Below are 72,089 nucleotides of genomic sequence, written 5' to 3'. Positions count from 1 at the left end.
CAAAGCGATTGTGGCCACATGCCCAAATTGCCAACAACATGCACTCCCTACAGTGAGTACGGGAGCCAACCCAAGGGGACTGAACAGTTGTGAACTGTGGCAAATAGACGTAACACACATACAGTCTTTTGGACGGCAGAAATATGTCCACGTTAGTGTAGATACCTTTTCTGGAGCGGTCTATGCTTCTGCCCACACAGGAGAATCATCTATTGATGCTATTAAGCACCTCTTACAGGCTTTTTCTTTCATGGGCATCCCCAAGGAGCTGAAAACTGATAATGGGCCTGCTTACAAATCCAAGGAATTCGGGAGCTTCCTGCAGCAATGGGGAGTAGAGCGCAAAACTGGCATCCCCTACTCCCCTACAGGTCAAGCCATTGTAGAAAGAACTCACCGTGATATTAAAAGAGTGCTGGACCAGCAACAACAGGTTCTGAAGGTGGAACCTCCCCACATCCGGTTATCCAGGGCGCTACTCACAATCAATTTTCTGAATTGTTCTTTTGACAGCTTGAACCCACCCATCCTACACCACTTTGGGGGGAGCAGTCATAGGTTGATCAAAGAAAAACCTCCAGTTTTAGTAAAGAACCCTGAGACTTGGAAAATGGTGGGACCCTACAAATTGGTTACTTGGGGACGTGGATACGCCTGTGTGTCCACCCCCTCTGGTTTAAGGTGGGTTCCTTCCAAATGGGTAAAGCCCTATGTTCCCAAGGTCTCAGAGAAATCTATAGAAGCGCCCCAGGTTGCTCATGCTGCCTGGAGAAGAAAACGCCGCACGCGTTCTCTGGAGGAAATTCCATTTAAGCCTCCTATCTGGAATAGTTTGTAATATATGTTTGTTTCAAGTTTTTGTACCAGTTTAGATCCCACTGTTCGTGTGTAGCCTCGAGACGCCGTGAGACCGAACCTGCTTCTCGTCCTACTCGTGATCATCCCACCTGTGACCTCCTGCATAGTTCCTCAGCCCAAACCACATATGGACTACCTTGACAAAGGCTCTCGGACATCAACAGAGAAAATGACAACTGGCTGAATGGACTGTTCAAAGGCTGGGGACTCTCGGGCTGGTTGGGATCTATTCTGAAAACTGTGTTTTTAGTGCTGTTTATTTGAGTTATAGTTATTGTAGTTGTTAGCATTGTTTTTGGACTAATCAAACGCATGGTGCTCAAGTTAATTTCAAGCTCATCTCCCCCTCCTGAAGTCTACCATTTAGAAGCCCTCAGTGCTCCAATGGATGACCTGGAAGCCTCAGTGGAAAACACTGACCCTCCTGTAGAGGAAGAACTGATTTACCAACCATGGTTTGGCAATCATTCTGCACCACAAACACAGTCCTCTTCTTTTTAAACAAAACTAGGGGGAGATGTTGTGGTGTGCTGTAATGTCCCATTTTAGACTTCCAGGTCACTTCCCCAGGTGTGCCTATACCTCTCTCCCTTCCCCCTTGCCCCCATGCTGAGTGAGTCCTGTCAATCAGGCTTAACATTCCAGCAAGGCGTCGTGTGGTTGGTCAAGTTCAAAGGATGCCCCTCAGGCCCAGGGGTCATTGGCCTGTCTGGGTGTCATCTTCCCCTGAGACCCTGCCCCTCTCACCTGGTTGGTGGCTCACCTGTACCTCCCCTCCCCCTGTCCCTGAGCTTAAAAGGTGATCAGACCATGCGGCCAGCATTCTGTTGGAGCAGTTGCCTACATTCAGACCTCTGTAACCATGGAATAAACCTCTGGATTTAAACCCTCCAGCAGAATCATCTCCCTTTTCTCTTCACCATCGCCTGAAGCTACTCCTCCTGAGGTAAACGGGGTTCCTAACAAGCCTGGACTTGTTCAGTGCCCAGCTGCAATCTCCAGCAAGCCAAGGTATCTTTGGGGTGATACACCGCAGTTGCTGCCTTTGGCCCAGCAGCGAGGGTCAGACTGGCCCAGGCACAATCTAACTGGTAATATTGGGAGCCGTATTCCAATACTTACTGATCTTTTGGCCACTGTCCAAGCCAAGAGTCCAGATTCATCTGGTTTCAGAGGCCCAAGTAGCCTCGTTATCTCAGTATCCTTGCATACTGTATTCTGTTCCTTATAAACATCCTTCCCCTTATCAGGCATCCTTGCATTCTTTCTTGCTGTTTTGCACGTAGTCCTTTCCTTTCTCACACAACCAAGGATGCAACAAATATTAAGCAATGTCCATAATTTATGTGACTATTCTTAATCAATACCTCCTAATTTCTGTGAATAATATATATCCTCTAGTGTCTCACCCGAATTTCACCTGGACCCTGGCCAAGTCCTAGTCTTAACTAGAAGAGAAATTTTTCTGCACCAAAATTATATCCAAGTACCTTTCACTTGCCAGATTTAAACCTATATTTGCTAAACCTCCTTTTAAGGTGAACTTGGAAATGTTACCCAGGAATGATTTTCTAACCTCTCACTTTAAAATTAAGCTTCCCAAGTACTACAGACTCTAAGTAATAGGACAATATTTAGAGAATTGATAATGCCTTTTTAAAATCGGCATTCTATTTTTCATGTGCTACTAATTGTATCTATTATCTGTATTATTTTTACTTAGTGTAAGTTTATTGTTTTGCTACATATTGTTATGCTTTTATATTGCCTTCATGTTCATACCAAGAAACACACATGTTATTAAAACAAAATTTAAGGGGGAAATATAGCTCCTCCAGAACTTTACACTAAAAAAGATTTTTGAAAATAAATCAAATCACATCAAATTTGATCCCTTGCCCTCCTTAAACACCCTTGGAACCCCAATAATTAGAGTTCCTGGGTTCTGTGAAATTGGATTTTTGTGTTCATTTTAAATGCACGGGAAAGAATCAGTCTAAAATTCTTCTCTCTATCTCCCTGTGTAAAAGAATCAAACTTTTTGGTACAAATGCACTTCTGGCAGTCTTTCTAAATCCAGTAATGCGGCTGCCATCAGGAATGTTTTTAGTTTATAAAGATCATGCATGAGCCTTTTAGTGACTGGAGTTTTTTAACTAAAAGACTCTTGTTTTGCGGAGAAAAGAAGAAAACCCCACAACTTTGTAAAAGTTGTAAAGCTGGTATGTTTATTACAGTGCTGGACACATGCGGAGATTGCTCTCCTCAAAAAAGGCATGCGTACCTCTGAGAACTTCAGGTCTCTTTTTATCTCTCTCTCAAATACATATGCATACAGTTTCACAATAGGTTCATACATATTCATTTTTATGGGTTTCCTGTGACTTTTACCACTAGTTCCTTTTTATCAGATAAAATTCCGAGGTCAGGTTGACTTGCCCTTACAGCAGTCCCTGTCACTCTCTATCATCTTCTGTCTCCCCCCTTTATCTCTGTCCTTTGCTGAAGTAACTTCACTGAGCTTAGGCCTTGCAGTCTAGCTAAATAACTATGGTTTCTAACCACAGACTCAACTCAAAAATGTACATTTTACCTAAATAAAAATGGATTTCTATCCTGCAAAATTTTCACTTTGCTTCACTCTTTAGGATAGGTATGTATGTGATTATTTTGATAATAATTGTATTAATCATGATACCTTTCAATATGTCCAGACATTAATTAATAAGGCCATTAAAGGAGTGGTTTTGGTTGAAAGGAAAGGGGGAGATGTTGGATATGGTGGGGGACACAAGACAGATGATGGACTTTGGACCTGGTTAACATAGGAGATTTGATAACAGGATGTCTTGGCAAAAACAAACAGAACTTTGAAAATTAGATCTAGATTGCAAGAAGATTTAATCAGACAGGTTTACCAGAAAAAGAAAATCCAATTAAACTCTGCAAGCAAGACATGTTGCTATTTACATAAGTTTGAGAATGTGATTTTAATCTAATAATTGTAGTACACATTAATAGTCTCCCTAAAAGAGCATATAAGTGTTTGTATCCCACAATAAAATCAGATTCTGATCACAGAGTCAGTCTCCCCATCTCCCTCCATCACTAACAATGAATGATTTAACCATTACCCAATTCCCAGGATTGACATTATGAATTTTAAAATCTAGGGTAGCAGTCTGAGTGGTTCTTCTTTTTTCCCATAGTTCCTCTAGAGTTTGTGCTATAGATAGGACATATTTCTTGACATTGCCCTCCCCTTCTTCATAAGTGGCCATACTATTTGGTGAAATCAGAAAAGGTAAACCAAACATCATTTCATAAGGTGAAACCCCTAAGTCTGATCTGGGCTGTGTTCTGATTCTCAGCAAGGCTAGGTATAGGCACTTGACCCATGACACTTGGGTTTCAATCATCAGTTTAGTTAGGGTTCTCTTGAGAGTTTGATTCACCCTTTCAACCCACCCTGAACTCTGTGGATGCCATGGAGTGTGTAATTCCCACTTTATACCTAAAGCTTGGACTACTTGCTATAGTATTTCTGGGGTGAAATGGGATCCTCAGTCTGAGTCGATGTTATTTACTATCCCATACCAGGGAAAGATTAGTTCTAAGAGAGCTTTGCATACCACATGGGCAGTAGCTTTAACTACTGGTACTGCCTCTACCCAATGGGTTAAATGATCCACTATTACTAACAAAAATTTCCACCATTGCACTTGTGGGAGTTCAGTGAAATCTACTTGGATACTCTGAAAGAGTCATAAGGCTAATTCTTGCCCTCCTGAGTGGGCTCCCTGCATGACTTTTCTGTTCACTTTTTGGCATATGGCACACTTTTCAGTTATTTGCTTAGCAATTCCAAACATTCTTACACAACCCCAGTTTCTCAGGAACTGATCACTCAGCACTTGGATACCTCAGTGAGTATACTATGCATGCTTTCTAATATTTTCCTGGCCAATGTTTTATTTAATAACTGTCCCCCATCAGATAACACCCACTTCCCTTCATTGTCTTTTTTTGCTCCTATTTCAAGGAGTATTGGAATGAATCATGTGAGACTCCATTCTCTTCATGCAGGAAAAGCCCATTCTTTATTCAAATAACTCATTTTTATACAGTTTTACAGACCTCATGTGTGACTCCAATTGGTTAGTAGCTTTCCTGCCAATTACTTTATTGGTTAGTAAAAGATATTTTACTTGTCCATCAAATCTCTCTATTGTTAAATTGTTTACATATTTTCTTTACTGATTCTCATGGGATAGAGCTAATGTTTATGTAGGTGTTAGTTGGTTTTCACCCAGGAATAGATTGCCATGTTAATGAACTATTCATACCAGGATTGTTTTCACATGGAAACTTGCAAAGTTCTAGCTTTGCTTAGAAGAAATGACAGGCCAGCTATAGATCTAACAGAGCTGGCCTAATTTTATGAGGCCTTTTTTAAATAATTTTTCTACCTGACTGCAACACAAGGAGTTTATTTTCCTCTGTTTTACTGAATAGTGGTAGGTCCTGAATTTCTCCTGTAGGGGTCAGGATCATCATCGCTTTCTCTTCACCAGACTCAGTTGCATTTTTATCTTTTAAGTCTGCTAACTTGTTCCCTCTTATTTCTAAGGTGGTCCCTTTCTGATGCTCCCAAATATGCACAACAGCAATTTCCTCTGGCAACTGTAAGGCTTCTAAAACTTCTGAGATAAGCCTTTCAGGAATTAAGCCTTTCCCTTTTGAATTTAGCATTCTTCTTTCCTCCCAGATTTTCCCAAATGTATGCACCACCCCAAAGGCATACTTAGAGTGGGTATACACAGTCCCCCTCTCTTGTTAATATTTCGAGGACTCGTTTCAAAGCGTACAATACACATGCTTGAGCTGACCAACTGGGGAGTAACCTTCTCTTTTCTATGGTTACTAACTTTTCATCTACTATAGCATATCCTGACATTCACTGCCCCTGAATCACCCTTGAGGAATTAACGATGTATAATTGTTTTACCCCCTGCAGGGGTTGGTCCGTCAGATCCTCTCTCACTTTGGTCTGGTAGTTTATGATTTCTAAGCAATCATGCGCTAGTTATTCTACTGGTTCTCCATACAAATACTGGGCAGGATTGAGGTGCTTATCTGTAATTGGTTCTAGATTATATTTGTCTATTAAAATTGCTTCATATTTTAGCACTCAAGAATCAGTGAGCCACTTCTCAGCTTTCTGGTTCTGAATATTTCTAACTGCATGTGGGTTGTGCACTTTTATTTTCCCCCCAAAAGTTAATTTTCTGCTTTCTTCTATTAATAGAGCGGTGGAGGCTACCACCTGGATACAGTTTGGCCACCCCCTACTAATAGGGTCTAACAATTTTGACAGAAAAGACACTGGTTTCTTGGATTCCCTCTATTCCTGGACTAGGACTCCATGGGCTACCTTATGTTCCACATCTACAAATATGTAAAAAGGTTTATCTAAATCAGGAAGACTTAAAGCCCTAATCAATTTTTATTTTAAACATTCAAACCTCTGCTCATCTTCTTTTTCCCCATGTAGTTTCTTCTTTAACAAATTTTTCATACAGGCATTTAACAGCTTGGGTGTACCCTTCTATCTATGTTCTACAATATCCCAACAAACCCAAAATTTTCTAATTTCCATTTTAGTTTTTGTCTGGGAGGGGGTGAAGTTATTCCTGTGATCCTTTCAGGATTTAACTGCCAGCTCCCGTGGCTTATTATATTCCCTAAGTATTGTACATCATTCTGTTATAAATACATATTATACTGTTGGCTTTTAACAAATATCAATATGAATCCTATATGTATATTGTTAAAATAACTTTGCTTTTATTTCTGCTATTAAGAAAAACCTTAGACATAGTAGTAGGGGTAGCTGATATAGTTATAAGTGAACCGTCTATTTGGTCAGGATAACATCCAGTGAACATGTAATGAGGACCCTGCTATTGATATGCCAAAGATCAGTATCTGCTGTCTGAAGAAAATATGGACCAAGGCCAAAACTGGAAGTGATAACGAGAAGGAGCCAAAACCACAGCCAAGAAACACACATGCTCTAAAAAAGCAGACCCAAGGAGGGGCCATGTAAAATAGTTCCTGGAATATGTAAAAAACTAGTTTATGGAAAAATATGGATATGCATAAGAGTATATGGATATGCAACAGGCTGATGTAATGGAAAAAGTATTTAAGGGGTATCACAGAAGGTAACAGTGTGGTCTTGGCTGAGTGCCAAGATGCACCCGGCCGTAGTCTTTGCTTTACTGTCTTTGTCTTCTATTGTCCTTTATTAAAGTGTTTAAATTTTCACAGGAGAGTGAACGTGTTTTTCACAATTCTCTACAAATTGGAGCTTTTTTTTTGGTACCTGAAGACCCTGGTTTCCCAAAAATTTAGTAATGATATGGTGGATTCTCTGACTTTTCCTCATCCTCCCCTGAGAGAAGTAAGTCATCAACGTATTGAATAAGTTGTACCTCTGGTATTATGGGGAAATGTTGCAGCACCTCTTCTAAGGCTTGTCCAAATAAGTTAGGGGATTCAGTAAATCTTTGGGGTAATTTGGTCCATTTGAATTGTTGCTTTCTTCCTGTATCAAGATCTTCCCATTCGAAAGCAAACATATCTCTGCTTTCCACTGCTAGGGGACAGGCCCATGTTTTGCAGAGATAAACAAAACTCCATAATTTTGTGAAAATTGTACAGCCAGTATGTTTATTACAGCACTGGACGCATGTGGAGATTACTCTCCTTACAAGACATGCATACCTCTGAGAACTCCAGATCCCTTTTTATCCCCCTCTCAAATACATATGCATGCAATGTCACAATAGGTTCATGCATATTCATTTTTACAAATTTCGTGTGACATTTGCCACTACTTCTTCATTATCAGAAAGAATTCCTAGGTCAGGCTGAGCTGCTCCATAGCAGTTTCTCTGTCTCTCTGTCTCCCCCCCTTATCTCTGTCCTTCACTGAAGCAGTTTCTCTGAGCCTAGGCTTTTTACGAGAACAGGCAGTCAGACTAAATAGCTATGTTTTCAAACTACAGACTTAACTCAAAGATGTACATTTCACCTAAATCAAAATGGATTTCTACCCTGGAAAATTTATACTCTGTCTCATTTCCCCCCTTTTCTAGAAAATAAGTAAATTCTTTTACTTAATGCAAACCCCTACAACAATAAGTGTCTCTTAATGTTTTGCCATGTACGTTTGATAAGGAGGTTAACACAGCTACTCGCTGTAGTCTTCTCCAATTCCAAATTAGCAATATAATGGATAATCCTTAACTTATTCCAACTAATATTAACAAAACTACAATGGGATGACACAACTTATTAAAGATTCCATTTGCAGTTGGTGACCACCAAAATTCACATCCCACCAGTGATGATCCACATTTTGTTTTATTCTTTGCAGAATTATGATTATTTCTTTTGTATCATGTTGGATAGTAATTAAGGTTTTCTTTCCACTTTCTTGGATTTCCTTCAAGATCCCCAGTAGGTCTTCGTGCTTAATTAATTGTTTTACCAATGTAAGGTCGATCCTAATAGGAGTAGGTGATAGACTGTGATACATTATGTAATTGATTTTAATAAACTGGTGGGATGTCACTGGGGCCAAGTGCGAAAAATCACACCCAATAATCTTAACAAAATTACAAATACAGAAATTAGAATGATTTCTACTAGACAAAATAACAATTTTTACAGCAGCACAAGCAGTTCTCAAGCACACACAACCTTTATCAGTATATACGAGCACAGCTTTCTGATCAGTGACTGGATGAATTTTGAAGTGGCAAATACTCTGTTCAGTGTCTAGACACATTCTGGGCATTAATGGTATTGCTTTCACAAATAAATCCTAGTTGTTCTCTAGTAATGCAGGATTTTAAGTTTACTGTTTGCCACTTTTCATTCACCTTTCGTGCTTACACTCTATGTTCTGAAGGGTAGAGTACTGTTTTTTCATTATTTAATCTTAGTGCAATGGTGGGGTGGATAACATAAACAGTGGCATTACGTATGGCAAGCACAAAGGCAGAGGCCACATTAGAAGCAGGATCATAGGTGAAATTTACCATAGTCTACTATTATTGAAACTTCCTTGCAAAATCCATCTCATTATCCCAGACAACTTTCTGATTTTCAGCTGGAAAATTACCTTCACCCCCTTCCCATATGATCAGAGCTGCTGTTGCCTCCATCCATAACTGTGCTTGTATACAACTGAAAGCTAAAGACATGTTATCTTGAACTGTACTAAGTGCTTCTACTATTAACTTGTGGTCTTGGTCCCTGGCCACTTCCCACTTTGGCAGTACTTTTGAAATCTGCCACTGGCTAGTTCCTAATGCCAATAGAGATGACTGTAAAGGCTGCTTAAATTTTGCTGGGCCATCTGCTGCAGTGGCCAGCTTATTCATCAGTATTTCTGAATCAATTCCATTTAAAACTCCCAATCCTGTCCCTAATATCCCAGTTAAATCCTTTCTTATTCTGCTCCTGAGGCATACCTATCTTTGTAACCACAGTGTCCAGCCCTCAAAGGATGTTTTTAGGAAGGAGGAGCAGGGTGGTTGGATTTTTGAGTTGTTAATTTGCATTATCAACTCAACACGTTTGAGAGACCATTCTGGATTGAACAATAGTTGTTTTTCACTCACATTCCTCACTACGTAGGGGCCTATTTCATACACTTCAGGTTCAAATTTGGGTTGGATCTGAACTATTTGAGTACTAGTGTGAGTTGTATAAGGTCCTGCTGTTGTAAAAAGTGCAGTATCTATTTTGAACTTTAATGAGAGCCCGATAGCATCATGAGCCCAAAGGCAAGTCACTTCTACAGGCTGTATCAAGGTGAAATTACACCAACAGTCTGATTCACTTAGGCTATCACAAACTTCCTGGTGCCTGTATACGGGAGAGGTTGAGACACTAATTGCATCTGGTCTATCATGTGAGGCAGAGTGGAAATTTTCCAGGGTAGAAATCCATTTTGATTTAGGTTAAATGTACATTTTTTAGCTAAGTCTGTAGCTTGCTGTTTAGTCTGACTGCCTGTTCTCTCTAAGAGCCAAAGGATAAGAGATCAGGGGGGCAGACAGAGCAGGGCAACCTGACCCAGGAGTTATTTCTGAAGAATTAGTGGCAAGTGTCACTCAAAATCAGTGGAATGAATATGTATGAACCTAGTGTGAAATTGCATGCACATGTATATGAGAGTGAGATAAAAGGGTATCTGGAGTTCCCAGAGCTATGCATGTCATTTTAGGGGATCGATTCCCACATGCGTCCAGCGCTGTAATAAACATACTGGCTTTACAACTTCCCAAAAGTTGTGGAGTTTTGTTTATCTCTGCAAAACACATGAGCCGACCCATTGACCACTCGGCACCCTACCTTGATTTCTTCTCCTCTGATCCCTTGAAGTGTCCACAGTTCCCATTCCTGCCACTCTTCCTCCTCATATACCTGTTTCCCGTGGATTACTGCAGTGGATAGTAGTAATCTGAGAAAGTTCTCCCATGGATCCAGTATACTGATTAAAAGCCTGGGACCAAGGCCATTCAACATTGCTTTAGATAGAGGTACTCTCTAATTCTAAGACTCCAGTTATAATTATATACAAAGTAATTCTGTAAGTGAAAGTACGAACTACCCCCGGGCGCAATATACTCATTTGCCTGAGTAAGTTTTATTCTCAGTTCATTGTCTCCCGCTGTCGCTCTCCAAGGGGCTTCTGGAGGCTTCTTCACTCGAGAGTGATGGATCCAGGCATTCTGCTCCTTGATCTTGATTGCGGTGGAGGTGGTGAGAAGCACCTGGAACGGTCTCTCCCACTGTGGTTCTAAAGTATTTTCTGTAAGAGACTTAACATATACATAATGCCCAGGCTGTATGTTATGTACTGGCCCATCTAACTCCCTGCTCCGAGTTCCAGCCACGTGTTTCTCAATTTCTCTGAGCTGTTTGCTTAAAGCCATCATGTAGGCAGCCAGTGTTACTTCCCCAATGTGGGTGGACATTCCTTTTTGTATTCCATATGGTCTTCCATAAAGCATTTCAAAGGGACTCAGCTTTTCTTTAGCCCGAGGTTTCGTTCAAATTGCCAATAGTGCTACTGGAAGAGCTTGAGGCCAGGGTAGATTAACTTCCTGCCCCAGTCTTACAATCTGCTAATTAATCACATGATTCATTTTCTCCACCTGGCTGCTTAATTGGAGGCGATATGGAGTGTGAAGTTCCCAATCTATGCCCAGGTGGCTACTAATCTGTTGCACTATTCTAGAAATGAAATGTGATCCTCTATCCGAGGATATTGTGGCTGGAACTCTGAAGCGTGGTATTATTTCTCTTGATAATACCCTGGTCACCTCTCGAGCCTTGACAGTTCTGGTGGGGAACATTTCTGGCTACCCTGAAAATGTATCTGTCAATACCAATAAATACTGGTACCCCCTTTCCGTGGGAATTCTGAAATGTCAATTTGCCACTCCTGTCCAGGCCCATGGCCTCTCCCAATCTGACCAAGCTTTGGCCTGGGGGTATTTTTGGGGTTAGTCTGGAGGCAAAGATCACACTGTCAGGTCACTTGAGTAATAGTAGCATACAAATTCCTAGCAACAATTCTCTCAATCAAGTAGGCCTATAGGGCATATATTCCCCAGAGTGCTTTCTGGTGTTCTTCCCTTACTAGTGACCACAATAAATGGGAAGGGATTACCAGCTTCTTTTCAATGGTAACCCACCCTTCTTGGTTATATGTCCCTTCTTGATTTTCAATTAATTATCTATCTGTCTTATTATATTCTGGCTTAACTTCAAGAGAAATTTGTCCATCTGGAATTAGGGCTCCTTCAATAGTTACCTCACCTTTTGCTGCTTCTTTTGCCTCTCTATCTGCCAGCTCATTTCTATCTTCCAATTCTGAGCTCACTCTTTGGTGTGCCTTAATATGCATAATTGCTACCTTTTCAGGCAGCTGAACTGCTTCCAGCAGCTGGATTATCTCTTGTGCATGTTTTATGTTCTTTCCCTGAGAGGTCAGCAGTCCCCTCTCTGTCCAGATGGCCCCATGTGCATGTACGACTCTGAATGCATACCTCGAGTCTGTGTAGATGTTTATTCCCTTTCCTTTTGCCATTTACAAGGCATGGGTCAAGGCAATTAACTCAGCCTTCTGCGCAGAGGTGCCTGTTGGTAAGGGTCTGGATTCTGTTACCTCTCTGAAGGTAGTCACTGCGTATCCAGCATATCGCTTTCACTGGCAACAGAGCAACTCCTGTCAGTGAACCAGGTCTCTGCATCATCCAAAGGAGTGTCCTTTAAGTCTGGGCGGCTGGAGTAGGTAGCTTCAATGGTCTCCAGGCAATCATGGTGTACTGCTTCTCCTTAATTTCCACTGAGAAAATAAGCTGGGTTGACAATATTAGTCACTACTATCTCTACATTATCTTGCTCTACCATGATGTCCTGGTATTTCAGGAACCTCTGTGGTGAAAGCCAGTGGCCACCCTTTACTTCCAGTACTGCAAATACTGTGTGGGACACTACCACAGTCATATTTTGTCCTAAGGTAAACTTGCATGCCTCTTGAATATTCAGCACGACTGCTGCTACAGCTCTGAGGCAACCTGGCCATCCTTTGGCTGTTGCATCTAGTTTCTTGGAGAAGTAAGCAACTGCCCTCTGGTACGGACCCAAGTCCTGAGCCAATATTCCCAGGGAAATTCCCTGTCTTTCATGGGAAAATAGAAAGAATGGTATACTTACATCTGGAAGCCCCAAAGCTGGAGCTGACATGAGGACACTCTTTAGCTGGTGAAAGGCCCTGGTGGCTTCCTTCTTCCACTGGAGATCTCAGTTTCCATTGGCAATAAGAGCATAGAGGGGTCTGACGAGCAGTCCATAATTATAAACCCACAGCCAGCACCGCCCTGCCATGCCTAAGAAGGTTCGGAGTTCTTTTATTGTCTGGGGTTTTGGGGTTTGGCATATGTCTTCCTTGCAAGCCTGCCCTAAAGTCCGTTGCCCAGCACTCACCTTGTACCCCAGGTAGATTACTTTCTGTTTCATTACTTGTGCCTTTTTCTTTGATACTCTGTATCCTTGGAGTCCTAGGAAATTCAAAAGGCTTACTGTCCAGGCCACACATGCTTCCCTCATCCAAGTGGCTACTGGAAGATCATCCACGTACTGCAACAGCCTTCCTTCTTCCTGTGGAGCTTCCCAGGACTCCAGATCCTTTGCAAGTAGCTCCCCAAACAGAGTGGGGGAGTTTTTGAAGCCTTTGGGCAATCTCGACCATGTGAGCTGGGTTTTGTGCCCACTTTTAGGGCTTTCCCATTCGAATGCAAAAATTTTCTGGCTGGCTTCATGGATAGGGAGGCAAAAGAAGGCATCTTTCAGGTCTAAAACAGTAAACCAGGTTATCTCAGTTTTTAAACAAGTTAGCAAAGTATATGGATTGGCTACCACAGGATATAAATCTTCTGTTACTTTATTGACAGCCCTTAAATCCTGTACTATCCAGTATGACCCATCAGATTTCTGAATGGGTAAAATGGGAGAATTGAAATCAGATTGGCATTCCTTCAATAACCCTAACTGCAGAAAATTTTTAATTACTGGGCTGATTCCTTCCCTGTCTTCTTTCTTTAGGGGGTACGGCTTAATTCTCACTGATTGTGTCCCTTCCTTTAGCTTAATTACTAGGGGAGAGACATTTTTTGCCCTCCCTGGTACATCAGAGGCCGATACCCCAGGAAATACATGATTTAGTATCTCTTCATCAATTTCCTCCTCAATTTCAATAGCTGTTAAGGTTAAACTTAATACCTCTATGTACTTTTGATCATTCACCTCCAGTGTAACCTCTCAATTTCGGAATGTAATGGTTGCTTGTAACTGCTCCAATAAATCTCTCCCTAAAAGTGCCTTTGGTGAATTGGGCATATACAAGAATTTATGAATATCCCATTGTTTTCCCAATTTATACCTCAATGATTTGCAAAAATATGCCCTTTCAGGCTGGCTAGTTTCCCCCTGCACTACAACATAATCATTTTCCACAGGTACTAAAGCTTTATTTAAAACTGAATATGTGGCCTCCATATCAACCAAAAATTCCACCCTTCTCCCTTCTTCCCTTAGCCTCATTGTTATAAGCAGTGGATCCGCAGGGGCAGAATCCCCCGGTTCTTCTCAGTTGTTTTGTGCGTGTGCAGCCACTTTTTGGTCACCCCGTCTCCGTTCTGGTCATTGATCTTTCCAGTGACCAGTTCTTTTGCAGATTGCACACTGATTTCTGCCCAGCCGAGGTGGTCCTTGTCTGGGCAGTCTCTGGTTTTCTTTTTTCTTTGCCTTTCCTCCTGTACCACTGCTACCAACTTTTTCATCCCTTGTTTATATCCTTCTTCCTGGTTACTAAGTATCCTTCATGCCTCTTCTAGCAAGACTTCGACATTTCTCTTTTCCAGCCCTCAAATTTTCTGAAGTTTACGTCTAATATCTCCAGCAGACTGTCCCAAAAATGAATTAACTAGCTGATTCATCCCTATCTCAGACCCCAGATCCAATGATGTATGATGACACATAGCATCCCTTAAATGCTCTAGAAATTCAGATGGAGTCTCGCAAGGCCCCTGCTTAAGGGAATATAAGGCAGACCAATTTATGGTTTTTGGAATAGCTCTTTCCACCCCTGTTGCTATCCACTCTTGATAATCTGCTAATTTCTTTACTTCTCCTGATACACTGGGATCCCATCCTGGGTCTTGGAGGGGGAAATATTGTTTTACATCTAACTGCTTGCTCTTGCAGTAATCCTCTGCCAAAGTCCCTGCTGTCTTTAAGATCAGCTGTTTTTCTGTTTCAGTGAAAGCATCCAGTAGTAAGTGGATGTCAGCCCAATCTGCGTTGTATTGCTTGATAACATTTCGTAGACGTTTGGCAGTAAGTATCGGATCAGTGTGATAATTCTTATCAATCCTTTCCCATGCCTCTAAATCAAGAGTGGTAAATGGCACTTTAATAATGATTCTCCCTCCTACTGGTCCCACTGCCTCTCACAGAGGGGCCTGTAACACTGCTTGCCTCCTCATTCTAGATGCAACTGGACTGCCAGGAGGGGGATGGGTTCTAGTGGATGTGCCTTACCAGCCTAAGTCCTCCTGCCTTTTGGGGAAGTCCTCTTCCTCTTCCTCTTCATCCTCATCTTCAACCTCCCTTCTCTTGGGAGGAGTTTTTATCAAATCAAATGTATCTCATTCTTTCTCCTGAGAATAATAAACTTTGTCTGATCTTATACACCATTTTCCTATACTGCATGCTGAACAACAACGTTTGATTTGCCCCCTCTTTGTTTTCCTTTTCAAGAGCTAACAACAGTGGGTCAGGGGGAGCTCTGAGCCCACAGTCTCTTTGCCATTCTTGGTTATTTCTTAAAACAAAAAACATATCAGCATATGAAACCTCATCCCATTTACCTTCTCATCTTAAAAACAACATTAACTGCAATAAGGTATTATAATCTAAAGTTCCAGTGGGTGGCCACTTCGCTCCGTCCTCTAACCTGTATAATGGCCACCAGCGCATGCAGTATTGGATTAGATCCTTTGTATTCTCAGAGCCCCCCCTACTGGTGACTTCCTTCCAGTGGGCCAAGATGCACCCCAAGGGGCTGGCCCAAGGAACTTCTTTGCTCTGGTTAGTTCCCATTATCTCCTTGCCTTATCTCGCTTCCACCCAAACCTCTCTTAACAGAGCTTCACAGTTGTTTCCCAGTCTTCCTCCCACACACAACTCCAGGTGGCAGGTATCAGTTGTGATTTCCCACACACAAGCTTTAAGATCTTAGGTTCTGAATCAGCTTGGTCAGGAAACTTCAATTTACACTTGGGGCATATGCCCTGATGCTTATTAGAACAGCAATACCAGCGTCTCTCACAAACACTGCACTGCAATAGTACCCACGCAGCATGCCAGCCTCTTGATGCACCAAAGGCTCTCAGTAATTTCCCGCAAAGGCAGGCTATTCCGTTTTTCACAGGGAACTCTAAATCCTCTATGGCAGGTTGTTCCCAGTCCAGACTTACTATAGTACCAGTTTAAGTCCGATAAAGCCCCTCTAAATGAACTCGTTTGTCTCCTCTTTCTATCCAATAATTCACAGGATTCACAAACTCCCAGGGGTCAGGTCCAAACCACTGGGGCAGAGGAACCCCTTGAGTTCGTCTAGCCATGGTAAAAGCATGCACAATCTACACCACAAATCACCACCTTTAGTTACTGAACATCCTCACTCACGCTTGTCCATTACTTGTTCTACTTCTCTGCCGGGCACTCCCTGCCCCCACAGCCCGCCCTGGCCGGCGCTTCAGGCCTCACTCGGCCCTTTCAGTCGCGGGTAGAAACCCCCCCGCACTGTAGATATATGCACTCGCTCATTCGCTCTCTTTTGTTCACCATGCACTCGCACAATTGCAAACACATTAACATTAGCCACACAATGCATTAACTATACAATGATACAGTGTCCGGACACCACACAGACACGAGTCCACTCAACCCACCTCCAGATTCGCTAGCCGCCGCTCTATTGAACAGTGAGCCCCCATCTCCCAGTCGGTCTATTGACCAGTCTGCCTGCAGGCACAGGAATGAGGCTGAGCACTCAGAAATCTCTGAGTGACTTATTCAGCCGTCCTATCTTTTTTCTGCCAGGGACCCCTCAATACATACCGTATCCTCTGCACACCAGCAGGTCCTTGTCTGTCTCCGCAGGAGGCAAGCTGAGATGAACGGAGCTCCTCTGGGAAAATCCCAGGGTGCGCCTTGGAGGTCCGTCTATCCCTCTCTGCCCCTGCGGGGACAGGGACGGTTCCTCCTGCCTGGCTTCACCAGAATGTTTTGCAGAGCTAAACAAAACTCCAAAACTTTGTGAAAATTGTACAGCTGGTATGTTTATTACAGCGCTGGACGCATGTGGAGATTACTCTCCTTACAAGACATGCATACCTCTGAGAACTCCAGATCCCTTTTTATCCCCCTCTCAAATACATATGCATGCAATGTCACAATAGGTTCATATGTATTCATTTTTACAAATTTTGTGTGACATTTGCCACTACTTCTTCATTATCAGAAAGAATTCCTAGGTCAGGCTGAGCTGCTCCATAGCAGTTTCTCTGTCTCTCTGTCTCCCCCCCTTATCTCTGTCCTTCACTGAAGCAGTTTCTCTGAGCCTAGGCTTTTTACGAGAACAGGCAGTCAGACTAAATAGCTATGTTTTCAAACTATAGACTTAACTCAAAGATGTACATTTCACCTAAATCAAAATGGATTTCTACTCTAGAAAATTTCTACTCTGTCTCTCCCAAAAAGCATTTTTAAGATCTATCTCACTGAACCACCAGTGTGATGGAGGAATTTTACTTAATAGTGTATAGGAATTTGGTACCACTGGATATCAAACTATAGTTCTTTTGTTTACTTCTCTCAGGTCTTGGACGAGGCTCTATGTCCCATTTGATTTTTTAACTGGTATTATAGGGGTATTGTGTGGAGAGTTGTAGGGCTCTAAGGTTTACATCTTTAATTAATTCTTGAAATACAGTTTTCAACCCTTTTATCCCTTCAAGAGAGAGTGGATATTGCTGTACCCGAATTGGGCAGTCTTTGTTGGTTATTTCAGTAACTATAGGGGTTATGTTTTGTGGTAGCAGCTCTCTGGCCACAGAGAGCAACACATAACTTTCCCAGGCATTGTCCTGGGGAAGGCTTTGAGGAGATCAGAGAAAAGAATGATAAACAGTTCTTCTCTTCACTTGCTGCACCTGTTGTTGTGAACATGTGGAATGTGTTATGGAGATTTGTTTACCAAAGGGTTGTTTCTTAATTGGCCAATTGTGATGGTGTTTAGATTGAAGGACCAATTGGGTCCACCTGTAGCATGACTGTCTATAAGGGCGATGGGTTTTTTATTTAGTATAATAAAGTGATTGATCAGCCTTCTGAGAATCATGGAGTCAATGCTAATTATTACCCAGCTGGGAGCCTGTGACAACAATGTTTAACTTGCCCCTATTTCCAGGTTTGGCCCAGACTACTTCTTCAATTTGCTTTTCATGCTTTTCATCCTCCTCTTTTAACCAGAGGAGTTTAACTACCATTTTATCCCCTTCTGGAAGGACCCCAATGCCTAACTGCACTTGTAAATCCCTCCCCAGCAAATTACATCCTGCCCCTGATACAAATAAAACATCCCCATTCCTATCTAAAAAGATAGGAACCAACAGGTTCCTTCAAATACCGCGTTTTATGACTGGCCCTCTAAATCCTTCCCCTTTTGCCCCTACTACTTGAATTGTATTTTGGCTTTTCTTGCATCCTGTTGGAATTTAACAAACACATGTCGACTCCGCCCCTGTGTCTACTAAAAATATGAATTCCTCCCTCCGGGGACCTACTTTTAAAGTTATCAAGGGCTCCTGCTGATATTTTGCCCCCAGGAGATAGAACCCCTGGCCCCCGTTTTCATCTATTTCTTGAACCTCCTTGAAAACTTTCAGGTCTTTTTCTCTCTGGGCAGCTTTGCCTTAAGTGTCCAATTTTCTTGCAATAATGGCAGATTGGGACCCAGTTATTAAATTCCCCTTTTTCCTTCTTAGAGCTTCCCAGGGAGCTCCGCTCCCCTTAACATCCTCCCGGTCCCCCTCATTGTGGCCTGGCTGGAGCCTCACCTCCTTAAAGGAGCGAGTCTTTGCCTGATGGTTTCCTTCGACAATAGCAGCTGCCATTACTTTAGCTTTTGCCTTTTCTTTCTCCTCCTCTCTCCATACATATACTTTTTGGGCTTCTTTTAGCAGATGTTGGGAGTTGGGTTCCTTTTTTTTCTCTTTTGCTTACAGAATTTTTTCCCCATAAGTTGCTAGGAAACTATTGGGTACTTATGGATACTTATGTGTACTTAAGAAAGACAAAAGACTGTGTGTGAAGTGGGGAGAGTAATGGAGCATCTGGCTACATTTTTTTTTTTCCCTCGGGGAGTTTGTCTGCAAGGGACAAAGATACCTGGAGAATGGGGGACAGGTAGAAAGATGAAGTTGGGGACAGCTGCTTTCTCTCTCTTTGGCATTGGAGGAAGATGGCCAGGCTGTCACTTACTGTGGGGAGAATTCACTGGCACCTCTGGAGCTCAGCCCTGAGAGACCTATCACCATTTGCTCGTGTGCCCCAGGAAATCCTGAACTGCGCCTCTCCCTGCCCTGCTGAGAGCAGGGCCACTGCTGCCTCGCCCCTGCTGTTTCTTCAGTACTGTTCTGGGTTTTCTCCACGCTGTAGCCGGCACTGTCCTGGAGTTCCAGCTACCACCACAGAACTTCTCATACATCTCGTCCACCACCCCAGGATTTTTGCTCATTCTGACCAGCTGTGACAGTAACTGGACCAAAGGAGAAAGTGCCTTGTGAAAAACACATTCACTCTCCTGTGAAAATTTAAACAGTAGAACAAAGGTCAATACGAGACATAGACAGTACTGCGAAGATTATGGCCAGGTGCGTCTTGGTACTCAGCCAAGAGCACACTTTTGTGGATATTCTCAGTTCAGTCAAAGAAAGAACAGAGATAATTTCTCCCAGTCCGAGCCTGGGAAACTTAGAGAAAAGTATTAAAACAATTATTAGCTCTCTTTCTGCAAATGTTGTTTATAGATATGATTTTCCAGAGTGTGCTATTCATAGTTCACCAATAGTGCGAGAGGTTTTTACTTTAAGACCAATCAAGTCTCAGCCTAACGAGTCAGGTTATAAAAAATGTGCTACTTTCTATTAAACGCCTTCTGTTCACCTTCTGAAGACTGGAGTCTTTATTCCTGTCCCTGACTCAACATGCCACACATTCGGGGATGCTCCTAAATACCTTTTCCATTACATCAGCCTGTTGCATATTCATATACTCTTATGCATATTCATAAACTAATTTACATATTCCAAGAGCTACTTTACCTGGCCCCTCCTTGGGTCTGCCTTTTTAGAGCATGCGTGTTTCTTGGCTGTGGTTTTGGCTCCTTCTTGTTACCACTTCCAGTTTGGGCTTTGGTCCATACTTTCTTCAGACTGCAGATGCTGATAGTCGCCATATCAATAGCAGGGTCTGCAATACATGTTCGCTGGATGTTATCCCAACCAAAGAGACAGTTCACTCATAACTATATCAGCTACCACTACTACCATGTCTAAGTTTTTTTGTTAATAGCAGAAATAAAAGCAAAGTTATTTTAACATTATACATATAACATTCATCCTAATATTTACGAAAAGCCAACAACATAATATGTATTTATAACAATCCCTCCTCTTCCCTTTTTACAAATCATTTGGCTTGGGCAGTATTTCTTGTTTTCCATCCTCCATTATTTGCTTATTTTTTTCATAAATCATTTTTGCTTCCTCCAAGGGGTCTTCCATATTATTTTGTTTCTTTAACAACATAATCTTTTGTGCAGTCCCAGATGTAGTCAATTTTGTGTCTATAGGCATTGTTACCACTTGCATGCCCTGGACTATGCTGGTGATTAGCTGAATATAGCAGCAGATCAAGCAAGGAAGAAATATCGAACCAGCTGTAGCACATAAAAGGAAGAAGTCTAGTTTCTTTGACCATTCTATTCCCAATACATTATCCCACCAGCTAGTTTTTAGCATTGATTCCCACTTTTTGACTGGTACATGGGCGATTTTTCTCATATCATTGACTATATCTAGGACGGCATCTCCATTGCCATTGATTTTCAAACAACAATCTGATGTATTACATTTTCCACAAACACCCCCTTCTTCAGCTAATAAATAATCAAAGGCCAACCTATATTGATACACTGCCGCTTGTTTGGGTTTGTTGCTTTGATATTAATTCTATTGCCCAAGCAGTTCTGTTTGTTATTATCTCTACCACTGCTTGGAGTCTTATAATACAATTCAGAATATAAATTGGGGTTTGATATCTCCAACTCCCATCTTGTGCCCAGGTGGCTGGCCCATATGTTTCCAATATGTGTTCTGGGGGCCACTCCATATCTCCCCATTTTTGGGATCCTCCACTCAAGTCCCTTTTATTTCTTTTTAGGTCCTCATAAACTGGTACTCCTAATTGATCTCCATTTGGTCCTTGCAGAAAAAAAAATCCTGGTTGTATAATTCCCAAAGTGCAACTCCATCTCCAACTAGAGGGGTCTTGGGTATGCTCTCTTTACACATAACCAAAATAAGCCATCTGGTGCTTTCCAATAATTATTTTTCTGTTGATTTATATTTTCCCAAAATTTGGATATTTCTGGGTTTCCAGGATAAGGATTTTTGCCTGTATTAGTACATTGAAAAAGTCCAATTTCATTATTATATTTACAATTTCTCTTTTTCATTTCTCCTCAAGTCCAACAATGAGTTGGTTCCTCTGGGATCCACCATGTGAAAGTTCCACTGCTAACTTTATATCTCTTACAGAGAGTATTTCCTACTTCATTATGAAATTTTTTCCCAGTGTGCCAGAGACATTCTTCTATCACTGTTGAGCTTAAAATCCACCCTTCTGGTTGGTTTTCCCCCCTTGTATTTGCCTGGTTCCACTTAAGGAGTTCAACTGGGCCTAAGCTACTGCCTTTCCATGGCCATTCCTCTGACATCAAAGCTCCCCCACAGACCCAACAATTGGTTAAGTTCCTTACTTATTCTTTCCCCTAATTTCACAAACTGATTTTTACCCAGCCTCGAGATAGCTATTTGCTTTTCTAATTGCTGTTTAAGTTTTGTATATAAATCTTGAAGTGAAATTGGCACAGATTTTGATTGCTGTACTGGCTTACCAGTTGTTTTTAACCAAATCTTGGACTTTACTCCCAGTAGCAAAAGTGAAACAAACCCATCTCTCTCCTTTAAGACATTTACTTCCCAACCTGTTGACACTTGTTCCTAAATTTTCCGCAATCCAGTATTTTTCCCATTTTGTATACAATTGCCTAATTTGGATGGGTTATAACAGTGACTGTTGATATGAGTGTGTGCAATAAAAAAGGAATCTCGGTGTCTTTCCATATACAGCTTTCAGCAACACCTGTGACATGACTTTGCTGGTATCTCAAAAGGGAAAAGACAAAAGATGAGTAACAGAAAAAGGAATAACAGGTTTGGTATGGCTTATACCCCCACCTCCCATGCCTATGGGGTTGCTACCCATAGGAGGTGTATATGATCTTCTCGGTGGCAAGTACAGCAGGCAATCCAGTCTTGCCCCCTTTTCCCTTGTCACTTCTTTTTTGCTAATTTCCAGGGAAATAATTTTTGACACTCCTTAACTGTAGTTTCCCACCATTCCTCAGGTATTTCCCATTCATCAGGTGCTAATAATTCCCATCCACAAAACAAAGTTACTATTTCAGTTGTTTTGAGTTCTATCTGGATAGACAATAGATTTGGTACTCGACACTTGCTGCAACTAGAGCGCTGATTTTGTAAACTACAATACCAATTTTTCCCACAATTTTAACATTAAAATTTAACCCAGCTAGTATGTCCAGTATTTGGATGAATCAAACAGGGTATACAATATGGCCCTGATGGAAATTTTAATTCCTCCTCTTCTTTGTATAAGTCACAGGCTAAGGTTGGAATATAAGAACTCTCTGACCGAAACAGTCCTGATCCTCCTGTTTGAAGTGGAAGTATTCCTTCCCAAGGGGGGTATTAGAGGTGTCTCAGGACTTGTCCAGGCAGTACTTGAAACCACTGATATAAGCTTGGTCTTATTTCCCAGTTAGGTGTAGTTCTTTGTACATTCCTTGGATCATTTGGGTCCTCCCAGTCCATTACCACCTGGTCCCTGCTTAAGAGTCACTTTGGTATCACCTGGTTTAGATGTTATGGTCCATTCCTTAGGTTCTTCCACAGGTCCTTTGATTCTGCTGGTGTGGATCCACCCTCTTTCCCTGGTCCAGATCGTTGCCTCAGTTGTCAGTAGTACCTGAAAAGGACCTTCCCATTGTGGAGTCAAAGATTGTTCTTTCCACATTTTCACTAGTATCCATTCCCATGGATGGATATGAATTTAAAATTCTAAAGGTTTGAGGGATTATCCCTTTCAACTGCAAATTTTCAAGAGTTTTTGCAATTGTGGTGACATATTTTCTAACACTCATTTCCCCTACTTCATAAGTAGCATTTTCATGTTGGGTGGTCAGAAAGGGTAATCTGAACATCATCTCATAAGGTGACACTCCCAGATCTGACCTGGGTTGTGTTCGGACCCTCAGTAGAACCAAAGGTAGGCATTCTACCCATGACATTTGGGTTTCAGTCATTAATTTCGTTCAAGTTCTCTTTAAAGTCTGGTCCATCCTCTCTACCTGGCCTGAACTCTGTGGATGCCATGGGGTATGTAATTCCCATTTTATTCCCAAGACTTGAGTTACTTGCTGTCAGACTTTTGACATAAAATGTGCTCCTCTATCTGAGTCTATCCTATTAACCATTCCATATCTGGGAATAATTTGTTCCAAAAGGCCTTTGCATAATACATTGGCTGTGTCTCTGACAGTGGGAATAGCTTCCACCCAATGAGTTGGATGGTCTATTATTACTAATAAAAATTTTCATCTCTGTACTGCTGAAAGTTCAGTAAAGTCCACTTGAATACTTTGAAATGGTTGAAGAGCTAACTCATGGCTTCCAAATGTTGTTTTCCTCATTACCTTTTTATTTACCTTTTGACAAATTTTACACCTTTCAGTTACTTGTTTTGCCAATCCAAAAATCCCAATACACCCATAATTCCTTAGAAGGTCATCACACAGAGCTTGAGTATCCCAATGAGTTTTTTGATGCATGTCTTCTAATATTTTCCTAGTAAGTAGCTTATTAAGTAATTGTCTCCCATCAGGAAGTTTCCATTTCCTTAACTGATCTTTTTCTCCCTCTATTCTACTTAGTTCCCTCTCTTCCGCCTCACTAAACTTTGTAACTTCCAATTTTTCTTTATCTGGGGTCAAAATTAACATAACACGTTTGGTCCCATTTTCTGCTGCATCTCTAGCCTCTTGATCCACCAAATTATATCCTCTTATTTCTAAAGTCATTCCCATTTGATGTCCTTTAACGTGTACAACAGCTATTTCTTATGACAATTTTAATGCCTCTAAAACTTGCAAAATGAGTCCCTCATGTATCAGTCCCTTTCCTTTTGAGTTTAGTAATCCCCTTTCTTCCCAAATTTGTCCAAAGGTATGTACGACCCCAAAAGCATACTTTGAGTCAGTATGTATAGTTCCTTTCTTGTGTGCCAAATATTCCAGTGCTCTTTTTAGAGCATATAATTCACAAGATTGAGCAGACCAATTTGAAGGTAATTTTCCTTTTTTGATGGTCTGCATCTTTTGCCCATCAACCAAGGCATATCCTGGCATTCTTTTTCCTTGTATGCAACTGGATGAACCATCAACATATATTCTTTCCCCTTCTGGGTGGGCTTGCTCTGCTAGATCTTCCCAAACTTTAGTTTTGTATTGTATAATTTCTAAACAATTAAGTGTTAAATTACTTTTTGGTTCCCTGTATAAGAATTGTGCTGGATTCAAACTTTTGTTTACTTCTAGTGTCAAGTCATCACTGTCTATCAAAATAGCATCATATTTTAATATCCTAGAATCTGTTAATCATTTTTCAGCTTTTTGATTTAACACATTTTGGACTGCATGAGGTGTATACACAATTAGTTTACTTCCAAAAGTAAGCCTACAGCTTTCTTCCACCAAAATAGCAGTAGCTGCTATAGCCTGTGTAAGCGCGTCTGTAGGAGTGATAGGGGTCACGCATGGTCGGGACGGACGGAGACGAGAGATCATTGCAGTCAGGTCGTGGAACTATCAGTTTATTGCAAAGGGCGTGGGTGCAGGGCCCTGCTGGGAGCTGCCAGCCACAGCTCGGAGCAGGCGCGAGGGAAGAGAGGCTTAAAGTGTAAGAGAGTTAAAGACAAAGGTTTAAGAGCGGAGAGCATGTAGAAAGAAGGGGGTGAAGAAGTGCAGAGGAGAAGATGAAGAAGTGAGCAAGAAAAGAGAGAAGAGAAGAGAAGAGAAGAGAAGAGAAGAGAAGAGAAGAGAAGAGAAGAGAAGAGAAGAGAAGAGAAGAGAAGAGACCACGAAAAGAGAGGGAGGAAAGAGAGCGAAGTTCCCGCTACAATACAATAAATCATCTTCAGTGTTGAATATTCAGATTCTCATCAACCAATCTACTACAGCATGCATATCCTATAACATTTCCATACAACCTATAAGAATCACTACATTACCATACTGTGTTACATTTTAAACCCTAAATCTTACTCTTTGGGCTCTATCTGCCAAGCTGCAGGGTCTGCTCTGACCCTTGGACCTGCCTGCTTGCAGAGGGTATTGTCTCATCAAGAGGGGATTACCTTCGGCTGGCCACACCATTGTTTTCCAGTTGTTCAGTAACTAAGGGATCTCAAAACTTGCTTTCATTTCAATCTCGCTTATAGTTTCTATATTCTCAAAATCTTTTGCCAGGCAATCATATTTATAAGGCTTTCCTGTTCCATCCTCCCCAACAGCCTGAATACAAACTGGCCAGCCATGGCTCATTGTATCCAACAATTTTGATAAATAAGCTATTGGTCTTTTTATTCCCCTCCATTCTTGGACTAAAACTCCATGAGCTACTCCACCTTCCACATTCACATACAGAAGAAAGGGCTTTTCTAATGAAGGTAAACACAAAGCTGGTACCGAAGCCAGCTTCAATTGCAATTCTTCTAATTTATTGTCATCTCCCCTAGGCCAATTTATATCATCTCCCTCTGTCAATTTTTCATATAAAAATTTTACTGCCTGTGTATACCCTTCTATCCATAATCTACAATATCCCAACAATCCGAGCAGCCTCCTTGTTGTAGTGTGTTCGTTAAGTTAATTTAATTCCTCCCGCATTTTATGTATCTGCTCCCCCCCATTTTGTGTAAAATGGTTCTGTCGTCCTCAGTTTTCCCGCCACAGCCCTGCCAGTTCTATTGTCAATCTGTTAGGTTATATAATTCCTCCTCCCCTTTTTCCCTTATATGTATGCTTTTTCTCCTCCCTGGGCCAAGTCAATCACCCCCCCCACTCCACCTAGTATTCCAGAAGCTTCTCCTCTGTGGGGGTCGTGGTTGGCTGTGGTCCCGGGGCCCCTCCCATACCTGGTACCTATTGGGCTCTCCACTATGTCATTTGTATTAAGTTCATCCCCTCTTCTCCCCCCATTGGTCTTCTGTAAACCCCTCCCGGGTCCACTCCTTCCCTTTATAATCCCTAAGCACCCTTTGTTCTTGGTCATTTGCTGTTACATCGTGGGCTTTCCAATAAACCAAGTTTAGCCCCCCTGGCAAGTGTCCAGCTCCTTCCTTCTCGTCGTTTAGCAGCGATCCAGTCCGCAACCAGCACAGCCCAAGGCCTTTCGACGCCGAGGGGTGCTGGCAGGTTATGCAGCAAGGTGTCAGCCTTAACCTCAGCTAGCCGGACTCTGACCTTCTCTGCTCTAGAAGGCTAAATACACGCCGCTGCACCTCCTAACTTCCTTCTTTGTAGAGGGAGGGGGAAGAGATAGAATCTCTGCAATCCTCTCAGGATTTAGCTTTTGGCTACCCTTGCTTATTAAGTGGCTGAGATATTTTACTTCTGGCTCCACAAATTGTAGCTTCCCTTTTGATACTCTTAATCCTTTTTCCCCAAGAAAATTCAAAAGCTTTATAGTAGCCTCCCTTACTTCAACTTCAACTTCTCCTGATAGTAAAGATTATCCACATATTGGGTAACTTGTATTCCTGGAGGAGTGGGGAAATTTGTAATATTTATTCTAAAGCTTGTCCAAATGTGTTTGGAGATTCCGTGAATCCCTGTGGTAACTTTGTCCATCTTAGTTGCTGTTTTCTTGTAGTATTCAGATCCTCCCATTCAAAGGCAAAAATATTTCGACTTTCCCCTGCTAATGGGCAAGTCCAAAAAGCATCTTAAAGATCTACCACACCACACACAGGAACCGGGGCAGCCTGAGTAGCTGGGGCGGCTGGTGCTGGGGTGGGCGAAGCTGTCTCAAGCAGAGCAGCAGGAGCCGGCGCAGGTGGGAATCCTGGTGTGACCGGGGCTGGGGTGAGTGGAGAAGCCAGAGCTGGTGGGGGAACAAGCAGGAGTGGGGGATGCAACATTTCAAGGGGGTCCCAGCCCTTTTCTTTTTTTTTTTTTTTTCTTGCTCTGTTTCTGGGGTTTCTGATATTTTAAAATCTTTTATCCCCAGGGGTTTATGTGTCTCTTTCTTCTGGATTAAGCAGTTCTTTGGAATTTACAAATATGTTTAAGGCCAGACAAATCCAAACTTAAAAAAAAAGAACCATATCTAGGCCAATAGGTTGGGTCTTGTTTCCTTTTTCGTCCATTCTGTCATACAATACTGAATCATTTTTACTTGATCTTTTTTTCTTGTACAAGGATTGATATCCCAGTTAACTAACATCACTCCCAAGGGACTATCTTGGGGTATATCTGCTGGCACCCTTTTACTTCCTTCTTTCCCTGAGCCCGACTTACTGGTTTTTGTGCCATTTCTCAGGATTTTATCTATTCGTCCCTGGTCTCTGTTTCCCACTTCCCCAACAACTTGAATATCACCCAATCCCCACAACACAGAAAACCCTTTCTCTCAACAACACAAGACACCTCCCTCCAGAAAATAATGTTAAACTTAAAATCAACAATCTGCATTAAATATACTTTGATTCATTTTCACTCACTCGCTTTTATTTCTTTATTATATCTGTCTCACTCCCACTCACAACAAGAAAACACAAAAATAAGGTACCTTTATCCTGAAGTCGCTTGTTAATATCCACCCATGGGTATTGTAAAATCTCAAATGTTATTGGCCACTTCCCAGGTGCTCTTGGATCTCACACTTCCAAGCCTCTAGTGTTTTCTACTTTCAACCTCACAGCTTTTAAGCCCAGGTGCTCTCGAGTTCTACACTTCCTCTATTGTGCGTTTCTGACCCTCAACCTGGCAAAATTTTAGGGTCCAAACCCCTCCCTGGGACCTGGGACCAGTTACCCCGGGAGGAGGGGGGGAAGGGTGTCTCTCTCACTCCTTTTATTTTAGCTTTGTCTCTTTTCTGGCCATTTTTCTATGAAAGAACAGAACTGCAGCTTGAGAGACTCCACTCTCTCTTCACAGGTCTGGGCGTAGCCAGCCCACATCTCAAACACACATCTCGCAACCCCCCATACACCCCCCCCTCCCCCCACCAAAAGGACATGCGTACCTCTGGGAACTCCAGATCTCTCTTTATCTTCCTTACTAATCCATATGCATGGCATTTCACAACAGGTTCATACATATTAATTTTACTGATTTCACGTTACACTTGCAGCTATTTTTTTTTTTATCAGAAAGTACAGAAAGAACTCCTGGGTCATCCTGCCCTGTCTCCTGCAGACTCTCCATCTGTTTCAGAGTTCAAGGGGCCCTTCCTTATCTCTGTCCTTTGGCTGAAGCAGTTTCTTGGAGCATAGGTTTTTTTGCGAGAACAGGCAGTCAGACCAAACAGCTATGTTTGCAAGCTGCAGACTTAATTCAAAGATGTACATTTCACGTAAATCAAAATGGTTTTTTACTCTGGAAAATTTCCACTCTGTCTCAGGGCTAACCACCGCAGTTTCTTAGGGAGCCTTTTCCCTCTTCCTTTGCTTTATTAGTCTCCTTGTCCACGGGATATTCTACCTGCAACCTCCAATCCACGCCAGAAGCCGAGCAAGGCCTCCAAACTCAGGCAGGGCCCGCCCCCCGCTCTGCATCCCCTGGGGTCTCCGAGGTGAGGTGTTAATCCCAGATGAGGTGCCCAATTGTGAAAAACGAGGCTCAGTTTCCTGGTAAAATTTAAAAAGTTTAACAAAAAGACAGTAGGAGACAGAAATAAACCAATGGGTTAAAAATGGTCGAGTGCTTGGCATTCAGCCAAGAGCACACCTGCTATTTTGGAAATACCCTTTATATACCATTTCTATTTCATCAGCCTGCTACATATTGATAAACAATTATGCATAGTAATCTTTTCACCAAACTAATTTACATGTTCCAAGAACTGTTTAACATGTCTCCTCCTTGGGTCTGCCTTTTTTGAGCATGCGTATTTCTTGGTTGTGGTTTTAGTCCATTCTTAACATAACCTTCAGGTTTTGGGCCTTGGTCCATATTGTCTTCAGATGGTGAGTGCTGATAGTTGGCATATCTTTAGCAGGTGTCCTCCCTCATCATATGTTCATTGGATATTATCCTATCCAAGCAAGTATTTTAACACAAGCATATCAGATATTTCACTACTATGTCTAAGCTTAATTAACAACAGAAATAACAATTATATCTTTATAACAAAGTTACTTTAACACCACACATATAAAATCCATTTTAATATTTGCAAGAAGCCAATATTATAATATGTATCTATAACATTTAGCATTCACATAAATGTTCAAAGCTTGGCACATCTCCCTCTCAAAAGAACCATGCATAGGCCAGAATGTGTGATCTGATCTTATCTCCTCTTTAGTCTATTCTATCATACAATAATGTATCTTTTTGATCTTATTTTTATTCTTTGTGTCAGGGTTATGTTCCCACTGGGCCAATTTTATTCCAAGGGGGCTATCGGGAGGTATATCCATCTATGATTTCTGGCTTCCCCTTCCCCTGGGAGCTTTCTCTTTGCTTGCTTTGTGTCCCATTTTTATCAGTTTATCCCAACACCTCCTGCACAACCCCTGTGGTCTTTCTTCATTGTTAGCTTCTACGCGAATCTAACTACACACTCTTAACAGGTATTTTCCCAATTCTCCTCAGATATAGTCCAAATCCTGGGAAACAGATATTGTCTTCCACACACTAATTATTTCTGTCTGTCATGACAGCTTCTGCTTCCCTCAAGGCTTTTCCTATCCTTGGGCTATCTACTTCTTCATGTCTTACAGAAATTAAGAAATTTATTGCCCAAAATCTGGTTGTCAGTTTTGCTCTACAATACTCCTGGCACCAGGCACTCTTGCGAGTAATGGTGCAATGCCACTTCTTATGACAGGTTTTACAATCACACAAGATCCAAGGCTCACACCCGGGTCCACATCTCAAACACAAAATTGCACTCATACAAATAACACAAAATCTTTATTATAAAAAGCATCAAACACTTCGCCTTTGTCCGGCCGTTCCAGTTGCCTGGAGAACGAAACCCCAGAGCCAAGCTCCTCACTCAGCTCGTACTAATAGTATGTCTCATTCATTCAGCAGTTACACTTCTTAGTCACAGGAGATGAGGGACGTACACATATATCTCACACACATTTACACAATAATAAGGTACCCTTGTTGTTGACTTAGGTACTAATATTCCTTTATAGATGCTTATTAATTACACAGAGACCTACCTCCCCAAAATAGTCTTAAACCCCTCTAAGATTTTCCCAAATTTAAAATCTTTCTTTCGCCACCCAAATATTATAAAACCCCAGCCATGTAACCAGATCTCTCAGTCAATGTTTTCAGCTCAGCAGCTTAACACTTCCATCGGCCTAACCATTCATGCCTCAAGGGTATATTGGGGTTTCAGATCCTCTGCATCTCACCTTTTGCAGACTCTGCACCAACTTTTAACTGCCCCAACACTCAATATAGCCAAGATTCCTATACGCAGTCAGACATGGGTAGAGTGCAGTAATACCTTGAAATCAGGATTCCTGCATTCGAAATTACAGGCAATTCCTCTCCTCTTTGTTTTCTTTATCCCTGTTTTAACCCCGAAGCAGCTAATCTTCCCCCATTCCAGGCTCTCACTCAGTCTCCAGCTTTCGCTTTGTCCCTTCATTGGCCAGGCCCCTTGGAGGAGACAGAACCTCGATTAGGAGGACACCGCAATCACTTTGCAGATCAGGGACTGTCCCATCCACGTCTCACACACACACACACACACACACACACACACACACACACACTCACACTCCTGGATTTTTTGCAACCCCCTTTTTTTTTGCGATGTACTCACCCATCTAGGTTTTTTGTGCAAAGATTTAGGAGCTGCCATGGTTTCTTAGGGAGTTTTACTTCCCTTTCTCTTTTTGTCCCTTTTTATCCTACCGACCAAGGGTTAAACCTGTGGCCTCTTGTAGCAGGGAAAGCCTGGGTGGGCCACTGAAATTAAGCGGGGTGTCTCCCACTCAGGACTCCCAGAACCACAGTGGCTCAAGGTCCTGAATCTTGGTGGAACCTCCAAACTTGTGAAAAACAGAGTTCACTCTTTATAATTTTTAAAAGTTTAATTAAGGATAAAAGAAGGACAAATAAGTAATCCAACACTGGAGTGCTTTTGGCGAATGGCCAAACAGCACGGGGGGGGGGGGTAGTTTAAAATCATGTTCTCTATATACAGTTACATTGCTGGGGTTACATGCATATTCATTAGCTTATACATTATTTAAACATTCCTTTGAGTTTTTGATGTTCCAGGAACTCTTTTGTTTGTTTTCAACCTCAGACTTGTCTGCATAACATTCTGCAGATTAGGTTAATATATTTTATTCCTTCCTGAAATTCTGTCCTGTTGTTTCACACTCCCTGATAACAGGTAGTTAATAAATCTTCTCTACGGTTCTGGTTTCTCTCACTCTTATCTCTTGGAGAGGTCAGTCCGCAGATGTGAGAAACAGCATAATTGTTTTACACCATTCTGAGTTAGTTACATAAAGGCATTTTTAACATTACATGGCTCCTATTTTAATCATTTTGCTTAAGTCTATAATATAGTATTTCATTGATGCCTTAAGCAGCTGGAACAGAGGTTAGACAGAGTTAAGGGGAATAAAGAGTGTGAAAAATAGCTACTAGCTTTTCATAAATTAGAAAGGTTTATTAAACATTATCAAAAATACAACAGAAGACTGAACAGAGAAAATGGTACGGCACCGGGAGCAAATGATTTTCCCCACCATGTGCTCACCCATACAATGGAGGTTTTGCCTTTTAACCCTTTTGCTCCTCCCAAAGTTGTGTCCATCGACTCCTTCTTTGCTGTCCAGTGGTGGAGTTTACTTCCTCAAATCCTGATTGGAGGTCAGATGTTGCCATAGTGACAAGTCGACCCTCCCAAATGTCCCAACCCTGACTGTCCCTTGATAAGAACACAAGGGGGTAAAACATAACTATAAATCTATAAAACTTTTCTTAACCTATATACATGATATTTGTCTGTTAGTTGTGAGAGTCAATCATTGCATTGCTCATCTATCACAAGAGGATATTTATGGAAGAGCCTTCAAAGGCCACACCCTGGCAGTACCAGAGCCACAGGTGTGGCTCTGCCTGGATGACTCCAAGATGGAAGTAAAAGAGGGCTTGGTCACAAGATCTCACATTTTTATACGTTTTTGTCCATTAGCATGTTGGAGCTAATTGTCCATTTACAGCCCCAGCCCATTAAGTCCCATCCTTCTTGTTTTTTTCTCTTCAGTTCATGTTGTTTATACTCTTGGGCCTGAGATCTGGATTGGCTGTCCTTGGGTCCCCAGCTAGAGAAGGAATTGTTGTATCTACCTATTCTGTGAAGAGAGCTTACTATCCCCTTATATGAAACACAGACACACACCTTACTATCCCCTTATATGAAACCCAGACCCACACACCGAAGTAGCACAAAATCAAAAAAAAAGAAAAAATATAAAGCTAATACCCAATGTATCATTATCATACTACTTTATATAAATTATATATTGCATACATAAACTAACAGATTATACTATACCCAAAAGCAGTCAAAAAGTAGGCATAAATTGAACCATATAAAAAAATACTTGTGATTTATAACAACATGCAAAAGCTAGTATATGAATGCAAAAGCCGATATTATATTATCATTTTTAACACCTGCGATCAGGCAGGATATATCCTTTAAAATCCAAGCAGTGAAGATGACTGTAAGAGTTTGATTTTGTGTCGGCTCTTTTGTCAGAAGATTTTAAAGCATTCAGAGTATTAATTAATAAGTGTCCCTTGATCTCTTGGAGGTAGTGGAGAATTTGAAACTACTTTTAGATCGGGCAAAGCTGACACTTGAGGTGGGAGCTGGAGTAAACCTACTTCCGCAGTGCTGGAGCAGCCTGGGAGCACTCCCAAGGGCAGGTCCTGGGTCTGAGTTGAAGAAATAGTATCAAATGGCTGATATGAGACCTTACACCTCTGCAGATATTTCAGAAGACAGTTTGTAACTTCTGCCAGAAATGTCAGCTAACAGAAGATCTATGCTTTTCCCTGATGAAATAACTGGCAAAACCTGTATTGGCTACAACAGTGCAGAACTAGAGCAGAAGGGAAAATCTGGAAAACTCCTGGCTTGGTCTTCTCCCCCATCCAGCTGCTCCCTGGTATCCAGCAGGGCATGAAACCTCGTATCTACCTTATAATGGTTTTCTGGTGGCCAAGTCATTAATCAATGCTGTTTTCAGACAGGATGGTTGTATGAAGGCTATCAGCTTTTGCATTCAATTCTTCTGTCATTCCTCATGCCTTTATTTCCTGAGGTCCCTGACTCGAAGTAGCATTTCTCTGAGGAGCAGATGCATCTCACATCTTGAGCTGGCTGGGCACCTGGCAAGTCACTTGCCAAGAGACCCAGCCCTGTGGAGATCCCACCCCAACCACAATGCTCTGAGCATGAGATACCATGGCATTCAGCATCAGAAAAGTTTCAGCTTGGAGTCCTCCAAGAGCTCAGCCTCTTCCACTAACAGTCTGAGTTGTGTGCTGGGGTGGTATCTTAGGTTACAATGTAAGGTGCAACCAAAAGTATGTATTCTATTACCATCTCCATAAACTGTTAAGATAGGTGGGGCAGTGTTGCTTATCTTCTCTGTGACTCAGCCCTGCTAACTCCCTCCAGGGGGCTATCTGTGCTAATGGGCCATCAAGGTCTCACAGCATGACTCATAATTTGCATCATACCATTATGAGATGCTCTGCCCAGATGGAGGAACCAAACACTCCTACCCGTATATAATCTGAGGCTTGAAACACCACAGGGGCACTACCACTGGATTCCCAGAGGCCAAGAGCTCCATAATCACCACTGGACTTCCAGAGAAGGACCAGATCTTTCTACAGGATCACCGATTTGACAGAACCACATTCATCACTCCAACAGGACTGTAGCCACCATTTAATCAGACTGCTACCACCACCCTGACCAACAGGGTTTCAGGTCGTGTTCTGACTTCTTCAGTTTAAGCCAGTGTTTCTTTATTATTGCCTTAGTTTTATTTTTTCTTTTAAATTGCAGTTCTGACTTGGAATCTCCCACTGGTTTGCTTTCACACTAGTACAGGAGGGGAAAGTGTCTTTGCATTGATCATAATCTCTAACTCTCTCTCTTTCTCTACTTATTTCTATATATATGTGTGCATAAATAGTTTGCTTCTCACCTTGAATCTAGATATAAACTATTCAAATTAGGTGGGCATAGCATGCTGTTTTGATACATGTCCCAGTGGGGGTCTGGACCAGATAATAAGTGACATAGACTCTCAAGGCATTCACAGAAGGCTAATTCACTTTATTAAGAAACCCATTGCTTTTTATACCCAAGTTTGCTACAGGTGGACCTGATTGGTCCTCTAATTAAAACACCATCACCATTGGCTAATTAAGAAACCACCCTTTTGGTAAACATATCTCCATAACACATTCCACATGTTCACAACACCAGGTGCAGCAAGTTAAGATAAGAATTGTTTATAATTCTTTTCTCTGATCTTCTCACAGCCTTTCCCAGAACAATGCCTGGAAAAGTTATCTGTTTTTCTCTTTGACCAGAGAGCTGCTACCACAGATACATGAAAGTCATCTCAATTTGACTCTTGGTTGTTTGCTTCTCATCATCACTATTTGTCATGGCTTAACATAGTTTGGTTTTTAGTTAAGGGAAAAATCCACCAGCTATGGAAGTGATTCCCTATATGGACCTTGGCAGCTTCCTTCAGACCTGAAAGAACCAATCAGCTGGCTAGTTTTGAATATTGGCACCCTGTTAAACTACTTAAGAGAGCTGAAAATGCCTCTGTGAAATCACATTTAAAGATGAACAGGCCCTGGGAAAAACTCTCTTGCTTCCAGCCTGCTGCACAGCTAAGCTCGGCTGAGATTCTGCAGCTGCCAAGTTCCAACCATGGCTGGCAGGCCAGGCTGCCTCTGCTCAGCTTCAGGTGGAGCCAAGCCAGGCTCTGCTCTGGCTGGGAGCTGTTAAGCCATCTTGCTGGCACTGCATAAAAATCGTGCGGCTAAGAACAGAGATGGCCCTGCAGCCCTGCACAGAAAGCAGCCCTGCAGCTAGAATTGAACACGGTACGGGCCAGAAAACAGCCATGCAGCCAGAATGGCCATGGCCCGTGTAGAGGTTTTGGTCTGCCACAACAGCCCAGCAGAGATCACATGACAATCCGCAGGCCTGGGTGAGATATTAACTCTTTCATTGCACAGATTAAACTTGCAGACATCAATCCCCTCTCGAGTGAAAGAAAAGGAAAGGATGAAGACACATAGAGAAAACAACATGGAGACACCAAGATTAGTGAAGAAAGAGTCAAATCCCTGATGGGAGGAGATTGAGGAGATGCCTTAGTATTGAGCTGAAATTCTCTTGTAAGGCTATGGTGAAGATATAATTGATACATCAGACTCTTTTTTTCCCCTGTAACCCATGGAATGCATTGGGAGGATGTAGCGTTCTAACCACAGCCATGAGCAGAGGCACCCATGTTGAAGCAAGCAGATGTTGAAGTAGCTGTGATCCAATGAGAAGCTTGAACAGAGAGAGATGAGAGAGATTAAAAACCTTGCCCCAAGGATGGAAGAAGAAAACCTCTGTTCCTAGAGATAAAAGAAGAGAACTTTTGTTTCTATGCTAGAACAACTCATCCTTAAAATTGTACCCCAATAAGTTGAAATGACCCATGATGGTAGTTGTGGGAAAACTACCAAACCGTGGGAGGGACTCCAAGATTGCAGATTTCCAGGCGGCTGCTATTCTTGAAAATTAAAACCACAAGAGAACTGTTTCTTGGGGAAAAGTCTCCATGACCTGTGTAGTGGTTTTGGTTTGCCAATCCAAGTTTCCTGGCCAACACACCAATTACTGTAGAGTGTCTAGTGCTGGCCAAATGCCAGTGCACCCACTAGAATAATTTACTCATTTTCTGCTGCAAGATAAGGATTAGGAGGAGAGCAAAGCAGGCTCAAAACTTTAAAGGGTATAAAGAAAATTTTATTAACAGAACTAAAAGAAAACTAATAAGAAATCAGAATAAACCTTTAGAACACTTCTCCTCCCCCCAACTTTTCTTTCTTTTTCCCACTGACAATGTAGAGACAAATTTGGTATTTTCAGTCAGTTTACCACTTTTAAAATAATCTTTTTTCAGTCCACTTAGGTAGAGGAGTGTCCCCTGCCATGCTGTCCTGGGGTGACTTTATGATGCTGAATTGTACCCTATTTGCCTGTTTAGCACAGAAATAAGTTTTGCACCTTTAAAACTAGATCTGAGAGTGAAGAGGGGGAGAAGAAAAAGCGGTAGAATGTCTGAAGTGGCTGTATTCAAAAACAGCGATAAGAGCTTCAGCTTTCCTTCTCACAGACTGTTATCTGCAGCACTGACAGTGGGAGAGAGCTCTCCTTTGCTTTTTAGTTAGTTTTTTTAGCTAACTGAGGCAGATAAGTTCCCCGGACTGTGGCTTTTCTTTTTCTTCAAACTGTTCAAAACTGCTGTGGCCTAAAAACCCAGAAAAACACCAGGAACTCACACCTGTGTCCCACTGGGGCCTGGGATGCAGCATTTTTCAGTGCAGGAGTGACTGATAAGAGACTGAGTGAATCAAGCTACACCCCATGGCAAGGACTTTGTGAATTTGCCATCTCTTCAGAACAGCAACAGGTTTTATTGTTTAATATTATTCATTTTTTATACATGTGAATACTTTGCTTGTTAAATAAACAGATTTTTTTCTACTTTTCTCCAAGGAAATATTTTCCCAAACCAGTAAGGGGAGGGACTGCTTGAATCTGCTTTCTAGAGAGACCCCTATGGAAGTTTCTTCCCAAATTTGCCCTAGACGAGAACACTATTTAAGTTATAATTAATACAAAAAACACCTACTTTGAATTCTCCTTGGACAAAAATTGAAGGCAGACTGGTTGAATTCTAAGGGTCCCTGGTGCAGAAATGCCATCCAGTTGAGCAGCTAAATGTTAAAAACAATACCAGAAGGGATGTGCTGTCTCTCCTAGCCTGCCTTGAGCAGTGTGGTCCTCCTTTCCCCATTGCTTTGACATTACCCAAGACTGAAGCCACAGAGGTCTTTCTGGTTGTGCTCTTGGGCATTGGGGTCCCAGCAAGCACACTCTCTTTGTAGGTCATAGGACATAGGAAATGGCGTAACCCGGGGAAGGAAGCCAAAACCAAAAGGCATGAAGGAGGGAACACCGACAGCAGCCAGGAAAGCAAACAAGACCTCTGGGGTGAAATCTTCAAACATCAGCTGCAATCTTCAACTATGTTATTTTTTAGTGTTGGTGCTGAGCTGGTCCTGCACTGAGATTCCTAAGGGCCCTATGGTTTGGGTGCTGCTGCCATACTTAAGTTCATTTGTGTCGCAGACATTTCTCCACAGAAATCCTTTCTTTCGGATTTCTGCGTCTTCGGGAGGCCAGAGGCCCCCGAAGAGAAGGTAAACAATTATTATCAGCTGCTGTGGAATGCAACAGGGACACCTTGATTGGCTCATTTCCTATGTTTATAATTAAGGGCCAATCACCAGGGCAAGTGAGGGGACTGAGTCCCTGGACACAACTTTGTTTGGGATTCTTTTCTATCTATTCTTAGCTTAGCTAGCAGCTCTGCAAACCTCTCTCTATATTCTATTAGTATAGTCATAATGTATTATATATCATATCTTAATAAATCAAGCCTTCTGATCAAGAAACAAGATTCACCGTCTTTCTATCACCAGCTGCGACCCACACAGGTCGCTGTAATATCTGGTGACCCCTCGTGTCAGAGCAAAAAATTAATCTGATAAGACCAGAGGAGCAAAATTGCTGCACTGGGTAAAAATCCTGTATGTGTAGCATTTGATGGTTGCTTTGAAGTGACCACAGAAGTGGATTCAAGCCAGGAGCTGAAGAACGGAAGATCCTGATATGGACAGAGTTCACAGCCAAGGCTGACCACAACAGAACTTTCTTCTGGAAAATCATCAGGAAACATGGTAGACAAGAACAGCACACCTGCAGAGCTGGCCAGAGAAAGCTGGACTCTTTCAAAAGGTACTGTTCACTTTTCTATCCCTGATGAACCAGCCCTTCGTAGCTTGTGGCTGTTCGTATGGCAGACCCATGCCTTGCCAGAAGAGATTCAATTCTCCCCTTCAGAGGAGAAATTGATAGCCCTCTGGAAATATTGGTGCAGGGAAGACGGTTTCTTTTTGTCAGAAACAGATATCTATGAATTCTTTTGATGGGCAAAGCTTTTTGGGTTCTTTGCTGATGTCTTATATGCTTTAGATGCTTTTGTCTGGGAGTGCATGGACTCGATTATCCAGCGCGTCTTCAGTAAGGGACGCGTGTTGCCTTCCATCTACCCAGCATTTATAAAGCTTTTCCCAGTTCTGAAACGCAAAGCAGCTTGTTTTCAATGGATTTCTAACTGTTATGGCCAAGTTCCGTTTCCACCACCCTTGGCAGAAGACCCGGTGGGTGATGACTTTGGGCTTTTTCCCCCCCCCTGCTTCATGGCGGGGGGGGGCGAAACTTCGCGGCCCGAAGAAGTTTTTTTTACTCTTGCTCCGGAGCATGCTCAGATGGAGTCTTCTCCTTCCCCCCTTCTCTCTCTCCGGGGGGATGGGAGTGGCCGCTCAAGCCAGCGCCGGCCTCTCAGACTCCGCCTTCAGACATGGGGGCGGCACCGGTCTCTGAGGCTTCCTCCCCGCCCCCGCCAGAGCCTGCGTCGGAGAAGGCCGAAGAGACAACACCTTCGGCGATTGACCTGTTGCTAAGCAACAGCGACGCTCCGCCGTCTCTCCCAGCTCCATTGCTGCCCGTGCCGTGCCTGCCGCCGCTTTCAGAGCCAAGGGACGCAGCGACAGCGTGTTCCCGCGCGTCCCCGCCGCCTCCAGCCGAGACAGTTCCTGTTCAGGATGGGGCTGAAAACGCCGTTGAGCCCGCGGGACCCTCGGAGCAGCCCGCGGCGGATCCTCCGGCTCCCCCCCCCGCTGCTTCCACCGGACGTCCCAGCAGCTTTGCCGTTGTCAGAGACTGCCCCGGCGGGGGGTCTCTCCTTCCGTGGAGCGGGGGCTGCCCGCCAGCTCACTGTTGCGGCAGTCCAGCTGCCTGTTTTTAAGATCAGCATTCTCGGCGGTTTGGGGGGTGGTTTTTCGGGGATTGTCCCATGGAGGCCGCCGCCTCTCTTGTGCCCTAGTGGCATGGGGGAGCAGGTGCATTCAGAGAGTTCTGCCTCTGATCCCCAGCCCGGAGGGGATGGGGATGAAGCCATGGGGCAGATGAGAGACAAACCCGATGCAGTGCAGAGGGAGAGGGCACAATTGGAGGAGACCATAGCTGGTTTGCTGTGGGAAACAAACATCTCCAGACCCCAGATGGGATTGCTGGGGAAGGCTTCTATTTCCCTGCTGCTGGCATGCCTCAGTGGTTTAGGGGAAAGGAAGCGTCTCACTACCCGTGCTGCCATTGTGCTGGCAGCAGGGTTCAGGCCTGTGGATATGCAGAGCCTTCCGTATGAGTTTGGCCTGGGCCGTTGGGCTCAGGAGGTTCCTGGGCCAGGGCCATCACTTGGCCTCTTGATGTTTTTGGGGATTTTGGTTTGTCCTACCAGTCCGGGTCCACCTGTGTGAGCCAGTTTTGGGGTTCCTGGTCCAGCATGGGCCAGGGCCCCCAGGGCCTTTCCTTCTCTGGCACTGCTCTGCCTGGCTGCTGCTCTTTTGCTTTTCGATTCAAAAAAAAAAAAAAAAAAAAAAAAAAAAATTAAAAATTAAATAAAAAAGATTGAAAATACTGGGCAGCAGCTCTGAAGCGCTGAAGCATTGAAGGGCCAGAAAGGACATTGCAAAATTGTTCAAGTTGTTTCAAATAGTTTCAAATTGTATTAAGACTGTCAATGGTTTTTGATAACTATTGATGGAACTCTTTTGCAGAAGTCTGTTTCAGGACCAAAAGGACTCCCAGATATTCCAAGGGAAACACCTTCGGCTCTTGGACTGTTCCTGAAATTCATCTGCATGGACTCAAATTCTCTTTACATTGTATTTTGCATTTTTCTTATATTATAGCATTGTTTTAGTGATTTGTTAGTTATTGTATATTCTATAGGTGAAGAAATTTCCTGTTCATTCCACATCAGCATTTTTCTTTTATTTTATACAATTTAGAAAGGTGAGATGTCGCAGACATTTCTCCACAGAAATCCTTTCTTTCGGATTTCTGCGTCTTCGGGAGGCCAGAGGCTTCAGAAGACAAGGTAAACAATTATTATCAGCTGCTGTGGAATGCAACAGGGACACCTTGATTGGCTCATTTCCTATGTTTATAATTAAGGGCCAATCACCAGGGCAAGTGAGGGGACTGAGTCCCTGGACACAACTTTGTTTGGGATTCTTTTCTATCTATTCTTAGCTTAGCTAGCAGCTCTGCAAACCTCTCTCTATATTCTATTAGTATATTCATAATGTATTATATATCATATCTTAATAAATCAAGCCTTCTGATCAAGAAACAAGATTCACCATCTTTCTATCACCAGCTGCGACCCACACAGGTCGCTGTAATACATTTGTGCATTTAACTATGAATGTTCTTGGGTTCAGTTCCTCAGGAACAAAACCAAACACTGTCTCACAGATCAGTGAAGCTGCAGTCCAGCAGAGACTTCTCTGAACACCTCTTGTGTTTGAGGTCAGGAGATGCAGCTAACAAGCACTGAGGCACAGCAAAGAAGTGAGAGACTCTGTATGGACCATCTGTCATCTGTTCATGACCCTTCTGGAGAAGTGTGGGAAGAAGCTGAATCAATAGCCTGCAATGCCTGGCCACTGAAAGTTGATTTGGGCCTATTGCATCACAATATTTACCATCAGAAAAGGAGGTGGCAAGTGGGACAAGTGTCTCATTTGCCCAGAAGTGAATTCCCAAGAATTTCTGCCATCTGCACAGACTGAACAACTGACCTCATTTCCCTCCTTTACACTCCTTCCAAGATAGTGCCACAACCTGTTCCAGTGTTCCCAGTGTTCCCAGCAAGGGCTGAATGTGTGCTCCATCTGCTCCCCCTCGTTCTGCTGCCACATGTTCACTCTCCCTTTCACAAACACTTTTCGCCAGGCTACAATGCCTGAGTCTGCCTGTTCCCTATTCATCATCCACAGCACATCTAGAAATGTGGACCCAGCATTGTGCTGTCATCTCTACCTAGACATTGCAAAGGAGTCCCTGCCTGTCCCTCTCCAGGATGGAGGGATGTAGAGATTTATTTCATGACTGGGGAGCGTAAGACAGGGACATGCTGACAAAGACACTAAATAGCCAACACTCATCACCAAATCAGGGCTTAGAGAGCCTCCTTCCCTTGCTTTTGACTCCATTCACAGAAGACCCAACCCTTCAGATGGAATAGGGTGATGACTCTTCATTAAGCCATGGCCTTGGTGACTTATGAACTAAATAACCAGTGAATAATCTGAATCTACAATTGTGTAAATATGGAGATGGCAAAGAAAACAAAAAGTCAAAAAAATTAAAAGCAAATAACTGGCAACTAAATAAGTTTATAAACTGCAGAAAACAATAAGAGCTTAAGGATCACTTGATCCAACAGAAGCCAGCCCAAGCAGGACTGTCTTGTATAACAGTGTTATGAATATTCTTAGATAGGAAAACAGAGAAGTCTGCAAATAATGGGGTTTGGGGAGGAGGCTGAGGAGGGATTGTTTAATGACTGAATTAAAATACTGAAAAGGAAAAAGAAAAGATACATGCAAAATAAAAATTGAGGTTTTCTGTTCAGTGTAGAAGGAAGCATTTTGGTTTAGATTATCTGCTAGATTTCAGGATTGACCTTTCCCTTCAAAACAAACAAATAAAAAAGACTGTTTCACAGACACATTCAATGTATGTCTTTAAATAAAAACTTTCTTCTGTAGGAAAGACATTCTGTGCTGTCCTTGTGAGCTAGCAAGGCCTCCTGAAGATAAGGAGAAGCCCCATATCTCTCCTGGAGGAAGACCAAGGTTGTTACCATGGAGACAGGAGGAAGGAGAGAAAGTTAAGAGATATGGACTCTGGCTGGCTCACAGAGTGACGTGGCTCCCTGGTCACCTACTGGGAACTTTGTTTCTCACTTATGACCAATGGACACTGTATGTGTATGTTGGATGGGTGTAAATATCTTGAAGAAGTATAAAAGCAACGTTGCTAAAATAAATCTCTCTCTTGCACCCTTTTAAAGGAGTTGTGTATTTTTGTACTGTGTTGTGCTCTATAACGACATGTTTCACTTAGAAAATGCTCAAAAAAACACATTTAAGTATGCCTGGATATTACAGTCTGGGTTCTCGGGGTCTGTCCAACCCTGGCTGACATACATGTCCTGGATAGCAAAGTCCCCCCTCAGCACAACCTGTCCAGGTGCCCCAGGCAGGCTCCCAGCCGCAGGCAACCTTAGCAAGCAGCTCAGCTCTCTAAGTGAGATCAGCTCTTTGGTGAATTTAGCTCTTTAGTGATTTCAACTCTTTGCTTGCTAAGTGTCTCAGCAGACGCAGGGATGAGAGAGGAGAAGAGCTGTATGAGGTTCCACAGATGTCTATTAGCAGACTCTGCAAAGGGTGTCAGGAACAGTTCTTCTGCCAAACTTGGCAGAGGCAGGGGTTTATATAGGGTATGTGGGTTTTGGGAAACAGTCCAATACTAAGGGTTGAGGTGTATATGAACATTGGTCTTACACAGAGAGATAAAGAGGGTCTGAGGCAGAAGAGGGGTCTTTTGGTCCAGTCATCGTGGCTAGGTGTTTCTTATCTTAGGCAACAGACTGCCAGGGAGGCCTTGCAGGCCCTATGGCTGCTACAACTCCACTTTCTGTATTTAGTAAAATGGGGTTGTTATTGAAGTGAAGGGATACGACCATCCTTTAATGCATCGAACTCAGGTTTATTGATCGATCAGCCACTTTATATAATAGTGTTAATTAACTTCATGCATATTACAAAATCCAGGCTCACAATAGGCTAACAGAGAAAACTCTAACCACTCCTTTTGTTTTACAATACCTATAATTGTTTATTAAAAACAGAACCAGTGTTCCCACTGTGATATGAAAGGTTCCCAAAACTTCCATATCTGTTCCCAGGGTGCCATCTTTTCCCAGAGAGGTTGTTTTGCTTGTTATGGGAAGACTGTCTGAGAACCTTATTGTTTATAAAGTGATGCATGAGAGAGCCTAATTGTTTATAGAAATCAGCCTGGGAACTGCTTTTGGAACTGCTTTGCAACTACCTTTTACTTTTCTCTCCACTGTATGTCTTCATGGCCTTTTTCTTTAAGCCATGCTTGAACTAAACTCTCCACAGGTTGTCAATAGTTCTTTTAAAGCAATGGAAAAGGCATGAGAACATAACTAATACAATGACAATTACAATGAAAATACACAAAATTCCCTTAACCAAAGATGCAACCCATCCTGTTAATCCCCACTGACCAAAAAGGTCATTGACCCAGTCTGGGTTGTTTTCTACTTTCAAGTCCTTCACAAGTTGCTTCAGTGCGAGCGTGAACAGAGATTGAAGCAGCACATCCTTTTGAAATCTTGGCAGCTGTGTCCGTGGGCAAGCAGCAGGAAGTCAACTGCTGCTCAATTTTGGAGTGAAGCATGTCTTGTGGTTTCCTCATCCTTTAAAAGATCACTCAGGGCAGCAGATGCAGCTTTGGCTTGCTTGCTGAGCCAGCACCCTAGGTGATTTATTTCACCAAGGACTTCAGCTGCAGCTACCCATGGTAAGAATAAGGACACAGCAAGCCTTTTTGATTTGTTCCAATTGTATAATTTGGGATCACAATTTTCTTCAAATTCCATGTAGGATCTTTTGTGGCATTTTATTTCACTTTTTTTCCACAATTATGTAACAAGGTGATATTTGGGGTGAGGGTAGAAAGTTTTCCAAGGCTAAAGGGACCACTCTGGAGCTGTGAGGGGATCCCAGCCCATACTTGGTCACCACAGATGAGAAATGTTCCCCTGGGTAATACTTTGGGGTGGAGAGAGGATACAGAGATCACATGAGCGGTGTAATAACACCATTCTAGATAATTATAGGCTTTGTTAATGGGTGGTATGTCTTTTTGGCATGTGTTTTTTCTGGTTAAATTCTATTCCATTATTCTTTGGATGTCTAAAGTAAAATTTGACACAATATGTTGCTTTGGAGGACCCCAACAGGTCCAATTCTTGGGGTTCGTCTAGAGTATTGGGCAGCATTTTTGTCCACTCATCCCAAGTATCTACCAGGTTGGGTCTCTTACCTGTGGTGCGGAGGAGCTCTGAATTATAGACGGGCCAGTCATCTGCTACGAAGGGAATCCCTACCAGACATGTGGAAAGTGGGTTATCAAGGCTTCCCATGGATAGGAACATGCTATCCTGTTTTAATGTCTTTGCTAAGGTTACCCAAACATTATGGCTAAGATGCGGGCTAATCCAGCCGAAGACATACAGTACGGTGAAGAACATCCAGGCAGCAGTGAGGACGGCACCAACTGAGATAATTTTCGTCTTTGGACAGGGATGAGGCTTCTCTTAGGGAATAGAAGCAAAATTTGTTATCTTTATGGTGGGAGGGGAGGGTTAGGGTTTTCTCCCTTGTTCCTTTCCTCCTTTCCTTCCCCACCCCCCCCTTTTTTCTTTTTTCTTCTATAAGCTAAGGGAGAGGGAATTGGTATAAGGTTAGGGGTTTTTGGTAAGAGCTGAGAAAGGGGAATAATAGGGTTTTTTAGGGTAAAAAGGGCTAATAACATGTAAGTGAGAGAAAAATTTGTGTTCAGGCTGTTTCTGGCTTATGGCTTGACTGATGCAGCAGAATGTTGTTCAGCTTTCTGTTTTGCCTGCTGTCACATGATGGGACAGTCTTTTCTTCGGTATGTGGACATTCAGCAATGCCTTTGTCACTAGGCAGAACTGGTCTGGTTTTGAGGAGGTCTTGTATTTGACTCAGGGGAATTCTTGTAACTGTTTGAGGGAGTGATGTTTGCTGTGCCTAGGTATGGTTTTATGTTTTTTCCTGGGTACCATCTTGGGCCAGATGACAGTAGAACACATGCATACTCTCTTCCTCAAGTAATCAACTGGGAAGACCAAAAAATTTAATGTGTTTCTGGGTCCTTCACTAGCACAGGTGGTTTCTCAGTGAGATTTGCTTGGGTGGTATTTGCGAAGTGGTGAAGTATTGGAGGGTCAGGCTCTGATGTTGTACAATTTAGGAAGTTGATGACATAGAGAGCCTTGCAGTGTCTTTCCACTGGAGATATGATTTTGTTTCTCTTTGCTGCTGATTGAGGACTCTTTTGAGGGTTTGATGTGTCCTCTCTATGATTGATTGTCCTGTGGGATTTGCAGGTATGCCTTTCTTGTGTTCTATTCCCCACTCACTGAAGAACTCTTTTAACTTACGAGTGGTATAGGCAGGTCCATTATCTGTTTTGATTTGTTTAGGGACACCCAGGGTAGTGAAGGCAAGGAGGAAGTGCTTAATGGTGTGCTGTGTAGTTTCTCCTGGATCAGCTGATGCAAATATTGCTTCAGAAAACATATTGACCCATACGTGCACATATTTTGACCTCCCAAAAGGTGGGAAGTGAGTTACATCTGTCTGCCACAGGTGGCAGCTGTTCAGGCCCGGGGGATTGACTCCGATCCCCATAGACAGTATCAGGTAGTTTTGCAGTTCAAACATGTGGCAACAATAGCTTTTGCTTGATCTTTTGAAAGCTTGAACATTCTGAAAAGGGCAGACACATTTTGATGATAAAATGCATGCGACAACTTTGCCTGGGCAAAGATGTTAGGGATGTTAGCAGTGTCTATTGACATGGCCAATGTGTCCGCTTGCCTGTTCCCTTCTGTGATGATACCTGGGGGGTTGGTGTGTGACCTCACATGCATTATATGGTAAAGTTGCTTTCTGTGGGAGATTAAGTGTGTCAATGCAGTAATCAATTGGTGTAACTTTGCATTGGAAACTTCTTTGAGAAGAGCATGTTCTGCTCTCATAGCTATACCAGCAACATAAGCTGAATCTGTGATCAGATTAAAGTGTTCGTATTTTAATTTCTCAGAGGCTCTGACAACAGCTGCTAACTCTGCAATCTGTGGAGATCCCTGCACTATTTGGATGCTGCAGGAGTGGGAGGGGGAGGGGGGAAGGTGTCACGAGGAACAGGAGGAGAGGGGGATGGGGCTGGAGTTTCGGGATGCTTAAGAGGATTTTGGGAAGAAGAAGATCAGGTTTGGGAAGATGCCACGTTGCATCCACCATCTTGTGGACCTCCTATGGACTGGGGGCCATTTTGGGCATCACTGCTCTCTGGAAAGCTGACACGTGCTGTGGGTTTCAGAGGAGGGGACACAGGGGATTGGGGAAGGTTCCACGCAGCCTGGCCAGGGCCTTGTGGACAGGGCAACTCAGGCATTTCAACAGACTTTGGGCGTCGACTTCCCAATGAGTTTGATCTGTTTAAAATACCAAGTTTTGGGGAAAGAGGTTTAGGGGGTTTAGAGCTAGGAGAGGGAGAAACAGGGAGAGCAGAGGTACATGGCTTTGCATATGGCTTTTTCTCCAATTCCTTTTGTTTGAGCAATGCTGTTCGAATTTGTAAACTCCAAAACACAAATTTAGCTGAGGGTGCATTGCCAGATTGTCCTAAGGTTATCAGTTCATTCCCAACTTTATCCCAGAATTGAATATTGTGGATTTCTTCAGGGGAGATTTGTGGGAAGTGGAGGAAAAGCCATCTTATAAACTGTTTCAATTTTCCCTTTGAGAACTTCACATTACCACTGTCTAAAATGCTAACAATATTATAAAACACTCCTTTTTGTACAATGCTGAGTTTCAAACCCATGTTAGATGTAAAAAGAAAAGCACTAAATCCCGCCTGACCAAAAACAAAGCTAAAATCAGCTACCGATTTCAAAAAAAACAACAGATGGAAAGCGATAACGAGCCGACAAAAGCTTCACATTACAGCTATATATACTGCTTTTAAAATTCCCGGGCAGCAGCAGCAGGGCACGCCCTGCCGAGCCGAGGCAGAAACAAAGCCTTCCCCGCCGTGGAATGCAGCCCCCCCACGGAGCAGAGAGAGCAGCCACGCCATGTGGCAAGCCGAAACCGGGGCCCCCCGCGCCGCGTGTGCAGAGAACACCCCCTTCCCCGCACAGAGAGAGAGAGAGGGATCCCCCGACCACATGGAGAGAGCCGAGCACGCTGCGCTGCAAAGCCGGGGGGAAGGGCAGAGAGCTCTCCCACTCCGGCGCGAATTGCAAAAGAGAGTAACACACGCAGCAGAAAGCTAATAGCTAGATCGCAATGAATTCCCATCTGTGGGGCTGCGCAGCCAAAAATGCAAAGGCAAAAAGGAACAGAACTCACGGCAGAGTCTGTTTTTGAGCTCCTGCCCTACCGAGAGCAGAGATACTCACCCGAAATGGAAGCTGTAGCTGGCTGGGTACAGGCAGGTCTCTTCACCGGAACAGGACCTCTCTGTGGGCGAGAGAGGCTACCCTGTCCTCCCTCTGGAAAATCTGCTCACCAGAAAGGAGCTGGGCTTTCCAGAGGCACCGAACAGTCCACGAAACTTCTTCTGGGAATATTCCCAAAGTCTCTAGCTGAGGGCGTTGCAACCAAAGCCCTTTTCAGCTGGATGCACGGCTGCCAGAAGCTTCTCCAAGGTACTGCAGGTCCGTCTCAGGCTGCAGAGTCGCTTAGCCCGCCTCAGGGATGCCAAATATTGGAAAAAAGGCTCCCAATATTACCAGTCAGATAGTGCCTGGGCCAGTCTGACCCTTGCTGCTGGGCCAAAGGCAGCAACTGCGGTGTATCACCCCAGAGATACCTTTGCTTGCTGGTGGTTGCGGCTGGGCACTGAACAAGTCCAGGCTTGTTGGAACCCCGTTTACCTCTTGAGGAATAGCTTCAGGCGATGGTGAAGAGAAAAAGGAGAGGATTCTGCTGGAGGGTTTAATGTCCAGAGGTTTATTCCATGGTTACAGAGGTCTGAACGTGAGGAACTGCTCCAACAGAACTTCGACCGCATGCTCTGATCACCTTTTTAAGCTCAGGGACAGGGGGAGGGGAGGTACAGGTGAGCCACCAACCAGGTGAGAGGGGCAGGGTCTCAGGGAAAGATGACACCCAGAAAGGTCAATGACCTCTGGGCATAGGGGCATCCTTTGAACTTGACCAACCACACGACGCCTTGCTGGAATGTTAAGCCTGATTGACGGGACTCATTCAGCATGGGGGTAAGGGGGAAGGGAGAGAGGTATAGGCACACTTGGGGAAATGACCTGGAAGGCCAAAATGGGACATTACAGCATACCACAACAGGATGCCAGATTCCATTTTTGGGTCCTAGGGTCCTTCCAGGTCATTACAGACTTGTGAGATGACCCTGATCCATCTGTAAAAATGGTTAGAGCTTTGAGAGGTGCTTTACTTTGGCCTAATTTTGGAGTCAGATGAAAGGCTGCATTAAAAAGTTTATGTTTTGGGATATGGATGGAAATTTGGCCTGTATAGCTGTCTAGGGAAAACTGGAGATTTTCATTGGTCTGGAGCAAATGCTCCAGGTCCCCAGTGGTCAGTGGCAAGTATATGCAGGTGAACCCACATGTGAGCTCACATCCTGCAAGAAAGCAGAGGCGAGTTCTAGCCTTTTATAATAGATGCGCCATGAATTCTTGTAAGGGGGGAATGGTCTTTGAAGGTTGGCTGTTTGTAAAGATTCATTCCAGTATCAATAAAGGGTCTCAAAGTTGAGTATCCCATTGGAAAATCAGTCTGTAGAACTGGGGTGCTTTTCCCAGAATGACGAACTGGAAAGGCAGGCTGGGCTTGAAGCAGTGGTCTTGGCATGAAGACAGGGCTTCTTGGACCTTGATGATGATATCTCAGGCTTCTTTTGTGAGAATGCATGGAGAGTCCAGGTCTCCGTTGCCATAGAGAAAGTTGAACAGGGGAGTGAGGTCCTCTGTTGTAATTCCTAGCAGTGGATGTATCCAGTTGATGGATCTGCAGGGACTGTGTAAGTCTCTCAGGGTTTTTGGGTCATCTCGGATGGCAAGCTGCTGGGATATGATGGTCCTTTCATGGATCTGGAATCCAAGATAAGTCCATGGGTTGGTGTACTGTATTTTGTCCTCACGGTTTTTGAATCCTGCTTTTTCTATGGTTTCAATGGTCTTTTTAACTGCTTTGTCTAAGTAAGTTTTTTCTAAAGCACAGATCAGGATATCATCCATATAGTGGTAGATGATTGCATCTGGAAATAGGTTCCGAACAGCAGACAGGATGTGAGCAACGTACCACTGGCATGTAGTAGGCGAGTTTTTCATGCCTTGAGGAAGATAATACCAATGACACCTTTTGAGTGGAGCCTCTCTGTTAAGAGAGGGAACAGAGAAAGCAAACCGTGGAGCATCCTGAAGGTGCAGCAGAATGCTGAAGAAACAGTCTTTAATATCTATGATGGCAAGTGTCCAGTCTCGAGGTAGCATCAATGGTGAGGGCAGGCCAGGCTGGAGGGAGTCCATGTCCTCAATGACCTCACTGATTTTGCAAAGGTCATGGAGGAGCCTCCAGATTGGGTCTTGGAATTTCCAGGTGAGCCAAGGGGTATCTGGTAGTGCACGCTCCTCATTGGCCCCAATTAGAAATCCTGACTGGGAATATGTAGGGAAGCTCCCCATTGGGATAGAACATCCCTGCACTGAACAGGGATGGGGACCCTTACCACAAATGGGCAGATGGTTGCCAGCTTGCCTTCAGGCCCTTTGACGAGGATGTTGTTCTTGCTTTGCATGGATACTGTAGCTCCACCAATCCCTGAAATCATGCCTGCTACCAGTTGTAATTCCCAGTGTGCTGGCCATTCTGAGTGAGCGATGATGGGCGCATCAGCACCGGCGTCCAGCATCCCTGCTCCGTAGATCTTCTCTCCTCTGCAGGAAAGACCACACTCGATGGTAGGCTTGCTTGGTCCCACAACTTGTGCCCACATTGCTGTAGGGTTGAGAGGAAGCTGTTCCCTGTGATTCTTTGGGAGCAGAAAGGTTTGTGAGATCGGAGTTCCCCGTGAAAGGTAAAATGGTAAGTCCATGCAGTACACCTGGACAGATTTCTTGTCCTGGGTGCACTGTTTGTACTTCTGGAACAACAAAGATTTCCTCCAGGCCATGGAAAGTGTCACCTATAATTAAGATGTCAAAAGGACCACCTTTGGCTCATGCTTGCCTGTGGGAACACGATAAACATCCTTATTATTAAAGTCAATAGACAGGGCAATTACCAGCTGGTGTTGGGTTCCCATCCGTATCACTCTGTGTGTTGGATCCTCTTCATGTGATCTGGAATATCCTGGGATGATGCGTGGTTGCATCTGGACAGCTTTTGATTTGTTTTCTTTGCGCAGGGCCTTATCGCGCAGGGCCTTATCGCGCTCCACTGGACCATTTCCCGAATGCTGCTGGTAGCGCTGCTGATTCTGGGGTCTTTGATAGGTGTTACGGGGGTTTTGGGTAGGTGGCCTGTCTGGGCAGTCCTTTATAAAATGTCCAAAGTCTCCACAGTGAAAGCAGCTGACCTGGCCTTTGGAGGCCACTACTGCATATGCACCAGAAAATCCTTCTGCAATACCCTTAGCAACTGCTTGAGCCACTATATTTTCAGTGGACAAATTATGTGTACAGCTTTCCAGCATTTGCTCTATGGTAGGTTCTGTATCCAAGGGTAGGCCCCTCAGAATTGTTTTATACTGTTCATAAGCATTGCTCATGGCAAGTTTGCACAACAGTTCTTTTCTTGTCTCTGTGCTCTCTATCTGTTTTTCCAGAGCATCCTTAATTCTGTCCACAAACTTGATAAAGCTTTCATCTTGTTTTATATTAGAAAAGTGTTGGGTAGGGATAGAGTCATCTGGAGTAAGAAGTAAGGAGATTTTTGCTGCAATAGCCAAGTCTTGCAGTGCTGCCTTAGGTAAGGTGTTAGCTTGGTCAGAGGGTGTCTGTAAATCCCCTTGCCCAGCCAGATGTTCGTCTGTAAAATCTGGCTTATTTGCATCTTTAGCATAGGTGTCTGATAATGTTTTTAATTGTCTTTTCCAATGCCTTTCCCAAACCATATATTTGGCCAGGGAAAGAAAGCAGTGTGTTATAGGTTAGTTGCAGTGGGGAATGAATCACCGACTAATAAGTCCAATAAAATGAAATTTATTAATTGATAGAGCAAGCGATAATAGGCAAAGTCAGCGCCCTGGGCGCGCTGGGCGACAGGAGAGTCTCTGCTCTAACACTGCCGCACTCTTCTGATTTTCCGTGGAGTTCTTATACAGTCCTGTTTCCGGGTTGATGTGTAGTACTCTGCGTAATCTTCTTTTGTGTTTAGGTGGTCATAGTTCCCCTCCCGGGGTCTGAAGATGAAGGTTGGTAATTTTCCTTTGTCTGATTCCTGGAATTTTTAGGCTCAATCTGCTGAGTTCCTGGAATCTTAGGTTTACTGAGCAGATAAGCTGATACTGAGTTATCAATCATAGCAAACCCCCCACCATATTAACAGTTTACTAAACAGATAAACAAATGTTTGTGAAACCTATTGTCTTTTGGTTTCACCTTCCTTATCCTTTAAAGTCTGGAAATTTACTTAAACTAGAGGTGGTGCATGAAATAAACAAGGGGGCCAGGAGACTTCTTCTCCTTTTTAATGCCTTTATTAAAAGTGATCAGCTCAGGATTGGGCGGCTCGACGGGTCTGCAGCATCCATCATCTCTCCCAGGGCGACTCAGAGGAGGAGGATATGCACAGCTCTGTCCACCAGGGGCAGAGCTGGGGATCAGATCCTCTCGGGAGCCTTTAGGGCCTCCTGATTCCTGTCAGATGGTACCTCGGTCCGGGTCTCCCAGACCTCCGAGACCTGGCCCGGGGGATCTCGAGGACAGGGGGAGGAACGATTAAGGTTTCCCGCATCTCTGCAGGCCTAGTGCTCTGCTCCTCACATCCAGACATCACTCCAGTCTCTCAACTCTTATTTGGCTCGTTGTTTTTGGAGTCTTCTCAGTACAGTGGAGGACCATGCTGCATTGGTCTTGGAGTCACTTTGCATAACCCCCCCCACCTTCTCAGGTGTCTTCACTATGAGAAAGGTACAACTTAGCCTCGGGCAAGGCTCTGCTGATACAAAAGGAGCGATTAGCCTCAAGGACCCGTGATTACAATAACAAAACACACAGAACTTGGGCAGGGCCAGTGATCTGGCTGCCTTTTTGAAACTTTTTCTCATAAAAAAAATATTAACCGAATTTTTGTTCATAACAGTCCCCCCTCTTTTTCTTTGATCGAGCTTAAATTCAAAGCTCGCATCAACTCACAATTTTTTGTTTTGAATCTACTATAAATCCCTTGTGCGCTTTGGTAATCATGGTTACTTAACCTTGTTACTTTCTTTGGTTTCTTCAGGTTGGTCTGCGCGGCCAGTACTATTTTACTAAAACAGATAAACAAGCATAGTAAAAAGAGCAATCCTCCAAGTATACACACACTGAGAAAAACTACCTTCTCCCATACATCCTTTTTGAAAATCTTTAGGTTCTCCCACCCACTAGGATCAAGTGTAGGAGTTTGTTCTTCATTATTTACACATGCTAACCCTTTTATTTTGTTTGAAATGTTCCTAATAATTGAATTCTCTATTTTTAATACTGCCTGGAGCTGGATAACTTTGTTTAAAATAGATATTGGGATCCGAATTTGGCTTTTACAATTTTGGATTTTCTCCATTTCTATTTCACTTTGCCTGTTCTGTTTAATTTCTCCCAAATCATTATATATAGGAACTCCCAAACTTGATCCAGTTTCTTTGGGTAATAAGAAAATTGGTTTTATCACTCTAGCGGTGCAGCTGCCAGACGAGATCAAATCTAGGGGTTTAAGGCTCCCCTGAAATGTGTTCCAAAAGGGGTTTATCTCTTTTCCAGTATACTCATATAGATACTTGTAACAAACAATTTTTCTTACCATTTTCACCATTTCTTTGCTTTTTACTAGATCTGCTGAGCTTGTTTCAGCAGTATCCCATTCAAAGCACAACCAGGCTTCCCCTATAGGGCAGTCTCCTAGGAGTGGCTGCCTAAAAGTGGCAGTATTGTATACTATCCAATACACTCTCTTATTTTTTTGATAAAAGACCAATTGGGAGAGGTTAACACAATCAGGGTTAGAACTGATGTGGACTCTCGACAAGGAGCTCACTTCCTCCTCACAGAGGGGTTGGTAGCATTCATTGCACGGCTCAGCTGGGCTCCCCTGAGCACCACCAGCAATCAGAGCCATCAGCACCACCCTTCCCAAGAGTCCGGTATGGGTCATCTCACACAGCCTGCCCACCCAGCCTTGCCTCTTGGGGAATTTTACTGAGGAAAAGCTTCCAAGCTCTTCAGAGTCCCTTCTACCCGTTTCTCTGGTTAAACCTCTCTTGGTCTGTTCCCTACCAATTTTGGTTTCCCCTCCCAGGGGAGTGTTCTGTAGAGGATTAACCTGGAGTCTTTAGAAATAAATTGGGGAATTAACCAGAATTACTTATTTACAGTCTTAAACTTTTTACCAACATAATTTACACAGAACAGTCTTAAAACATTTTAAGCAATATTAGAACTCTTAACAAACAATTTTTTCCCACACAGTTCAGTCTTTTTGACTCTTCCTTCTGAGAGTCAACTTTAAATCCTTTGGTCCTTTTACCACAGTGTACTCAGGTGATTTAGCTTGTGAAGCAGATGAATCTCGTCCAGCGCCAGGGGGTGAGAGTGGTGTAGACTCTGGTCCAATGCCAGAGGGGGAAGCTGATGTTGGATCCAGTCCTGTACCTGGGGGTGAGACTGGCCCTTTTATTCTTGTGATATGAGTCCAACCTTTTTCTTTGGTCCGCACAGCTGAATTTGTGATCAGGAGCACCTGGAAGGGGCCTTCAAATTTAGGCATTAATGTTCCTGTAGTCCATGATTTTATCAAAACCCAATCTCCTGGACTAATGTTGTGAACTTTTGTGTCGAGAGGGGAAGTTTGAGGAGGGTATCCTTTCTTTCTAAGTCCCTCCAGAGTTCTTCCAATTATTTCTAAATTGTTTTTGTCTTGAAAATTTTTACTGGGTCCCCTGGTTCTAGAGCTGCTTCTTTGGCTATCTGATCAGCCAGTCGGTTTCCTTTAACTTCTAAACTGTCTCCTCTTTGGTGCCCCTTTATATGGACCACTGCTATTTCTATAGGTTTTTGTAGGGCCTCTAGTACTGATCGGACTAGGTTCTCATAGGCTAAGCTCTTTCCCTTTGGACTTAAATACCCACGTTCCTCCCATATTTTCCCAAATGTATGAACTGTCCCATATGCATATTGGGAGTCTGTATAAATGGTTCCCCGGTCCCCCTCCAGTAAGTCCAGTCCCCTTTTCAGGGCATATATTTCACAACTTTGGGCTGACCAGCTTGGGGATAGTTTCCCTTTTTCTGCAATTTGTAATGTTTCTCCATCTATAATGGCATAACCTGAAGCTCTTTTTCCATTTACTACCCTCGAAGAGCCATCTATGAATAAGCTTCTTCCAGTTGCTAGAGGCTGATCTTCCAAATCTTCTCTTACTTTTGTTTGGAGATAAACCAATTCTAGACAATCATGTTCTAAATTCTCTATAGGCTCTCCCATTAGGAATTGTGCTGGATTGAGGGCATTTGATGTGATAAATTCTAAGTCGTCTGTATTCATTAGTATTATCTCATATTTTAATATTCTAGCACCGGTTAACCACTGCGGAGCTCTCTGTCTCAGTACTGCCTTAAGATCATGAGGAGTATGCACTTTAATTTTTCCCTGTAAGGTCAATTTTTGAGTCTCCTCTATCAGGATTGCAGTTGCTGCTACTGCCTGTATACAAACTGGCCAGCCTCTAGCCACTGGATCTAACAATTTGGATATGTAAGCCACGGGTTTCCTGCACCCTCCCCACTCTTGAGTTAATACTCCATAGGCTATACCTCCTTCTGCACTCACAAACAGGTCAAAGCCCTTCCTGAGGTCTGGTAAGCTTAGGACCGGGGCAGAAGACAATTTGTTTTTTAAGTTTTCCAATTGTTGATCATCTTCAGCTGTCCAAATTAGGGGTTCCGGATCTACTAGTTTATTATACACAAATTTCACACTCTGTGTGTATTGATCCAACCATAACTTACAATACCCGAACAAGCCCAGGAGTTTTCTCACATCTCTTATCGTTTTTGGGGCCGGGAGAGCTAAAATACCTGAAATTCTGTCAGGGCTTAGCTTCTTATACCCTCCCCCTATTATGTGCCCCAAGTATGTTACTTCTGATTGCACAAATTGTAGTTTCCCTTGGGAAACTTTTAGTCCTTTCTCCCCCAGAAAATTCAAAAGTTTAATACTAGTTTGTCTGACCTGATCTTTTTCCTTTCCTGATACCATCAGGTCATCAACATACGGCAAGATCTGCACTTCTTGTTCAGGGACAAATTGTTCCAACAAACTCTCTAAAGCTTGACCAAAGAGATTGGGGGATTCAGTGAACCCCTGTGGTAATCGGGTCCACCTTAGCTGTTGTCTCCTTTTCGTACTCGGGTCCTCCCATTCAAAGGCAAACCAATCCCTACATTCTGTTGCCAGAGGACACGCCCAGAAAGCATCCTTCAAATCTATGACAGTGGACCAAGCATGTTCTCTTGGAATTCTGCTTAGGAGACTATATGGATTGGGCACAACTGGATGTCTGGCAATGGTTCTTTTGTTGACTTCCCTCAAATCTTGTACCAGCCTATATTTCCCTTCAGCCTTTTTAACTGCCAGTATAGGGGTATTATGTGGTGACATGCAGGGTTCTAAAATTCCCTCTTGCAACAGTTGCTCGATGACTATAGCAAGCCCCTTCTTTCCTTCTAGGGAAATCGGATACTGTTTAACCCGTATGGGTGAGGTATCATCCTGCATTTTTATTGTTATCGCTGGAATGTCTAATAAACCTCTCTTTCCCCCCTCAGCCCATACCTCAGGATTTATTTCTGCAACATCTCCTTGAGACAGCTTCATCACTTGTACTACCATCCTCCCTTCCCTTGGAACAATCCCAACCCCCAAATGGACTTGCAGATCCCTTCCTAACAAACTTTTTTCTAAGTTAGGCAGATAAAGAAAATTAGCTTTACACTGCCTTGAGTTTCCAATTATTTTCACTTCTTCAATCACCGATGCTCTAAATGGTCTCCCCTCTGCACCCAATACTTCACAAAATTGTCTCCCAATTTCCATACCTCGTGGTATTTTGTTGAGACAGGACTTATCTGCCCCTGTATCAACCAAAAATTCAAATTCCTCATTTAGGGGTCCCACTTCAAAGTTTACCAAGGGCTCTTCTAAATGTTTCATCGGGTCCCCTATAGTAAAAAGCCCTTGACACCCCTAGTCCTCTCCCTTAAGAATCCTTCCTAAATTGTCCTGTTCCTTGGCTATTGCCTCATCGAGACTGAGCTTTTTACAAAACCTCCTCACGTGTCCTGCCTTTCCACAGTAATAGCAATGTCGTTCTCTCAAAGGGACTTGAGGTCTCTCCATCCCTCTTGCACCTGACAGTACTGACCTATCCTTGCCTCCTCCTGGTGGTGGACCCGCCCACCCTGCACTTTCTCTAGCTTCAGCAACCATGATCTTAGCCTTGGCCTTTGCTTTATCTTCCTCCCTCCTTAAATACACATTCAATGCCTCTCTTAATAACTCATTAATGTCCTTCTCTTGCCAGTCTTCCATCTTTTCCAGTTTTCTCCGTATATCAGGCCAAGATTTGGTAACAAATTGGACTTGTAGTAGCATTTGACCTTCCGGGGTGTCTGGGTCTACTCTAGAGTACAACTGGAAGTTCCGCCTTAGGCGATTAAGCCAGGCAGCAGGAGCTTCATCCTTCTCCTGTGTACCCTCAAATGCCAATTGGGTATTAGTTCCTTTGGGAACTGACTCTTTGATCCCCCGTATTATCAAAGACCTATATTCCCTCATGGCCTTCCTCCCCTCCTCCTGGTTAGGGTTCCAGTTGGGCTCCGTTAGTGGCAATTTTTGTTCACCTGTTGGCACCTGGGGTCCTGGACTGTTATCTTTCTCCCAAATTTTTATGCCAGCCGCCCTTATCATCTGGACCTCTTCTGGGGAAAATAATATACTCAGGATGGAATTCATCTCCCCCCAAGTGTAGATATTTGGACCTAGAAATTGATCCACTTGGTTGGCTATGCCCACTGGGTCCTCAACTAAATGCCCCAACTCTTTCTTGAATCCTCTCACCTCAGAAGCAGTTAGGGGAGCATTCACAAAGCCAACACCTCCCGCCACTCCTCCCATAGGAACCTCTCTGAGGGGAAAGAGTCTCTCCGCCTTGGAGGTCTTGGATCTGGTGCTACAGTAAGGCCCATCTTCAGATGCCAAACTACTTTGTGGGTTCTCTGGGTTACCCTGAATGTTCTGCCCATCAGCAGGTGTATTTGCTGATAGCTGTTTACTGGGCGGGGAGGCATTTGTGTCTCAACTCGGAGGAGGTAAAGGGACAGCAATAGGAGGGGGAGAGGGACCTGAGTAGATATTAAGCGGAGCTGGAGAAGGGGTGGAGAATGTAGCAGGTGGAGTAGGCACGCGTGGTGGTGCAGAAGGAATTGGAGGAGATACTGGGTTTATCATAGCGGAAGCTGAAGAGGTAGAAGGAGTAATTTGAGCAGGTGGTAGTGAGATGGCAGCCGGGGGAGGAACCGGACCTGCCATTTGAGGTGCTTGAAGAAGAGGATTATAAGGTGGAGGGGCAGAAGGAGGCAAATAATCCAGGGGCTCCCATCTTTTACTAGTTCTATCATCCCCTCCTTCATTCCCCTCTTTCTTACTTTGTACCTTACAAATTCGCACCCCTTCATCCCCAACAGCGCTCTTTAACCAGCAAGCAACATACAATAATTGCTCAGGATCAGTATCTCTTCTAGCTGTCAGATAATTATTTAATTGTTGGCACATCCACTTATCCTTTGTCCCACACCAAGGCCATCCTCCTTGCAACTCTAATTCTGGCCACGCTTCCATACAATAATGGATCATTTTCACTTTATCTAATCCCTCCGTGGCCTCTATAGATCCCATTTTACAAACAGTTCTCCTAAGGGACTACTAGGAGGTATATCTCTCAGTCTCTTGCCAGTCATTTTACTATTACAACCTCCCATTTTTCAAGTCTCAATAAAAAATCCCGAAGGTGCCTCTACTGACCGGGAATTTCAAAAAAAACCTTCTTTGAGGAGCTCCAGCCTCCTCCACTGAACTTCAGATTTCTGCCTGATGCTCAGGACTTTATACTGAAACAACTGCCCAATCTCTTGATTGCCCAACTTCCCAGCGTCAGGTCTTACATCTATCGGGACTTGAACACACGAAGCCTCGGCCAAGAATCCGGGTCGTGCCTGACACCCTCAGTCAGGAAAAACAACTGCCTGATTTTTGGTTTGCCTAACCTGCCAATTTTTAGGCTTCACCGTATCAGGACTTAAAAGCAAACCGCAGCCTCCTTCGCTGGGGTTTGTGCCTGACTCCTTTGTCAGGACTTACTTTGCCTGCAGGGCTTGTGAAACACCCGAATCCTTCTCGGGACTGACAAATCTTACTCGAATCCTTCTCGAGACTTACAAAAGTGCCTGACCTCCCTTTGTCAGGACTTTGGGGTGCGTGCCACTCATACACAGTAATTCACTCCGCACGCCCAGAGTGGGGGGGCCCTTTATTCCCCCCTGGGAGACGACTTCACGCACGCTAATTCCACTCGCGTCCCCCTGTTCCTGGCCAGTTTTCTCGTGAAAAAGCCGGAACCGCAGTACTGAGGGGTCGACTCTCACTTCGAAGGTCCGGCTGCCAGCCCTCGTCTCACTCACACACACATGCGCACGTCTCCCACTCCCGCCACCAAGTTTCTCACCAGTCCGGTGCTCCGGTGCTCGTCTGCGTCGCTGTCCTTAGCTGGTCCCTCTTGGTCCTGGTAGCCAGCTGTCCTCTGAAGATCCAAGATGGCCAGTCCTGAGTCCTCTTGTGGCATGGCTATCCCGGACGAGGCCCCAGCTGAAATAAACAAGGGGGCCAGGAGACTTCTTCTCCTTTTTAATGCCTTTATTAAAAGTGATCAGCTCAGGATTGGGCGGCTCGACGGGTCTGCAGCATCCGTCGTCTCTCCCAGGGCGACTCAGAGGAGGAGGATATGCACAGCTCTGTCCACCAGGGGCAGAGCTGGGGATCAGATCCTCTTGGGAGCCTTTAGGGCCTCCTGATCCCTGTCAAATGGTACCTCGGTCCGGGTCTCCCAGACCTCCGAGACCTGGCCCGGGGGATCTCGAGGACAGGGGGAGGAACAATGAAGGTTTCCCGCATCTCTGCAGGCCTAGTGCTCTGCTCCTCACATCCAGACATCACTCCAGTCTCTCAACTCTTATTTGGCTCATTGTTTTTGGAGTCTTCTCAGTACAGTGGAGGACCATGCTGCATTGGTCTTGGAGTCACTTTGCATAACCCCCCCCCACCTTCTCAGGTGTCTTCACTATGAGAAAGGTACAACTTAGCCTCGGGCAAGGCTCTGCTGATACAAAAGGAGCGATTAGCCTCAAGGACCCGCGATTACAATAACAAAACACACAGAACTTGGGCAGGGCCAGTGATCTGGCTGCCTTTCTGAAACTTTTTCTCATAAAAAAAATATTAACCGAGTTTTTGTTCATAACAGTGCAACAGTCTTACTGGAATAACTTTGTCAGTTTTGATGAACAAACTTAAAGTTTTAACCCATTACACAGTGGGCAATATTTTTGACATCATGAGGTACTGGAACATGTGCTGAGAAGATAGCTTCTAGGAAATTTCTAAAAATATGTTAACTTATATGGTGTTCTTTGTCTTTATTTCATAGTTGTACAAGTTCTTTATTTGTGTTAAGTTCCCACCTTGTTTTAGTGGTGGCACTACCTCTTTTACCCTTTATATAAATTACTTGGAAGGCAGAAATTCTCTGAGCCAGTTCCCAATCCCCTGCCTGAGTAACTTCCATTTTCATTAGAGCCCATGGATCAATGTCCTCTGTATCAGAATCGGGCTTGCTGTCACTACTGTCCTTAGTCGAGGAGTGAGAGTGAGCAGGAGGTGCAGTATGCATTTTTGGGCATGTTGGAGTGAGTTTTCAGGGGTGTAGGGGACTGAAGCAAGTTTGAAAAGGCACATGGCAGAACCTGGCCACACGGAGATGATAGCAGAGCAGCAATGGCAGCATTATGGGTGGCGCAGCCTGCGCAGGACTAAGGGGCGTGGAGAAGTGAGGTGCCACCGTGGGGGGTCTCGGAGGTGCCATTTGGGGAACTGTAAGGATAGGTGGGCGGCTGCAAAGCCTGGGTATGCGGGCAAGGGAGAAGCAGGACAGAGGAAGCAGTGGGATTGGCAGGGGCTGCCACTGCCACAGCAGGCATGATGGGGCATGAGGCATGGTTTGCCTGAGCTGCAGCTGGCAGGCAGGGAGAAAACCACTTGCTGCGGCAGGAATGGTAGTGGGGGTAGGGAGACCCGGAGCGTGGCTGAGAGGCACGGCGACAGGGGTAGGGTGGGTCATGGTGGGCTGCGTGGAGATGTTGGGGAGGGGGCAAACCTGATAGAAACCAGTGCAGTTACACCCGAAGATAGCGCAGGGGTAGGATGCAAGCAGCACGTCGTGGATTGTGCAATAGGTGGAGTGGAATCTACGCAAGCTGCGTTCCGCGGGGAGAGCCGAAGGATAGGCGGGCTCCGCGAACCCTGCAGGGGAAGAGAGGGTGTGTGGTCGCGGTGCAAATTCTGTGTTCCTCGTCCCAGGTAGGACGCCAGAGGATGGAGTGGTCCCAGAGACAGGGTTTGGACCTGGGGAAAGGGGAGGATAGGTTTCAGAGACTGAGAGAAGAGGAATGTTATCTGTGTTAATAGCATCTGAAGAGAGAGTCTCTAGTGGGAGAGATAATGTCAGAATGCCCTCAGCAGGGGTAGATTGCAAAGAAATTGAGCTCTTTATATGTTTTTTCGATCGCTTTGGTTATAGAATGAAAAAGAGGTTAAAACCAAGTTACAGAAAAATCTTCATTAGTCTAGAGAGTATATATTCTTGTCCCTACTGTGTCCCAAAAAGCATCTATAGCGATAGTGTGGGTGTCAACTTCTGGAAACTGGGAAATAATCCATTTTATGAATTTTTTCAAGTTAGTTTTTGAGAGATTGCCTTTAGAGAAATTAAAGCTGTTAGTGGATAGGATTTCTTGGATTTGTAAATATAAGTCTCTCTTGTTCTGGGATCATTTTAATTTACTGGGCTTCAATCCCAGTCCGGTATAATTCCCTTTTCCCCTCCAGCAGTAGAAAGAGAAAAATAAAAGCAAAAACACCAAAAAAAGGACCCAAGGTAAAAGTGTGCAAAAAAAGGCTGTCTTAAAACTTACACTTCTCCAGCCAAATGTGGGTCAAAAACTGCTGGCGGGTGGTCTGCTGTGTCCGACTCCTCAGAATCTCGGCCCAGGTGTCATTATGGAGGGTTGTCAGACACTTCTTCAGCCAGTTTCTTCTACAACAGAGAACTTATTTCAGGAGGTCGTAGCGAACCGAGGCAATAACAGTTCAAGAAGAATGCTGCTCTCTGGAGTGCCCAGATGCCAGCACTCAGTTTGGGGCTCAAAATTTATTACAGCTTGGGGTTTTCGGGGTCTGTCCGACCCCTGCTGTCGTACGTGTCAAGATAGCAAAGTCTTGTTAGCACAACCTGTCCAGGTCTCTCAGGCAGGCTCCCAGCCACAGGCAACCTTAGCAAGCAGCTCAGCTCTTAAGTGAGATCAGCTCTTAGGGGAATTCAGCTCTTTAGCGATTTCAACTCTTTGCTTGCTAAGTGCCTCAGCAGACACAGGGAGAGAGATGGCTGTATGAGGTTCCACAGACGAGTCTTTATTGGCAGTCTCTGCGAAGGGTGTCAGGGACAGTTCTTCTGCCAAACTTGGCAGAGGCAGGGGTTTATATAGGGTATGTGGGTTTTGAGAAACAGTCCAATACTAAGGGTTGAGGTGTATATGAACAATGGTCTTACACAGAGAGATAAAGAGGGTCTGAGGCAGAAGAGGGGTCTTTTGGTCCAGTCATCATGGCTAGGTGTTTCTTATCTTAGGCAACAGACTGCCAGGGAGGCCTTGACTGCTCTATGTCTCCGACAGTTGGGGGATCACTAGGTGGCTTAAAGCATTATTGAAAACTAGACAGGTAATTTTACTGAATGTTTTAACTATTGCTCAGTGTCTCCCCTGTCTGCTTGGATTTTTGCAAAGGGACCTGCAAAAATCCTTGGCAGTTGTGTTAGTGGCTCAAATACAAAAAGGGGGAACTGTCGAGGGCCGAACAGCTGGTCTGTGAGTCAAAAGACTGAGTTAGCAGAAGAAGTTGTTTATAAAATTCGTGTTTATCCCTCAAGAGAAGAAGACAAGGTGGTTTGCATGGGAACTGAAAGAACAGAGATAAGCAAGGGATATTTGCAACTAGAGAAACAGAACAAATACGCACCTTTAAGATTTTTGTAAATGCTTGCCAAATATGAGATGTATATGAAGGTCCATTATCTGTTTTTTCTGTTGAGGGAGACCCATGGTAGAGAAGGCACACTGCCAATTTCAGGTGGCATCTCTTGATTTCTCACCTTTGTGTGCAGTTGCTACTTTGAAACCTGAAAAAGTATCAGTGGAAACATGCACATATTTAAAAATCCCAAAACTTGATACGTGGGTAACATCTGCCAAATATCATTAGGTTTTAATCCTCGTGGGTTCGTACCTAATGTTTGTGGCTGAGAAGGAGTCTTCTGACATTGTGAGCAAGCATTCACTATATCTTATGCGTGTGGCAAGGTTAAGTCAAATTGTTTTGCCAGTGCTCAGGCATTTTAATTGTAGAAATCATGAGAAGGTTTTGCCTGTCCTAACTTTTGTTGTATAGTGACTGTCATGGTGAGGGCATCCGCCCTGGCATTACCTTCTACTGTAGGTCCAGGCAGAGTGGTGTGTGACCTGAGTTTCAGGATGCAATATTCATGAGACCTATGAAGTAAAAAATTGTACAGAGTGGTTAATAATACAAGAAGATCTTTGTTAGAGATGTCCTTCAAGAATGAGTGCTCAATTCTCTTGATGATTCCTGTAACATGAAGAGAACCACAAACAATATTAATAGGTTTCTTTGAAAGAAGGCGAAATTCTTTGAGCCCCGCTGCCAGTTCGACTAGCTGGGTAGATCCAGGCTGAAAGGTTATCGAATGCTCCCACTGCCCCTTGTCATTTTTCCACAGGGTGACAGCTCTGTGTGTCTTTCCTGATCCGTCAGTGGAAACAGTCTTTGCATCAGGGATTAGAGTTTTCTTTTGTAGTCCTCATTGTTGAAAAGGGAGTTCCTTGAAGGATTGTAGCAGGGCATGTGAAGGCATCGTGTGAAAAAATTGTCCATTATAGTCTGCAAGAGCAGTTTGGAATGACAGTGAATCCCCAAACAGATTCTCTAATTCTGCTGCAGTAATAGGGAGATGTATCATTGCCGGATCATATCCTGTCAGGCTCTGACATCAGAGTCATCCCATAAACAGCACTCAAATAGGCATCTCAAGTTGAGTGGTTATAGTTTTTGCGAAAGTATGTATCAGAAAAACCTATTCTAATAGCCAGAGAAGATGTTCCGGTACATCACATTGGCCATTAAGAGCGTAGGGTTGGAAAGATTGCAGAATCATGAACAGCTGCAAAGGCATATCTGGGTTTCTACGTGTGGCAAGGGACATTGATTTTATCACTTACAGTCCCTAAAGCCTTTTGGGCAGTTTTTGTCAACTGCCATGGGGAAGAGAGATTTGGGTCCTCTTTTGACAATTGAAATAAAGGAAATAAATTCTCTGTGGCGATTCACAGCAAAAGACAAATCTATTTAAATGTGCCCGGTAATTTTTGCAAGTCATTCGATGTGCGTATGTTAGTTTCCAAAGTTACTGGCTGTGGAGTGACTGTTGTTTAGAACAGTTGAAAGTCCAAGTATTTCCAAGGAGGTTCTGTTTGAATTTTGTCTGTGGCTATACACAGACCTCTGCTGGTGAATGTTATTTTTAAAGCTGCAAGGCAATTGCGCAATAGAGTTTGTGGAGGGGGCTGACAGCTGGTTTGTGAGCCAAAATACTGAGTTAGCAGAAGAAGTTGATAAAATTCGTGTTTATCCCTGAAAGGAAGAAGACAAGGTCATTTGCATGGGAACTGAGAGAACAAAGATAAGCAAGAGATATTTGCAGCTAGAGAAACAGAACAAATATGTGCCTTAAAGATTTTTGTAAACGCTTGCCAAAAATGTTCACGCAAATTGCTTTGTACCAATGAACATAATGAGCAGTTTTATTGTGACCGATGATTTAATTGCACGCTTTGTTAAGAAATGTATAAAAAAGAGAACATGCAGCAATAAAAAAAGTCTTTGATACATTTCTTTGTGTGTCATGTCCATCTCTACAACAGGAGTCCTCGTGTCAGAGGCAATTAAAATATTGTCCATATAGTGATACATCAAAAAAAAAGGATAGTTTTGCCGTACTGGTTGTATCGCTGAGTGAATGACAAATTGACCGATAGTAGGACTGGTTTTCATACCTTGAGGTAGCCCAACTCAGTGGTATCATTCCATGGGGGTCTCATGATTGACAGAAGGTAAAGAAAAGGCAAATTTAGGTGTGTCATCAGGGTGCAAAGGAATTGGAAAAAAGCAGACACTTAAGTCTATCACTAATTCGCAGTGTTGTGGAATCACTGCGGGGTTAGGTATTCCTGGCTGCAGTGCCTCCATAGGTGAAATGGCTGCATTGACCGCCCTGAGATCCTGTAAAAGTCTCCACTTTCCCCATTTTGTAGGGATAATGAAAATAGGTGTATTCCAGGGGCTGGTGGAAGGGACTGTGAGACCCAAACATAATTGTTCTTGAACAAGGATCTGGGCTTGCTGAAGCCACAGAGTGGGTGGGATGAGGAGTCTTGCCCGCTGGTCTGATGATTTTCAGCTTCCTCATGGACTGTCAGGGAATCTGCTGACCTTGACACCTGCTACGATCACAGCTGAGGGTACCAGAGGCCACTGGGGGGCCAGTCCTTTTGGGATATGATGGAAACATCTGCTCCAGTGTTGACCAAGACTGGAAAATACTTAGATGCTATTTGACAAGTGAGTAATGGTTGCTGGAACCCCTATGACTTTTGACCAAAAATATTTGTGGGATGCCTGCGCTCCCAAATACTCTTGCATTTCATTGTTGCTGTAAGATCGGTGTTAAACAGGGAATTACTGGCAGCGGTATTGTGTCAGTCAGCCTCCCTGTGCCACAATACAGGGAGGATTAGGTGTCCAAGCCATGATTATAATTTCTCCTTTATAGTCAGCATCAATGATTCTTGGTAATATAAATAGTCTTGTGCAGGTAGTAGAGGAATATCCCAGAAGTAAAGCATGTGTTTGAAAAAGCAGTGGCCCGCGCACAGAGATGGGCAGCAGGTGAAGTGATGCATCATTCAGGGTTGTGGTAGCACTGATGGCAACGTCCAGGCCGGCACTCCCAGGGGTGTCCCTTGCAAGGCTTGTGTGTGTATTGGTGTCTGATTTAGTGGGGTCCCGTTGGATTGGGGGCACTGGACCCTGCACCCCCCTTTGAGTTTCCCTGCTGTGGGAGAAGGTTGCCATATTTGTCATAGTTAGACTGGCATTGATTGCTCCAATGAAACCCTTTTTGGCAGCAAGGACAAGGTTTACTGGGCTTTTTATTGCCTCGTTGTCCCTTTGGACATTGCTTCCTAATTTGTCCCAGCTCCCCACATTCAAAGCCCTTAATAGCTCCCCCGGCCGCTTGCAGTTTTTGGGCAATCACAGTAGCAATTAGTTCTGCTTTAAATTGTTCCAAGACGATATTAGCACATGCCTTGATATAATCAGAAAGTTCAATGTCATCACAGTTATGAATTGGGTCCAGGGCTTTTTTACAGTAATTTTTAGCATTTTCATAAGTAAAACATTTTAAGATAGCATTAGCTGTTTCCTGCATATCAGTTTGCCGCCTAACAGAGGATTGTAATTGATCAATAAAGGTAATATAAGGTTCCTGATGCCCCTGCCTCACAGCAGCAACACCAGACTCTTTTTTTATATCAGGTACCTTTTGTAGTGCCTGCATGGTAATAACAGTAGACTGATCCCATGCTTGGGAGGGAGTCTTAACTGTGCCTGAACAGTAAGCGTACATTTCTGTGCCAGAGAGCTGTGATGCAGCTATATGAATGGGCGGTTGTTGATTACCATTATTCAATGCCTGAATTTGAGCCAAATCTACAAATTCCGTCCACCAGAGTATTGCCCTCCTGTTAAAATCGTCTTAAAGAGATTTCCAATCCACTGGTAACATAGTATGTGCTTTTGCAATTTCATCCAATAAATTCATAGTAAAGGAGGAATGTAAACCATTTTCTTTCACTGATCTCCTCAGTTCCTTTACCATCTCATATGACAATTTTTTGTGATGTGAGTTTTGATAACAATATACAACAGGCATTGCTTGAAAAAATTCAATATCACCCTCTTCCAATGCTTGTCTCCTGCATTTCTGTATAAACCTTTCTGGCTCAGGTCCTATAGGTGGTATTGTTTCCTCATCATAGTCACTAGAAGAATAAGATGTGGCATAAGCTGATGGTGGAATATGTGAAATATTTGCTGCATCTTTTTTGCATGTTATTTGTAGTATTTCTTCTGTGTTAGAAGCAGCTGTTGCCATAGCATGTGCTGGGGCTAGAGGATTATATAAATCTGGTTCTTGTCTGTCGAGCTTGTCTTGGGTCTCCGGTCTTCAAAGAGGCAAGAGCAGTTGTTAGTTGCTATAAAGTTGTTCATTGCATGAATACATCAGTCTCAAAGGCGAAGAGTTCAAAGTATTAAAGTCTGTGCTAAAGTATTAAAGTCCATGCTAAAAACTTTCTGGTATTGAGTCCCAAACAAAAGCTGCAGCTGCAACAGCTGCTCTCTGGCATAGAGTCCCTGGCATAGAGTCCAAGGTTCCATGCAGGAACAGTGGCAGCAGCAGCAACAGTTGTTCCCTGGCATAGAGTCCGATGTTCTGAGCAGCAGCAGCAGGGACCACAGCCTTTTCTTCTTCTTTCTTCTTTTCCTCATCTTGTTCTTCCTCCATCCATCGCTTGCACCCCATTACAGGAGCATTTTATTCATAAAACATCCAATCAGCTAAAAGCACGACTCTAAAGCATTCTTTCAAAACCAATCTAAACTTAATTCTAATGTGCAAAAGTAGTATGAAAGTAGTGTCAGTTCTTACCTAAAAAAACGACATATATAATATTATCAATTTACACAAATATACTCTCTGTTTTCTTACTTAAAATTTATGTATATAAGTTTATCTATTTATGTGAATGGTTCTATCTATTTATGCATATAGTTCTATATGTTCTAGAGATGCAAGCAAAGTTCTACTATGTTTTTGTTATGTCTGGAGCTAAGTTATGAACTTTAAACCAGGTCTTTGAGCCTTTACTAGCTAACACAGTTTCTTAAGGCACTTAAAATATATTTTTACTTACTTAAAGCTGTAACTTACACTTCCACTTCCTTAAAACTTAAACCTACACTTCTACTTCATATCTATGTGGCTTAATATATCTTAATTTCTCTAAAGGCTTTAATTCAACCCCTGCATTCATCTCTCTCTCTGAGGAACTCAGAGAGGCTTGCATTTCAACACTTGTCCAGAGTCAATTGGACCAGGGTCAAATGGATCCTTTTTCTCAGGATCATTCTCCTCAGGCGATGTTTCATTAACAAAAACAACAGTATCTAACAGCGATGCAGGTAGAGCATCCGCAAAGAAATGATCTGCATTCTTAAATTGTTGCAAAGCTGAATATACCACACGCCAAGTAATAATGTCATCAGGGTGGACTGAGACGTAGGGTTAGGAATTAGAGGGGTATTGATTAGAAATAGATATTTAGATTACATATTGCTTAATATTTGCTGCATTTTACTGTGCTAACTTCCTGTAAAAGGAAGACAGGGTGTTCATGGGAGACAGGGTGTACATGCGAGAGCAATATGAAAGAATGCAAGGATGTGTGATAAGGGAAGGATGATGGTCACCAAAACAGGAAAAAGTTACAAGGCTACCAAGATAACAAGGCTCCTCGGACCCCTGAACCAGATTAGACCAACCTCATGGTTTGGACTGTGACCAAAGGATCAGTAAGCATGTGTAAGAAGATGGAGTGCGAAGGTCAACTTTGATGAAGGCCATTTACTTCATCCCATGCAACCCCCAATACAACCACCAGAGACAAGTACGCAGGCGCAAGGTACTGATAAGTTAATTAGCATATGAAGTGGGACAAGGTGGAGCCAGGAAATGAATTTGCATAAATGTATTGCAAAACCTAATGTATATGTGCAGCAGGCACAGGGCCTGCAAGGCCTCCGTAGCAGTCAGCAGCCTAAGATAGGAGATGCCTAGTCATGATGACTGGACCTAAGAAGCCCCTCTTCCGCCCTCAGACCCTTGCTTATCACTCTGTAAGCCTATAGGTCATATTCGCCTCGACCCGCACCATTGGATAATTTCCAAAATCCCTATACCCTATAAAAAACCCTACTTCTGCCCAGTTCAGCAGAAGAAGCTGTCACTGGGAACCTTTGCAAAAGCTGCCAATAAAGGACATCTCTGTGGAACCTCACACAGTGCTTCTCCTCTCTCTCCCTGTGTCTGCTGCTGCTGCGGCCTTAGCAAAGCAAAAGAGCTGAGATCAGTAAAGAGCTAGAAATCACCTAAGAGCTGAAATCGCTAAGAGCTGAACTGCTTGTTAAGGTTGCCTGCGGCTGAGAGCTGCCTGGGAGCCTGGACAGGCTGTGCTGAACAGGACTGCGCTATCCGGACCTGCGACAGCCAGCCGGGGATACCCCGAACACCGGCCGAGGCCCACATTATATATGTAACATTGTAGAGGATAGAAAAGAACGCTGAAAGCAGGTAGATGTGCATGCCTCTGCAGAAGTATCCTGCATGCGCCCAGCCAAAAAAATACATACCTACTTTATAACTCACTTTGTCTTCGAGTTTTAGAGTCTTTCCGCATATAAAGACATCGTGATGAGTAATTTTGTAAACATTCATGGATCTTTTGCCAGTGAGTAATGTTATAGGAACCATCTGATGGGTACCAGGGACAAAAATTGTCTGACCCATATAAGTAATTGAATGAAAAGGTCCCCCTGGTCCTCAGATTATGCTTATCCCCGAGCAAGGCAGACTGGTCCAGATAACTCGGCCCCTCTTGGAGACAGAGTGCCCGAATACCCACGCCGCTCGAAGCCGTGGCTACCTTTGGCAAGCTAAGTGGATTTCAGCTAGTGATTATCAGCTCTCTTAGGATTTCAGCTCATGCTTGCCAAGGAGCCAGAGGGCTAGGGGTAGAAGCAGACGTGAGAGAGAGGAGAAGGAGAGGTCCTGGTGGTTCCACAGCGATGGTTTATTGGGGGGTCTGTGAAAGGTTCCAGCAACAGCTCTTCTTCTACCGAATGGGCTAAAACAGCCCCTTTTTATAGGGTATAGGGGGATCCAAACTTGTCCAATAGTAAAGGTTAGGGAAAAAGTGACCTATGGGGTTACAGAGATAAGCTATGGTTCGAGAGGCAGAAGACAGGAGCTTATTTTGCTGTCTCATTATGACTCAGCAGTTCCTACTGTTAAGTCTCGGCACGCCACGGGGCCATAGCAAACTCGGAGCCTGCTACAATTGGATGAGGCTTGGGATTGGAGTTTTGTCCTGGATTGACTATATGATGCTTGTATCCTCAATCGTCTGTTCTGTTTATGCTGAATAATAAGTTTTGCACCTTTAAGACTTGTTCCAAGAGTGAAGGGGGGAGAGAAAAAGCGCAGAGTTTTGGTTTATTTTTCAGAAAACTGCACTCACTTTTCCACATTCCTGCTCCTGGACTGTGTTGTCTGCAGATGGACAGACTGACAGACTGGACAGACAGCGGGACAGAGCTCTCCTTTGCTTTTAGTTAGTTTTAGCTAGATGAGGCAAAGAAGTTCCCTGGGCTGTGTTTTTTTTTTTTTTTTCTTTTTCTTTAGATCTGCTTAAACCTCCTCTGGGCTGAACACCATCAGAGCACTGTCGCAGACATTTTTTCATAAAAATCCTTTCTTTAGGATTTTCCCTTCTGGGAAGCTGAGGCCCCAGAAAAAGAATGTAAATAATGGTTATCTGCTGCTGTGGAATGTAACAGGTGCACCTGTGATTGGCCCATCTTGGATGTTTACAATTAATGGCCAATCAAGGACTGAGCTCTCTCTGAGACAGAGTCGGAGAGAGCTCCTTTGTTATTCATTCTTTTCTATTCTTAGCTTAGCTAGCCTTCTGAGAACTTTTCCTTCTATTTCTTTTTAGTATAGTCATAACGTAGTATATATATCATAAAATAATAAATCAAGCCTTCTGATCATGGAATCAACATTCTCTACTCTCTCTTCACCTGCAAACCCTTGTGACCACGGTCACAGAGCACCGGCAGCTCACACCTGTGGCCCACCGGGTCGGGCCTGGGCCGTGGCATTTCCAGTGCCGGAGGGACTGATAAGAGACTGAGTGAGCCAAGCTACAGCCCATGAAGGGGACTTTCTGAGTTTGTCTCTCTTTTGTTTAATACTGTTCAGGTTTTATTGTTTAATAAACAGGATTTTCCACTTTTCTTCAAGGAGGTATTTTTCCTGAACCGGTTGGGGGAGGGGCCGATTGAATCTGCTTTCTAGAGGAACCCCGTTGGGGATTCTCTCCCAAATTTGCCCTGAACCAGGACAAGTTTATATCCTTGTTCCCCGGTGTTTTGCGGAAAAAAGAAGAAACCTCACAACTTTATAAAAGTTGTAAAGCTCGGTATGTTTATTTACGGTGCCGGACACATGCGGAGAAAACTCTCCTCAAAAGGCATGCGTACCTCTGAGAACTTCAGGTCTCTTTTTATCCCCCTCTCAAATACATATGCATACAGTTTCACAATAGATTCATACATATTCATTTTTATGGGTTTCCTGTGACTTTTACCACTAGTTCCTTTTTATCAGAAAGAATTCCGAGGTCAGGCTGACTTGCCCTTACAGCAGTCCCTGTCTCTCTCTATCATCTTCTGTCTCCTCCCCTTTATCTCTGTTCTTCGCTGAACTAACTTCACTGAGCTTAGGCCTGGCAGCCTGGCTAAATAACTACGATTTCTAACCACAGGCTCAACTCAAAAATGTACATTTCACCTAAATTAAAATGGATTTCTATCCTGCAAAATTTTCACTTTGCTTCACCGGTGATGTGCAACAGACAGTCTTTATGCAGTTTTTGGGATTTTGTTGCGCTTTGCCCAATTATAAGAAATATTCCCCTACCATTTGCAAAGGCTAACCTGTTCTATAGCCAGCGATGAAAGGCACTCCTTGGTTATCAGCTGAACACACGCACACTTGATTCGGTTAGAGTACACCACAGAACTGGATCACATCAGAAGTAATGAAGTCCCTGTTAATCGTGAGCCATTTGTGGCGTATGAATGCGAGACTCGCAAGCTGAGAGCAAATTAATCTGCTT

Source organism: Melospiza georgiana, chromosome W, assembly GCF_028018845.1.
Source record: "Melospiza georgiana isolate bMelGeo1 chromosome W, bMelGeo1.pri, whole genome shotgun sequence".
Lineage (NCBI taxonomy): Eukaryota > Metazoa > Chordata > Aves > Passeriformes > Passerellidae > Melospiza > Melospiza georgiana.
This window is presented reverse-complemented; position numbering follows the sequence as displayed.